This window comes from Vicia villosa, linkage group LG1 (genome assembly GCF_029867415.1).
Source record: "Vicia villosa cultivar HV-30 ecotype Madison, WI linkage group LG1, Vvil1.0, whole genome shotgun sequence".
NCBI lineage: Eukaryota > Viridiplantae > Streptophyta > Magnoliopsida > Fabales > Fabaceae > Vicia > Vicia villosa.
Genome location: NC_081180.1, coordinates 125,926,487 through 125,984,399, shown reverse-complemented (window position 1 = coordinate 125,984,399; position 57,913 = coordinate 125,926,487). Strand labels below are relative to the sequence as shown.

General features: G+C 37.1%; 1 long non-coding RNA gene across 1 annotated transcript; it reads right to left on the bottom strand.

Moving 5' to 3' along the window:
* Positions 1-39,748: 39,748 nt before the first annotated feature.
* Positions 39,749-41,314, bottom strand: LOC131616382 (uncharacterized). The gene is made up of 4 exons (XR_009288092.1): positions 41,142-41,314; positions 40,783-40,977; positions 40,310-40,442; positions 39,749-39,888 (listed from the first exon to the last, which is right to left on the bottom strand). It is a non-coding gene; the product is annotated as an uncharacterized LOC131616382 (long non-coding RNA).
* Between the last annotated feature and the right edge of the window lie 16,599 nt (positions 41,315-57,913).

Below are 57,913 nucleotides of genomic sequence, written 5' to 3'. Positions count from 1 at the left end.
CATCCTTCTGATTTACAGCCTTGCAAGACTCTTGATTAAAGATTATATCATAACCATTGTCACTCAATTGACTGATAGATAAGAGGTTATGTGTTAATCCTTCTACAAGAAGTACATTAGAAATGGAAGGAGAGTTACCAGACTTTATAGTTCCAGAGCCAATTATCTTGCCCTTCTGATCTCCTCCAAACTTGACTTCTCCTCCAGATTTAAGCACCAGGTCTTGGAACATAGACCTTCTTCCTGTCATGTGTCGTGAGCATCCAGAGTCCAGGTACCATGACATGTTGTGCTTTGTCCTTTTTGCAGTCAAGGATATCTGCAATAGGAATAATCTTATCCTTAGGTACCCACATCTTTTTGGGTCCTTTCTTGTTAGATTTTCTCAAGTTCTGATTGAACTTGGGTTTAACATTGTAAGCAATAGGAGGAACAGCATGATAATTCTTAATGTGAGTTCCATGATATTTCCTAGGTTGTGTCACATGCTTTTTGGTGTGTGTTATGTGAAAACTTTGAGCATGTGAAGTGTGCCTAATATCATGGGAGTGGCCATACTTGAACTGATCATACAATGGCTTGTATGTGAATTTCATTTCATCAACAGGTTCAAGTTTGTATGGGGTTTCACCCTCAAAACCAATGCCAACTCTTTTGTTTCCAGACACAGCATATATCATAGAAGCTAGTTGACTTCTGCCAATACTTCTAGATAAGAACTTCCTGAAACTTAAATCATATTCTTTCAGAATATGGTTTAGACTAGGAGTGGATTTTTCTGAATCAGAAGGAGATCCAACATTATTGGATAATTTTAAAAGTTTTTCTTTTAATTCAGAATTTTCCAACTCAAGCTTCTTTGTTTCAAATTCAAATAGCTTTTTCAGCTTTTTGTATTTGAGACTAATCTGAGACTTGAGTTCCAGAAGTTCAGTTAGACCGGAAACTAACTCATCTCTAGTAAGTTCAGAAAATACCTCTTCAGAATCTGATTCTGATGTAGATTCTGATCCGTCATCTTCTGTCGCCATCAGCGCACAGTTAGCCTGCTCATCTTCAGAGTCTGAATCATCTTCTGACTCATCCCAGGTTGCCATAAGACCTTTCTTCTTATGAAACTTCTTCTTGGGATTTTCCTTCTGAAGATTTGGACATTCATTCTTGAAGTGTCCAGGCTCATTGCATTCATAGCACATGACCTTCTTCTTGTCAAATCTTCTGTCATCAGAAGATTCTCCACGTTCAAATTTCTTTGAACTTCTGAAGCCTCTGAACTTCCTTTGCTTGGTCTTCCAGAGTTGATTTAGCCTTCTGGAGATCAAGGACAGTTCATCTTCTTCTTCAGATTCTAATTCTTCAGGATCTTCTTCTCTAGCCTGAAAAGCGTTAGTGCATTTCTTGATATTGGATTTTAATGCAATAGACTTACCTTTCTTTTGAGGCTCATTTGCGTCCAGCTCTATTTCATGACTTCTCAAGGCACTGATAAGCTCTTCCAGAGAAACTTCATTCAGATTCTTTGCAATCTTGAATGCAGTCACCATAGGACCCCATCTTCTGGGTAAGCTTCTGATGATCTTCTTTACATGATCAGCCTTGGTGTATCCCTTGTCAAGAACTCTCAATCCAGCAGTAAGAGTTTGAAATCTTGAAAACATCTTTTCAATGTCTTCATCATCCTCCATCTTGAAGGCTTCATACTTCTGGATTAAAGCTAGAGCTTTAGTCTCCTTGACTTGAGCATTTCCTTCATGAGTCATTTTCAAGGACTCATATATGTCATAGGCCGTTTCCCTGTTAGATATCTTCTCATACTCAGCATGAGAGATAGCATTCTGCAAAACAGTTCTGCATTTATGATGATTCCTGAAAAGCTTCTTCTGATCATCATTCATTTCTTGCCTTGTCAGCTTTACGCCACTGGCATTTACTGGATTTTTGTAACCATCCATCAGAAGATCCCATAGATCACCATCTAGACCAAGAAAGTAACTTTCCAGTTTATCTTTCCAGTATTCAAAGTTTTCACCATCAAATACCGGCGGTCTAGTATAACCATTGTTACCGTTGTATTGCTCAGCAGAGCCAGATGTAGATGCAGGTGTAGATTTTTCACTTTCATCAGCCATCTTTTACTGAAGCGTTTTTCTCTTCCTGAATCTTTTCTAAACACGGTTAAGTGCTTGCACCTTAGAACCGGCGCTCTGATACCAATTGAAGGATAGAAAAACACTTAGAAAGGGGGGGTTTGAATAAGTGTAGCTTTAAAAACTTGACAGATAAAAATAAATTGCACAGTTATTTTTATCCTGGTTCGTTGTTAACTAAACTACTCCAGTCCACCCCCGCAGAGATGATTTACCTCAACTGAGGATTTAATCCACTAATCGCACGGATTACAATGGTTCTCCACTTAGTCAGCAACTAAGTCTTCCAGAGTCTTCTGATCACACACTGATCACTCCAGGAACAACTGCTTAGATACCCTCTAAGACTTTTCTAGAGTCTACTGATCCACACGATCACTCTAGTTACAACCTGCTTAGATAACCTCTAAGACTTCCTAGAGTATTCTGATCCACACGATCACTCTAGTTACTTACAACTTAATGTAATCAATTCTAAGAGTATTACAAATGCTTCTTAAAAGCGATAATCACAAACTGTGATATTTCTCTTAACGTTTAAGCTTAATCTCACTAATATATTACAACAGCAATGTAGTGAGCTTTGATGAAGATGAAGATTCTGAGCTTTGAATTTGAACAGCGTTTCAGCAAGTTAATATGAGTTGTTTTGGTGCGGAATCGTTAACCTTGCTTCTCATCAGAACTTCATATTTATAGGCGTTGGAGAAGATGACCGTTGAGTGCATTTAATGCTTTGCGTGTTCCGTACAGCATCGCATTTAATGTTATACGCTTTTGTCAACTACCTCGAGCCTTGTTCACGCTGTGTCTACTGACGTAGCCTTTAGTAGCTTTTAACGTTCCTTTTGTCAGTCAGCGTAGCTTGCCACTTGTACTTCCTTCTGATCTGATGTTTGTGAATACAACGTTTGAATATCATCAGAGTCAAACAGCTTGGTGCATAGCATCTTCTGATCTTCTGACCTTGAAGTGCTTCTGAGCGTGATACCATCAGAACTTCAGTGCTTCTGTTCTCTTGTTCTTCTGATGCTTCCATAGACCCATGTTCTGATTCTGCTTCGACCATCTTCTGATGTCTTGCCAGACCATGTTCTGATGTTGCATGCTGAACCCTTTGAGACAAAGCTTCTGAGCGCTGAATTATGCGTACTCTTTATATATTTCCTGAAAAGGAAATTGCATTGGATTAGAGTACCATATTATCTTAAGCAAAATTCATATTATTGTTATCATCAAAACTAAGATAATTGATCAGAACAAATCTTGTTCTAACAATCTCCCCCTTTTTGATGATGACAAAAACATATATAAATGATATGAATTTGCGATCAGAAAGAACAGACGGCAAAAGACAAATTACACAGCTATAGCATAAGCATATGAATATGTCTCCCCCTGAGATTAACAATCTCCCCCTGAGATAAATAATCTCCCCCTGAAATAAATACTCGAAGAACTTTGATAAAAGACTTCCCTGATTATTTCGGTAGAGACGATCATATAAGCTTCTGTCTTTAGAGAATTCATAGCTTCTGACTTCTGCTTCCATTGGATAGCTTCAGAACTAGAATTTCCTTAGATCCCTAGAACACTCACAGCTTCTGATTCCTGCTTCCATCTAGGACAGCTTCAGAACTTGAATTTCTTTGATCTTCTGAACATTCACAGCTTCTGATTCCTGCTTCCATCTAGGACAGCTTCAGAACTTGAATTTCTTTGATCTTCTGAACACTCACAGCTTCGACAACAACATATCTGATAAACAGATGTCCTTCGACAGTGTTAGATATGAAGACACGTGAAGAAGTTTGGTCGGGACATCCATCGGATCTTGACAAACTGAGATATTTTGGCTGCGTAGCCTATGCTCACATTAGGCAAGACAAGGTCGAACCTAGAGCTCTGAAATGCATGTTCATGGGATACCCTGAAGGAGTCAAAGCTTATAGGCTATGGTGCCTAGAGCCAAGTCACGGGAGGTGTATCACCAGTCGAGATGTAGTTTTCAATGAAGCTGAAATGGATTTCAAGAAAACCGATGATGATGGTCGAAGTGCAGAAGAGCTGGAACAGGTAGAGATTCCTGTTGAGGTGGAGCAAGTTGATGCTGAATTGCATATCCCTGAAGAAGTCAAAGAAGAAGCAGAAGATACTGATGAAGTTGAGGAAACTATCGATGATTACCTATTGTCAAGAGATAGGTCGAGAAGAGTCATCAAGGCACCTTAGAGACTTGGGTATGCAGATCTTATAGCTTATGCCTTAATCTCTGCAAGTGAGGTTTTGGACGAAGAACCCAGAGATTATAAGGAAGTTATGAGGAGTCGAAATAAGACTGAATGGCTGAAGGCCATGAATGATGAGATGAAATCTCTTCATGATAATCATACTTGGGAACTGATCAAGAAACCAGTTGGGGTAAGGTTAGTAAGCTATAAATGGATTTTCAAAGTTAAGGAAGGAATCAAAGGAGTGTCGTCGAAAAGATACAAGGCAAGGTTGGTCGATAGGGGTTTTACTCAGAAAGAAGGTGTCGACTTCAATGATGTGTTTTCTCTTGTTGTGAAGTATAGATCCATTCGAATGTTGCTTGCCATAGTGACACGGTTCGATCTTGAATTGGAACAGATGGATGTGAAAACTGCGTTCTTGTATGGTGATATAGATGAAACGATCCTGATGAGGTAACCTGAAGGGTATGTCGAAAAGGGGAAGGAAGATTACGTGTGCAAGTTAAAGAGATCTTTGTATGGGCTGAAACAATCTCCTCGACAATGGAATAGGAGATTTGACAAGTTCATAGCACGCATAAGTTTCATTAGAAGTCAGTTCGACCCCTGTGTTTACTTTCGATTTCGACCTGGTAATTCATTTGTTATTTTGTTGCTTTATGTGGATGATATTCTAATAGCAAGCAACAATGTCGAAGATGTAATGAGGGTGAAGGCTGAACTCAATAAGAAGTTCGATATGAAGGATCTGGGAGCTGCTTCCAGGATTCTTGGAATTGACATTCGAAGAGACAGATAAAAGTCAAAGTTATGCTTATCTCAAGAGGCATATCTAAGAAAGATTCTCGAAAAGTTTGGTATGTCGAATTCGAAGCCAGTTGTGACTTCGACAAACCCTCAATTCAAGCTGAGTATTGATCAGTGTCCCAATACTGATGTCGAAAGAGCCTATATGAAAAGCATCCCATATGCTAATATAGTTGGTTCTTTGATGTATGCTATGGTATGTACTATACCAGACATAGCATATGCAGTAAGTATTGTAAACAGGTACATGGTGAATCCTGGAAAGGCTCACTGGCAAGCATTGAAGTGGATTTTAAGGTACATAAATGGGTCTCTGAACAAAGTCCTAATTTATGGTGGAGCCTTGGGTGAAGATAGTAAAGCAGTAATCGAAGGATATGTCGACTCTGATTATGCAGGTTGTATGGATTCCAGAAAATCTATTTCTGGATATGTTTTCACTATGTTTGGCACAACAATTAGTTGGAAAGCAACACTTCAGAAGGTTGTTTCTCTATCAACCACTGAAGTGGAGTATATTGCCTTAACTAAAGTTGTGAATGAAGCATTAAGGCTTGAAGGTTTTGCAAATGGGCCGAAACTTCAAGGTCGAGGTATCACTGTTAAATGTGATAATCAAAGTGCAATACACCTGTCGAAGAACTCAGCATATCATGAGCGAACTAAGCACATTGATGTGAGGCTGCATTTCGTCAGAGGAGTAGTCGAGCATGGAGAAGTCCAAGTGCTGAAGGTTTCGACAGATTACAATGTTGCTTATATGATCACCAAGTCATTGCCGAGTTGCAAGTTTTTCCACTATATGCAGTTGATAAAGCTGCATGAAGAAAGCTAGTTTGTTCCCTTTATGTTGTAGAGTTAGGTCCAAGGTGGAGATTTGTGAGATATTGGATCGAACTCTAGTATGGTCGAAGGGTAGCTTCTTGGTTCGACAGTTCAACAGGGTTAAGCATGAAATCGAAGGTTGTTCACATGCTGGTGATGAAGTGTGCATGCTGTAGTCGAAGATGGGTCGAGCATGCAGGTGTTGAAGATGCTAGGGTTATGAGCATGTTAAATTAGGTTTTAGTGTTTAAACCCTAATTTGCTAAGTTAGCTTGTTTATTAAGTTGCCTTGTGTAATGGGCCTTGTGGAAAAAGCCCATTAGTTAGTGTGCTAGGTTTTATTATAAATAGCATACTAGTCTCTCATCATTGCAACGCTGCAAATCCTGATTTAGGGTGAGAGAGGTTATTTGTTATTCTTGTAAACTTGTAATCTTGTTTTCTAAGAGAAAGTGAAAGAATAGCAGTTATAACCAATTCTTGTGTTCTTCTTCTTCTTTGTTCTTTATTCTTCCCTTGCATTATACTTCTTGGTATTGAATTCACAACTTTGCCTCTGTGAAATAGCCCTCCAAGTAATATAGATGATCAAGTTATTTGTATGGAATAACTTGCAAAAAAAAATTACTTCCTACGTTTATACTTTAAACCAGACTTTCTGATGTGAACCAAAGATAAAAGTTAAATAATAAAGATCTTTTCCAAAATATTAAATTCAATATTTTCCAAACAATTATTCAAGAACTACTCTAAAATACTAAAATACAACCAAGAATCAAGAAGAAATTTAGAAACTTGCAAAAAAGTGGATTAGGCTAGAAGATGAAATATAGATGGATCACTTTCATGAGAAAGATAATATCAAAATGCAACCACCACAAGAGATTTGAAGTCACCTGATAAAACTCACAATGGTTAAACCAAGAATCATTCTCAATCTCACACACAAATATGAAAAGGATAAACTCTATTATAAAAATAAACTAATTATAATAGTGTGTAAAATTCTATTTATATGTGTGCAAGTTGAACGCTAAACACACCCACGTATTGTTAAAAATAACCAATGAGACCAAATTACACAATGAATTTCTAAAGAGAACTAAACTGTCTCAACTATAAAAGTAGCCAATTAAAAGATACAAAAATTTATTTTTCTACAATTTTATTACACTTCAACTAATATTCCTAATTGAAAACCAACAATACTTTTTTTAGCTTATCACCACCGATATAGTCCGGTTCGAGGGATCAGCTCTAGCATCAAGTTGGTCAAGCCCTCTCCCGATCGCAATTACAGGGGATCGAACTATGATCCTCCCTAACAATACTTGGAATGATATTTATTTATTGGACTTTATAACAAGTTTCAAACCCAACAAAATATCAACATTTCCTCCCATATCTATTTGAAGTCTCTTACCTTCAATTCTAGTAATTACACCCTCTTGTTGTCCTTAAGCTTCTTGGAGGTCCTTATCACTTATTCCTTCTTTAGAAGTACTCACCCATAAGATAATCTCATTATCACCTACATCAAACAAAATCAAGTCACTTACATTAAAAAGTAACACTTACCCCATAATCACCGAATAGATCAACTTTTAGTGTGTTTGGTTTAGCGGTGGCTTTTTCTAAAATCACGGTGCATTTTCGCGTTTTCCATGAAGCTACCTGTTGTAGATTTTAAAAACCACGTTGAAAAGGCTCTAAGACGCACGTTTGGTGGCCGAAAAGCCAAACCAAACAGGCCATTTGTAAGCATTATCCCCAATTTTTTTGGACTTGAAAGTAACCATCACTCCTAGGCTAGGGCATAAATTTCCTCAATAGGGAAATCTATCATTTCTTAGGTGTACCTATGCCCAATCTCACGAATGGAACACAACTCATATTCTCCCTTTATTATTTTTGTTTGCATATATTTCATATTTGTGTTCAATTTCAACTTTCACCTTCTCATACAACTTCTTAACAAAATCAGCTTTAATACCATCACAATATATTATAGAAGAATTAATAAGTAAAGGCAACAAATCAATGGAGGTAAGGGGTTTAAAACCTTACTCAACTTTAAATAGAAAATGGGAAGTAGTTCCCAGTGGAACCCTATTTTAAGCAAATTCAATTTGTTACCTCCATTTTTCATCTGTTTTAGGAATACTAGTAGAGAAAATAATTTTAGTACCAAGATTACTCCATAAGGTCCTCCAAAAGTAAATTAGGAATTTTGGATCCCTATATGAGATCATGGTTATCGAGACACCATCTAGATTTCCCACTTCTTTGAAGAACAAGTTACCAATGTAGCAAACATCCTCCACCTTGTTGCATGGAATAAAAAGAGAACCTATCTACCACCACAAAGAGGAAGTATCGTTCATGCTTAGTTCTTGGAAGACTTAAGACAAAGTTCATAAAAATACCCAGATGAAGAAATATGGAGAGAGGGATATAATCCATGTGGCATAACTCTTGATTTTCCCTTACTACACATGTAATTCATTTTGAACAAATTTGATACACATAATATTTCATTTTTTGCCAATAAAAATTCTCATTTAACATTTTTAGAGTCTTTTGTTCACCAAAATGTCCCATCAATCCTCCTTAATGTACCTCTCTAACTAACAATTTCTTAACTGAACACACTACGCCAAAAAGGGGTATAGCCAGTGCACCTAAGACAGCGCTTTTTGGAAAAAGCGCGGCTATACATTAAATAAAAATTATAACACGGAACATATATAAGAAATTGCGTAAAAGCGCTGCTAAAGGATATATATACAAGAGCGCTTCTCTGAAAGCGCTGCTAAAGGCTATGTATACAAGAGCGCTTCTCAAAAGCACTGCTAAAGGCTAGTGTTAAAAAGCGCTTTTTAAAAAGCGCTGCTATAGGATATAATATACAAGGGCGCTTTTAAAAAAGCGCTGCTATAGGAAAGCAAAATTAAAAAAAAAAAGAGAATAACCCAGAAACCATATCGCGTGTTCTTTCAGTACTCTCCAGTTCATCTCTTTCCAAAAACCCAGAACCTTCAAACCCTATCGCGCTGTTGTTCATCCCCTTCCCAACGCTGTTAATCTCCGTTCATCCCCTTCCTGATGCTGTTCATCGCCGTTCATCCCCTTCCCGACGTTGTTCATCGATTACTCAACCGTTCTCCCTCCGCCTCTGGTTTCCGTCTCCGCCGCTGGCCACCTCCCTCCTCCGTGCGTTTTGATTCTCCGGCGTGCTCCTTCCACTCTCTCTACTCAATCTCTTCTTCGATTCACCAGGTACCAATATTGTATCTAATTCTTGTTCACTTGGTTGGAGGAATTCTGGTTGTTAAGAATTGATTTATGTTGACTATTGTTGATGAACAAAATGATAATGATAATTGATTACTGTGATTACATGAAATGTTTGTTGATGGTGATGAAATTCTTTTTGTTACTAATTGGTAGAACTTAGTTTCTAATCTAACATAAAATCCCTGTACAAATTTTTTTGCACTCCATGTGTTTGTGACAAATCCTCATAGAGACGACATAGGCTAGAATTCTGACATTTGGTGATACTTGTGCTATTTTATTGTTGTTTCTTGAATTGAAGATGATAAAGTTTGGCATAGGTTGATATTCCATACTAATTGGTTGAGTTGCTCTTGTTCATAATAATTGGGTTTACGCGTCGCGATTCGGTTTCGATTCATGACTTGTACATATTTGTTTAGACTTGTTTGTCGGAACTAGTTTTTTTGCGGTGTCTATTTGCTCTCGACACATAATTGATGTTCGATTTAGTGCTAGAAAATGTTGATACCATTACCGATTAATTGGGTGCGTTTAATTTGCGAATTCCGCTTGAACCGTCATGTGTCGATATCTAGTTGTTGCACCTTAAAAGGTTGGTTTCAAATCAGTTCCTAGTAGATGTCGACACACACGTCATGGCTGCCCGGAGTTCACAAATACGCTATAACTTATGAGCTTAGTCGCGTTCCGTGCATATGTGACCTTGTGTTGATAATTGTTGGCTACCAGTAGAAATTTCGTATGATTTTAATCTAACTTTTTAAACGTTCCGTATTTTGTTTTGCACGTACAATGTGATTTAATTTCAACGTCTTACATACTTGAGCTTGTTAATATGATTGCTTGACATTTGCGTCATTCCCGAATTTGGCCGTTTTGAGTTTGATACGCGTCAAAAGCGCGTTTTGCCATAACTTTTCAACTGTAGATGTGTTTTCCGACTTTTTTACATGTAGCTGGGGTTTTTGGGGCATTCTGGAACTTTCCACATGGACGGAATTTCAATTCGAGCATTTTTTGGTCAAAACTGGACCGTTATGCCCCAAATACGAAAATTTGCTTTTTAGCCGAAATTTGACCAAATTGGCCGTTTTCTCGATTCCGATTGCGCGGTTAGCTTCACCAGAAATTCTGATAATTTATAATATTGTATTTTTGAGATTGTGCCATTGTTTCAGATCACTTTGTCGACATGTCCATAATATGATTTTTTGACTCATAAAAGTGAGTTTTTTTTTTATGTTTTTTCACTAAGTGTTAGCTTGAGACAATTTTGGTGTGATGCTTAACTTGTATAATTCTAATTGATAGTAATACTTGTAACACCCCATAAAATTCTTTATTTAATTTAATTAATTTTTTTATTAAATATTAGAATTAAATTGAATTATTTGAGAATATGGATGAAATGAGGCTAATGGGCCAGTGTTGCTAGTAGCAGTTGGGGGGTGTGCCAGTTGTAAAGCCCTTTTTCTAAAATAGAGTCATATTTTCATAAAATAGAAAAGAGAAGTATTTTGTGAAAGGAGAGCCAAAAAGGGAGAAGAAAGAGCTGAACGTGAAATTGGGAGAAGAGCAAGTGCGAAGAGAAAGAACATCCAAGAATTCGACATCGAGGTAAGGGGGGATTCTTCTCATTAACCTCTATTATGGGTATTATGAATGATTCGATTGAATTCGTATGTTAGGATTCTGAATTGGATTATGTGTCGGTGTTTGGGGTTTTGGGGTTTATAGAACTTTGGTTCAATTTATGTTGTGAATGATGATTGGTGTTGAATAATGATGTTAAAGCATGATTAGAAGTATGTGTAAATGTGTATTTTCGTGTTTGTTGGTGCTGTTTGATGTTGCAATACGTTGTGGTACGTTCTGGTATAGATTGGAATTGTTGCAGGTGCTGAAAAATGGAGTTTTGGGGTTTCTGGTACGAGGTAACCGGTTACCTGGGGAGTGGTAACCGATTACCTGAGGTTACGTCACTGAGATGGCCTATTCGTTGTGAAGTAACCGGTTACTTGAGTTGGGGTAACCGGTTACCACTGTTGGAATTTGTGTTCTGTGGTTCTGCTGGGAGGCAGTAACCGGTTACTGGTTTTGAAGTAACCGGTTACCGCTGTTACGAATCGACTTGTTGGTTACTCCGTAAGGTAGTAACCGGTTACTTGAATTGGAGTAACTGGTTACCACTGAAGCTTTTTGGAAAAAATACTTATTTTAAATATCCGTAACTTCTAAACCGTTAATCCTTTTTGCACGTCGTTTCGAGGGCCTGGTAGATGAATTATTTCCCTATTTAATGATGTATATTAGGGGATTATAATTTAAAAATCATTTTGTTGGTTTTATGGATTGTGTTTGGTGAATATCAAATGGTTGTGATATTATTATGCTTGTATGTTGTGACATGAATGATTATGAATTGTTGGTGGATATTAATGATGAGCATGTCGTGGTTGATGCATGCATTTCATAATCATGTTGTGGGCTGTATCCTTTATGGTGGTGGGACAGCGGTAGCTAATTCCCATTGTGCGGAATTAGTGAGAGAAGTAGCCGAATCTTTATGGTGGTGGATCGGTGAGATGGGTTATCCCATGATTGGTACCACATGCATTAGTTGCATTGCAATAGGTTGTTGTGTATAATTGTAACATGAATGGAAGTTGTCCAATGTTGCAATTTGTGTGTATTTTGGTATGAATGACTGTATTTGATAAATGTTGCTATGCGATCTGAATATAATTGATTTGGGTGAATAATGTATGGATGAAGTTGTAATTGTTTATATTCCTATAACATTTGTTAATGTGAATGAAACTCACCCTTACTGTTGTTATTTTTCAGATTGAGGAGTAGCTTGTGTACTTGGTGAGGATTAGCTCGTCAAGTAGTTCATTAGAGTCAGTTCGGTCTGTGTCATGCTCTGGTCGTGTAACACCGGGAACGTTATTTTAGAATTGGCTGATAAACTTTTGTTTTGTTTATGGTTTATGGTTGAATTATGAGTCTATGACTCCGGTTGTTTGATTATTCAGTTGTTAAGAATATTCCGCTGTGTTAACATGCTACCTGAATAATTTTGGTTTATCGTTCCTTATATGGCATGACATGAATGTTTATTTATTTTATTGGAGTTGTAATGCCCTTCTCATGTTTTACTCTGATTTTAAAAAAAAAATCCGCGGGGTTTAGAAGGGTGTTACAATAGTGGTATCAGAGCATAGTCGGTCGTTTGAGTCAGAGTCTTAGAGTCGGTTAATCCTTCGTATACGACTAGTGTAAGGTTGACACTGTCGATACTTCTTGTTCTAATGAATATTGCTTGATATTTAGCAGAACAATGGCCGGAAGAGGAGGAAGAAACGACGACGCGATCGCTGAGGCTCTGGGCATGATTGCTGGTGTGTTGGGAGGGAATGCCAATGGAGCTGGTATTGGTGCTGACAGGCAGCTGAACAGTTTTCAGAGGAACAATCCTCCTTTGTTCAAAGGCACGCACGATCCCGAAGGCACTCAGAGGTGGCTGAAGGAGATTGAAAGGATCTTCCGAGTGATCGATTTTGCTGAAAATCTGAAGGTGAGGTATGGGACTCACATGCTGTGTGAAGAAGCTGATGATTGGTGGATGGCTAGTAGAGATGAACTTGAATCTGCAGGTGTAGCGATTACTTGGGATGTATTCAGGCAAGAATTCCTGAGGAGGTACTTTCCTGAGGATATTCGAGGCAAGAAGGAAGTTGAGTTTTTGGAGCTGACACAAGGTAACATGACGGTTCCGGAATATGCTTCAAAGTTTGTTGAGCTGGCCAAGTACTATGTCCACTATAACAATGATGAAGCGAGCGAATTTTCGAAATGTGTTAAGTTCGAGAATGGTCTCCGTGATGAAATTAAGCAGGGAATCAGGTACCAAAGGATTCGTCGGTTTGCTGATTTGGTAGATTGTAGTAGAATCTATGAAGAGGATAACCTGAAGCTGAAGTCATCTCACTCCCGTGAGTTAGTTGACAAGAAAGGGAAGAAGCCTATGGACCGTGGTAAACCATATGGTAGAGGTAATTATAAAGCTGGAAGTTGGAAGAAGCCTAGTGGGGGAGACTCTAGTGCCCCTGTTAAGTGCTTTAAGGGTGGGGAACCGGGACATCGTGTTCACGAGTGCAAAAGTGAAGAGAAGAAGTGCTACCGGTGTGGTAAAGCAGGCCACATTGCTGTTGACTGCAAAGGAAGGACTGTGACTTGTTATAACTGTGGTGAAGAGGGCCATATCAGTCCACAGTGTCCTAAGCCGAAGAAGAATCAAACTGGGGGTAAAGTTTTCGCTTTATCAGGTTCAGAGACTACTCCAGAGGATCGATTGATTAAAGGTACGTGTTTTATCCATGGCACTCCTTTAATTGCAATAATAGATACTGGAGAAACTCACTCGTTTATTTCATTGGATTGTGCTAAACGTCTGAACTTGGAAATATCTGATATTCATGGAAGTATGATCATTGACACTCCTGCGTCGGGTTCAGTGACTACTTCGTTTGCCTGTTTGAACTGTCCAATTGATATTTTTGGTAGAGAGTTCGGAATGGACTTAGTGTGCATTCCGTTGGAACAACTTGATGTCATCCTGGGTATGAATTGGTTGCAATTTAATCGGGTTCATATCAACTGTTTCACGAAGACAGTTATTTTTCCTGAAGATGTCAGTGTCGAGGATTTAGCAATGACTGCTAGACAAGTGGATGAAGCCATGAAGGATGGGGCTGCCGTGTTTATGTTGATTGCATCCATGGAAGTGAATAAGAAAGCGGTGAGTAGTGATTTACCAGTAGTATGTGAATTCCCAGAAGTTTTTCCAGAAGATGTAAGAGAGTTACCGCCAGAGAGGGAGGTAGAATTTGCTATTGAGTTAGTTCCTGGAACTAGTCCTGTGTCGATGGCGCCGTATCGTATGTCGGCATCTGAATTAGCAGAATTGAAGAGTCAACTGGAAGAGTTACTGGAAAAAGAATTCATTCGTCCTAGTGTGTCGCCGTGGGGTGCGCCGGTGTTGTTGGTAAAGAAGAAAGAAGGCTCTATGAGACTGTGTGTGGATTATAGACAGCTGAATAAAGTTACTATCAAGAATCGGTATCCATTGCCGAGGATTGATGATTTGATGGATCAACTGGTTGGTGCGAGTGTGTTTAGCAAAATTGACTTGAGGTTGGGATATCATCAGATTCGGGTGAAGACGAACGATATTCAGAAAACGGCATTTAGAACAAGGTATGGTCATTACGAGTATACAGTGATGCCATTTGGGGTAACTAATGCGCCGGGGGTTTTCATGGAGTATATGAATAGGATCTTCCATCCTTATCTGGATCAGTTTGTGGTGGTATTTATCGATGATATTCTAATATATTCTAAGAGCGAAGAAGAACATGCAGAGCATCTGAGGGTGGTATTAGAACTATTGAAGGAAAAGAAACTTTATGCGAAACTGTCAAAGTGTGAGTTCTGGCTAAGTGAAGTAAGCTTTCTTGGGCATGTAATTTCTAAAGATGGTATTGCCGTTGACCCAACAAAAGTAGAAGCAGTGTCTCAATGGGAAGCTCCGAAGTCAGTTTCCGAAATCCGTAGTTTCCTTGGTCTTGCGGGTTACTATAGAAAGTTCATTGAAGGTTTCTCGAAGTTAGCGTTACCGTTAACTAAGTTGACTAGGAAGGGTCAAGCATTCATCTGGGATTCGAAATGTGAAGAAGGATTTCAAGAATTGAAGAGGAGATTAACTAGTGCGCCGATCTTGATTTTGCCGAATCCGGCGGAATCTTTTGTTGTATATTGTGATGCTTCATTGTTGGGATTAGGAGGTGTACTAATGCAGAATCAACAGGTAGTCGCTTATGCGTCGAGACAACTCAAAGTGCATGAGAGAAATTACCCGACTCATGACTTAGAGTTGGCAGCAGTGGTATTTGTGTTGAAATTGTGGAGACACTATCTGTATGGTTTGAGGTTTGAAGTGTTTAGTGATCACAAGAGCCTGAAGTATCTCTTTGATCAAAAAGAGCTGAATATGAGGCAAAGGAGATGGTTAGAGTTCCTCAAGGATTACGATTTTGGACTAAATTACCATCCGGGTAAAGCAAACGTGGTTGCCGATGCTTTGAGTAGGAAGTCCTTGCATATGTCTATGCTTATGGCGAGAGAATTGGATTTGATTGAACAATTCAGAGATTTGAGTTTAGTATGCGAAGACACTCCTGTCAGTGTTAAGTTGGGCATGCTGAAGCTGACTAGTGGTATTCTGGAAGAGATTCGAGAGGGTCAGAAAGCTGATGTAGAGTTAGTGGATAAATTGACTCTAATTAACCAAGGCAAGGGAGGTGAATTCAGAATCGACGAGAATGGTATTATAAGGTTTGGTAATCGTGTTTGTGTTCCTAATGTTTCCGAATTAAGGAAGAGTATTCTCGAAGAAGGACATCGTAGTGGATTGAGTATACATCCTGGTGCTACCAAGATGTATCATGATTTAAAGAAGCTGTTTTGGTGGCCTGGAATGAAAAAGGAAATAGCTGAATTTGTCTATGCTTGTTTAACTTGCCAGAAATCGAAGATTGAGCATCAGAAACCATATGGAGCTATGCAACCGTTATTTATTCCGGAATGGAAGTGGGATAGTATATCTATGGATTTTGTTTCTGGATTGCCGAAGACGGTGAAGAACTATGAAGCCATTTGGGTCATAGTGGATAGGTTAACAAAGTCTGCTCATTTTATACCAATGAGAATGGATTACCCAATGGAGAAACTGGCTCAATTGTACATTGAGAAGATAGTAAGTTTACATGGTATTCCTTCGAGTATCGTGTCAGATAGAGATCCAAGGTTTACATCCAAATTTTGGGAAGGGTTGCAGAAGGCTTTGGGTACTAAGCTGAGATTGAGTTCTGCTTATCATCCGCAGACGGATGGACAGACGGAAAGAACTATCCAATCGCTAGAGGATTTATTGCGTGCTTGTGTGTTGGAAAGAGGTGGTACTTGGGATAGTTATCTACCCTTAATCGAATTTACCTACAATAATAGTTTTCACTCGAGCATTGGTATGGCTCCGTTTGAAGCTTTGTATGGTCGGAGGTGTAGAACGCCTTTATGTTGGTATGAATCTGGCGAAAGTGCGGTGATTGGACCAGAGATTGTTCAAGAAACGACGGAAAAGATTAAGATGATTCAAGAGAAGATGAAGGCTTCTCAAAGTCGTCAGAAGAGTTATCATGACAAGAGGCGGAGAACACTTGAGTTTCAAGAAGGAGATCATGTGTTTATGAGAGTTACTCCTATGACTGGTATCGGACGAGCTCTAAAGTCAAGGAAGTTGACTCCGCGTTTTATTGGTCCGTTTTAGATTTCAGAAAGAGTGGGAGAGGTGGCGTATCGCATTGCGTTACCACCGACACTTGCGAATCTGCATGATGTATTCCATGTATCGTAGTTGAGGAAATACATTGCTGATCCGTCGCATGTGATCCAAGTGGATGATGTACAGGTAAAGGATAATCTGACAGTTGAAGCTTTGCCTATGAGGATTGAGGATCGGAAGGTGAAACAATTGCGTGGCAAGGAGATAGCGTTGGTCAGAGTAGCTTGGGGAGGACCAGCCGGTGGGAATGTTACATGGGAATTGGAGAGCCAGATGAAGGACTCCTACCCGGAACTCTTTGCCTAAGGTATGTTTTCGAGGACGAAAACTTTTCTAGTGGGGGAGGGTTGTAACACCCCATAAAATTCTTTATTTAATTTAATTAATTTTTTTATTAAATATTAGAATTAAATTGAATTATTTGAGAATATGGATGAAATGAGGCTAATGGGCCAGTGTTGCTAGTAGCAGTTGGGGGGTGTTTCAGTTGTAAAGCCCTTTTTCTAAAATAGAGTCATATTTTCATAAAATAGAAAAGAGAAGTATTTTGTGAAAGGAGAGCCAAAAAGGGAGAAGAAAGAGCTGAACGTGAAATTGGGAGAAGAGCAAGTGCGAAGAGAAAGAACATCCAAGAATTCGACATCGAGGTAAGGGGGGATTCTTCTCATTAACCTCTATTATGGGTATTATGAATGATTCGATTGAATTCGTATGTTAGGATTCTGAATTGGATTATGTGTCGGTGTTTGGGGTTTTGGGGTTTATAGAACTTTGGTTCAATTTATGTTGTGAATGATGATTGGTGTTGAATAATGATGTTAAAGCATGATTAGAAGTATGTGTAAATGTGTATTTTCGTGTTTGTTGGTGCTGTTTGATGTTGCAATACGTTGTGGTACGTTCTGGTATAGATTGGAATTGTTGCAGGTGCTGAAAAATGGAGTTTTGGGGTTTCTGGTACGAGGTAACCGGTTACCTGGGGAGTGGTAACCGATTACCTGAGGTTACGTCACTGAGATGGCCTATTCGTTGTGAAGTAACCGGTTACTTGAGTTGGGGTAACCGGTTACCACTGTTGGAATTTGTGTTCTGTGGTTCTGCTGGGAGGCAGTAACCGGTTACTGGTTTTGAAGTAACCGGTTACCGCTGTTACGAATAGACTTGTTGGTTACTCCGTAAGGTAGTAACCGGTTACTTGAATTGGAGTAACCGGTTACCACTGAAGCTTTTTGGAAAAAATATTTATTTTAAATATCCGTAACTTCTAAACCGTTAATCCTTTTTGCACGCCGTTTCGAGGGCCTGGTAGATGAATTATTTCCCTATTTAATGATGTATATTAGGGGATTATAATTTAAAAATCATTTTGTTGGTTTTATGGATTGTGTTTGGTGAATATCAAATGGTTGTGATATTATTATGCTTGTATGTTGTGACATGAATGATTATGAATTGTTGGTGGATATTAATGATGAGCATGTCGTGGTTGATGCATGCATTTCATAATCATGTTGTGGGCTGTATCCTTTATGGTGGTGGGACAGCGGTAGCTAATTCCCATTGTGCGGAATTAGTGAGAGAAGTAGCCGAATCTTTATGGTGGTGGATCGGTGAGATGGGTTATCCCATGATTGGTACCACATGCATTAGTTGCATTGCATTAGGTTGTTGTGTATAATTGTAACATGAATGGAAGTTGTCCAATGTTGCAATTTGTGTGTATTTTGGTATGAATGACTATATTTGATAAATGTTGCTATGCGATCTGAATATAATTGATTTGGGTGAATAATGTATGGATGAAGTTGTAATTGTTTATATTCCTATAACATTTGTTAATGTGAATGAAACTCACCCTTATTGTTGTTATTTTTCAGATTGAGGAGTAGCTTGTGTACTTGGTGAGGATTAGCTCGTCAAGTAGTTCGTTAGAGTCAGTTGGGTCTGTGTCATGCTCTGGTCGTGTAACACCGGGAACGTTATTTTAGAATTGGCTGATAAACTTCTGTTTTGTTTATGGTTTATGGTTGAATTATGAGTCTATGACTCCGGTTGTTTGATTATTCAGTTGTTAAGAATAATCCGCTGTGTTAACATGCTACCTGAATAATTTTGGTTTATCGTTCCTTATATGGCATGACATGAATGTTTATTTATTTTATTGGAGTTGTAATGCCCTTCTCATGTTTTACTCTGATTTTAAAAAAAAAATCCGCGGGGTTTAGAAGGGTGTTACAGTAGTGGTATCAGAGCATAGTCGGTCGTTTGAGTCAGAGTCTTAGAGTCGGTTAATCCTTCGTATACGACTAGTGTAAGGTTGACACTGTCGATACTTCTTGTTCTAATGAATATTGCTTGATATTTAGCAGAACAATGGCCGGAAGAGGAGGAAGAAACGACGACGCGATCGCTGAGGCTCTGGGCATGATTGCTGGTGTGTTGGGAGGGAATGCCAATGGAGCTGGTATTGGTGCTGACAGGCAGCTGAACAGTTTTCAGAGGAACAATCCTCCTTTGTTCAAAGGCACGCACGATCCCGAAGGCACTCAGAGGTGGCTGAAGGAGATTGAAAGGATCTTCCGAGTGATCGATTGTGCTGAAAATCTGAAGGTAAGGTATGGGACTCACATGCTGTCTGAAGAAGCTGATGATTGGTGGATGGCTAGTAGAGATGAACTTGAATCTGCAGGTGTAGCGATTACTTGGGATGTATTCAGGCAAGAATTCCTGAGGAGGTACTTTCCTGAGGATATTCGAGGCAAGAAGGAAGTTGAGTTTTTGGAGCTGACACAAGGTAACATGACGGTTCCGGAATATGCTTCAAAGTTTGTTGAGCTGGCCAAGTACTATGTCCACTATAACAATGATGAAGCGAGCGAATTTTCGAAATGTGTTAAGTTCGAGAATGGTCTCCGTGATGAAATTAAGCAGGGAATCAGGTACCAAAGGATTCGTCGGTTTGCTGATTTGGTAGATTGTAGTAGAATCTATGAAGAGGATAACCTGAAGCTGAAGTCATCTCACTCCCATGAGTTAGTTGACAAGAAAGGGAAGAAGCCTATGGACCGTGGTAAACCATATGGTAGAGGTAATTATAAAGCTGGAAGTTGGAAGAAGCCTAGTGGGGGAGACTCTAGTGCCCCTGTTAAGTGCTTTAAGGGTGGGGAACCGGGACATCGTGTTCACGAGTGCAAAAGTGAAGAGAAGAAGTGCTACCGGTGTGGTAAAGCAGGCCACATTGCTGTTGACTGCAAAGGAAGGACTGTGACTTGTTATAACTGTGGTGAAGAGGGCCATATCAGTCCACAGTGTCCTAAGCCGAAGAAGAATCAAACTGGGGGTAAAGTTTTCGCTTTATCAGGTTCAGAGACTACTCCAGAGGATCGATTGATTAAAGGTACGTGTTTTATCCATGGCACTCCTTTAATTGCAATAATAGATACTGGAGAAACTCACTCGTTTATTTCATTGGATTGTGCTAAACGTCTGAACTTGGAAATATCTGATATTCATGGAAGTATGATCATTGACACTCCTGCGTCGGGTTCAGTGACTACTTCGTTTTCCTGTTTGAACTGTCCAATTGATATTTTTGGTAGAGAGTTCGGAATGGACTTAGTGTGCATTCCGTTGGAACAACTTGATGTCATCCTGGGTATGAATTGGTTGCAATTTAATCGGGTTCATATCAACTGTTTCACGAAGACAGTTATTTTTCCTGAAGATGTCAGTGTCGAGGATTTAGCAATGACTGCTAGACAAGTGGATGAAGCCATGAAGGATGGGGCTGCCGTGTTTATGTTGATTGCATCCATGGAAGTGAATAAGAAAGCGGTGAGTAGTGATTTACCAGTAGTATGTGAATTCTCAGAAGTTTTTCCAGAAGATGTAAGAGAGTTACCGCCAGAGAGGGAGGTAGAATTTGCTATTGAGTTAGTTCCTGGAACTAGTCCTGTGTCGATGGCGCCGTATCGTATGTCGGCATCTGAATTAGCAGAATTGAAGAGTCAACTGGAAGAGTTACTGGAAAAAGAATTCATTCGTCCTAGTGTGTCGCCGTGGGGTGCGCCGGTGTTGTTGGTAAAGAAGAAAGAAGGCTCTATGAGACTGTGTGTGGATTATAGACAGCTGAATAAAGTTACTATCAAGAATCGGTATCCATTGCCGAGGATTGATGATTTGATGGATCAACTGGTTGGTGCGAGTGTGTTTAGCAAAATTGACTTGAGGTCGGGATATCATCAGATTCGGGTGAAGACGGACGATATTCAGAAAACGGCATTTAGAACAAGGTATGGTCATTACGAGTATACAGTGATGCCATTTGGGGTAACTAATGCGCCGGGGGTTTTCATGGAGTATATGAATAGGATCTTCCATCCTTATCTGGATCAGTTTGTGGTGGTATTTATCGATGATATTCTAATATATTCTAAGAGCGAAGAAGAACATGCAGAGCATCTGAGGGTGGTATTAGAACTATTGAAGGAAAAGAAACTTTATGCGAAACTGTCAAAGTGTGAGTTCTGGCTAAGTGAAGTAAGCTTTCTTGGGCATGTAATTTCTAAAGATGGTATTGCCGTTGACCCAACGAAAGTAGAAGCAGTGTCTCAATGGGAAGCTCCGAAGTCAGTTTCCGAAATCCGTAGTTTCCTTGGTCTTGCGGGTTACTATAGAAAGTTCATTGAAGGTTTCTCGAAGTTAGCGTTACCGTTAACTAAGTTGACTAGGAAGGGTCAAGCATTCATCTGGGATTCGAAATGTGAAGAAGGATTTCAAGAATTGAAGAGGAGATTAACTAGTGCGCCGATCTTGATTTTGCCGAATCCGGCGGAATCTTTTGTTGTATATTGTGATGCTTCATTGTTGGGATTAGGAGGTGTACTAATGCAGAATCAACAGGTAGTCGCTTATGCGTCGAGACAACTCAAAGTGCATGAGAGAAATTACCCGACTCATGACTTAGAGTTGGCAGCAGTGGTATTTGTGTTGAAATTGTGGAGACACTATCTGTATGGTTTGAGGTTTGAAGTGTTTAGTGATCACAAGAGCCTGAAGTATCTCTTTGATCAAAAAGAGCTGAATATGAGGCAAAGGAGATGGTTAGAGTTCCTCAAGGATTACGATTTTGGACTAAATTACCATCCGGGTAAAGCAAACGTGGTTGCCGATGCTTTGAGTAGGAAGTCCTTGCATATGTCTATGCTTATGGCGAGAGAATTGGATTTGATTGAACAATTCAGAGATTTGAGTTTAGTATGCGAAGACACTCCTGTCAGTGTTAAGTTGGGCATGCTGAAGCTGACTAGTGGTATTCTGGAAGAGATTCGAGAGGGTCAGAAAGCTGATGTAGAGTTAGTGGATAAATTGACTCTAATTAACCAAGGCAAGGGAGGTGAATTCAGAATCGACGAGAATGGTATTATAAGGTTTGGTAATCGTGTTTGTGTTCCTAATGTTTCCGAATTGAGGAAGAGTATTCTCGAAGAAGGACATCGTAGTGGATTGAGTATACATCCTGGTGCTACCAAGATGTATCATGATTTAAAGAAGCTGTTTTGGTGGCCTGGAATGAAAAAGGAAATAGCTGAATTTGTCTATGCTTGTTTAACTTGCCAGAAATCGAAGATTGAGCATCAGAAACCATATGGAGCTATGCAACTGTTATTTATTCCGGAATGGAAGTGGGATAGTATATCTATGGATTTTGTTTCTGGATTGCCGAAGACGGTGAAGAACTATGAAGCCATTTGGGTCATAGTGGATAGGTTGACAAAGTCTGCTCATTTTATACCAATGAGAATGGATTACCCAATGGAGAAACTGGCTCAATTGTACATTGAGAAGATAGTAAGTTTACATGGTATTCCTTCGAGTATCGTGTCAGATAGAGATCCAAGGTTTACATCCAAATTTTGGGAAGGGTTGCAGAAGGCTTTGGGTACTAAGCTGAGATTGAGTTCTGCTTATCATCCGCAGACGGATGGACAGACGGAAAGAACTATCCAATCGCTAGAGGATTTATTGCGTGCTTGTGTGTTGGAAAGAGGTGGTACTTGGGATAGTTATCTACCCTTAATCGAATTTACCTACAATAATAGTTTTCACTCGAGCATTGGTATGGCTCCGTTTGAAGCTTTGTATGGTCGGAGGTGTAGAACGCCTTTATGTTGGTATGAATCTGGCGAAAGTGCGGTGATTGGACCAGAGATTGTTCAAGAAACGACGGAAAAGATTAAGATGATTCAAGAGAAGATGAAGGCTTCTCAAAGTCGTCAGAAGAGTTATCATGACAAGAGGCGGAGAACACTTGAGTTTCAAGAAGGAGATCATGTGTTTATGAGAGTTACTCCTATGACTGGTATCGGACGAGCTCTAAAGTCAAGGAAGTTGACTCCGCGTTTTATTGGTCCGTTTTAGATTTCAGAAAGAGTGGGAGAGGTGGCGTATCGCATTGCGTTACCACCGACACTTGCGAATCTGCATGATGTATTCCATGTATCGTAGTTGAGGAAATACATTGCTGATCCGTCGCATGTGATCCAAGTGGATGATGTACAGGTAAAGGATAATCTGACAGTTGAAGCTTTGCCTATGAGGATTGAGGATCGGAAGGTGAAACAATTGCGTGGCAAGGAGATAGCGTTGGTCAGAGTAGCTTGGGGAGGACCAGCCGGTGGGAATGTTACATGGGAATTGGAGAGCCAGATGAAGGACTCCTACCCGGAACTCTTTGCCTAAGGTATGTTTTCGAGGACGAAAACTTTTCTAGTGGGGGAGGGTTGTAACACCCCATAAAATTCTTTATTTAATTTAATTAATTTTTTTATTAAATATTAGAATTAAATTGAATTATTTGAGAATATGGATGAAATGAGGCTAATGGGCCAGTGTTGCTAGTAGCAGTTGGGGGGTGTTTCAGTTGTAAAGCCCTTTTTCTAAAATAGAGTCATATTTTCATAAAATAGAAAAGAGAAGTATTTTGTGAAAGGAGAGCCAAAAAGGGAGAAGAAAGAGCTGAACGTGAAATTGGGAGAAGAGCAAGTGCGAAGAGAAAGAACATCCAAGAATTCGACATCGAGGTAAGGGGGGATTCTTCTCATTAACCTCTATTATGGGTATTATGAATGATTCGATTGAATTCGTATGTTAGGATTCTGAATTGGATTATGTGTCGGTGTTTGGGGTTTTGGGGTTTATAGAACTTTGGTTCAATTTATGTTGTGAATGATGATTGGTGTTGAATAATGATGTTAAAGCATGATTAGAAGTATGTGTAAATGTGTATTTTCGTGTTTGTTGGTGTTGTTTGATGTTGCAATACGTTGTGGTACGTTCTGGTATAGATTGGAATTGTTGCAGGTGCTGAAAAATGGAGTTTTGGGGTTTCTGGTACGAGGTAACCGGTTACCTGGGGAGTGGTAACCGATTACCTGAGGTTACGTCACTGAGATGGCCTATTCGTTGTGAAGTAACCGGTTACTTGAGTTGGGGTAACCGGTTACCACTGTTGGAATTTGTGTTCTGTGGTTCTGCTGGGAGGCAGTAACCGGTTACTGGTTTTGAAGTAACCGGTTACCGCTGTTACGAATAGACTTGTTGGTTACTCCGTAAGGTAGTAACCGGTTACTTGAATTGGAGTAACCGGTTACCACTGAAGCTTTTTGGAAAAAATACTTATTTTAAATATCCGTAACTTCTAAACCGTTAATCCTTTTTGCACGCCGTTTCGAGGGCCTGGTAGATGAATTATTTCCCTATTTAATGATGTATATTAGGGGATTATAATTTAAAAATCATTTTGTTGGTTTTATGGATTGTGTTTGGTGAATATCAAATGGTTGTGATATTATTATGCTTGTATGTTGTGACATGAATGATTATGAATTGTTGGTGGATATTAATGATGAGCATGTCGTGGTTGATGCATGCATTTCATAATCATGTTGTGGGCTGTATCCTTTATGGTGGTGGGACAGCGGTAGCTAATTCCCATTGTGCGGAATTAGTGATAGAAGTAGCCGAATCTTTATGGTGGTGGATCGGTGAGATGGGTTATCCCATGATTGGTACCACATGCATTAGTTGCATTGCATTAGGTTGTTGTGTATAATTGTAACATGAATGGAAGTTGTCCAATGTTGCAATTTGTGTGTATTTTGGTATGAATGACTATATTTGATAAATGTTGCTATGCGATCTGAATATAATTGATTTGGGTGAATAATGTATGGATGAAGTTGTAATTGTTTATATTCCTATAACATTTGTTAATGTGAATGAAACTCACCCTTATTGTTGTTATTTTTCAGATTGAGGAGTAGCTTGTGTACTTGGTGAGGATTAGCTCGTCAAGTAGTTCGTTAGAGTCAGTTGGGTCTGTGTCATGCTCTGGTCGTGTAACACCGGGAACGTTATTTTAGAATTGGCTGATAAACTTCTGTTTTGTTTATGGTTTATGGTTGAATTATGAGTCTATGACTCCGGTTGTTTGATTATTCAGTTGTTAAGAATAATCCGCTGTGTTAACATGCTACCTGAATAATTTTGGTTTATCGTTCCTTATATGGCATGACATGAATGTTTATTTATTTTATTGGAGTTGTAATGCCCTTCTCATGTTTTACTCTGATTTTAAAAAAAAAATCCGCGGGGTTTAGAAGGGTGTTACAGTAGTGGTATCAGAGCATAGTCGGTCGTTTGAGTCAGAGTCTTAGAGTCGGTTAATCCTTCGTATACGACTAGTGTAAGGTTGACACTGTCGATACTTCTTGTTCTAATGAATATTGCTTGATATTTAGCAGAACAATGGCCGGAAGAGGAGGAAGAAACGACGACGCGATCGCTGAGGCTCTGGGCATGATTGCTGGTGTGTTGGGAGAGAATGCCAATGGAGCTGGTATTGGTGCTGACAGGCAGCTGAACAGTTTTCAGAGGAACAATCCTCCTTTGTTCAAAGGCACGCACGATCCCGAAGGCACTCAGAGGTGGCTGAAGGAGATTGAAAGGATCTTCCGAGTGATCGATTGTGCTGAAAATCTGAAGGTAAGGTATGGGACTCACATGCTGTCTGAAGAAGCTGATGATTGGTGGATGGCTAGTAGAGATGAACTTGAATCTGCAGGTGTAGCGATTACTTGGGATGTATTCAGGCAAGAATTCCTGAGGAGGTACTTTCCTGAGGATATTCGAGGCAAGAAGGAAGTTGAGTTTTTGGAGCTGACACAAGGTAACATGACGGTTCCGGAATATGCTTCAAAGTTTGTTGAGCTGGCCAAGTACTATGTCCACTATAACAATGATGAAGCGAGCGAATTTTCGAAATGTGTTAAGTTCGAGAATGGTCTCCGTGATGAAATTAAGCAGGGAATCAGGTACCAAAGGATTCGTCGGTTTGCTGATTTGGTAGATTGTAGTAGAATCTATGAAGAGGATAACCTGAAGCTGAAGTCATCTCACTCCCATGAGTTAGTTGACAAGAAAGGGAAGAAGCCTATGGACCGTGGTAAACCATATGGTAGAGGTAATTATAAAGCTGGAAGTTGGAAGAAGCCTAGTGGGGGAGACTCTAGTGCCCCTGTTAAGTGCTTTAAGGGTGGGGAACCGGGACATCGTGTTCACGAGTGCAAAAGTGAAGAGAAGAAGTGCTACCGGTGTGGTAAAGCAGGCCACATTGCTGTTGACTGCAAAGGAAGGACTGTGACTTGTTATAACTGTGGTGAAGAGGGCCATATCAGTCCACAGTGTCCTAAGCCGAAGAAGAATCAAACTGGGGGTAAAGTTTTCGCTTTATCAGGTTCAGAGACTACTCCAGAGGATCGATTGATTAAAGGTACGTGTTTTATCCATGGCACTCCTTTAATTGCAATAATAGATACTGGAGAAACTCACTCGTTTATTTCATTGGATTGTGCTAAACGTCTGAACTTGGAAATATCTGATATTCATGGAAGTATGATCATTGACACTCCTGCGTCGGGTTCAGTGACTACTTCGTTTGCCTGTTTGAACTGTCCAATTGATATTTTTGGTAGAGAGTTCGGAATGGACTTAGTGTGCATTCCGTTGGAACAACTTGATGTCATCCTGGGTATGAATTGGTTGCAATTTAATCGGGTTCATATCAACTGTTTCACGAAGACAGTTATTTTTCCTGAAGATGTCAGTGTCGAGGATTTAGCAATGACTGCTAGACAAGTGGATGAAGCCATGAAGGATGGGGCTGCCGTGTTTATGTTGAATGCATCCATGGAAGTGAATAAGAAAGCGGTGAGTAGTGATTTACCAGTAGTATGTGAATTCCCAGAAGTTTTTCCAGAAGATGTAAGAGAGTTACCGCCAGAGAGGGAGGTAGAATTTGCTATTGAGTTAGTTCCTGGAACTAGTCCTGTGTCGATGGCGCCGTATCGTATGTCGGCATCTGAATTAGCAGAATTGAAGAGTCAACTGGAAGAGTTACTGGAAAAAGAATTCATTCGTCCTAGTGTGTCGCCGTGGGGTGCGCCGGTGTTGTTGGTAAAGAAGAAAGAAGGCTCTATGAGAATGTGTGTGGATTATAGACAGCTGAATAAAGTTACTATCAAGAATCGGTATCCATTGCCGAGGATTGATGATTTGATGGATCAACTGGTTGGTGCGAGTGTGTTTAGCAAAATTGACTTGAGGTCGGGATATCATCAGATTCGGGTGAAGACGGACGATATTCAGAAAACGACATTTAGAACAAGGTATGGTCATTACGAGTATACAGTGATGCCATTTGGGGTAACTAATGCGCCGGGGGTTTTCATGGAGTATATGAATAGGATCTTCCATCCTTATCTGGATCAGTTTGTGGTGGTATTTATCGATGATATTCTAATATATTCTAAGAGCGAAGAAGAACATGCAGAGCATCTGAGGGTGGTATTAGAACTATTGAAGGAAAAGAAACTTTATGCGAAACTGTCAAAGTGTGAGTTCTGGCTAAGTGAAGTAAGCTTTCTTGGGCATGTAATTTCTAAAGATGGTATTGCCGTTGACCCAACGAAAGTAGAAGCAGTGTCTCAATGGGAAGCTCCGAAGTCAGTTTCCGAAATACGTAGTTTCCTTGGTCTTGCGGGTTACTATAGAAAGTTCATTGAAGGTTTCTCGAAGTTAGCGTTACCGTTAACTAAGTTGACTAGGAAGGGTCAAGCATTCATCTGGGATTCGAAATGTGAAGAAGGATTTCAAGAATTGAAGAGGAGATTAACTAGTGCGCCGATCTTGATTTTGCCGAATCCGGCGGAATCTTTTGTTGTATATTGTGATGCTTCATTGTTGGGATTAGGAGGTGTACTAATGCAGAATCAACAGGTAGTCGCTTATGCGTCGAGACAACTCAAAGTGCATGAGAGAAATTACCCGACTCATGACTTAGAGTTGGCAGCAGTGGTATTTGTGTTGAAATTGTGGAGACACTATCTGTATGGTTCGAGGTTTGAAGTGTTTAGTGATCACAAGAGCCTGAAGTATCTCTTTGATCAAAAAGAGCTGAATATGAGGCAAAGGAGATGGTTAGAGTTCCTCAAGGATTACGATTTTGGACTAAATTACCATCCGGGTAAAGCAAACGTGGTTGCCGATGCTTTGAGTAGGAAGTCCTTGCATATGTCTATGCTTATGGCGAGAGAATTGGATTTGATTGAACAATTCAGAGATTTGAGTTTAGTATGCGAAGACACTCCTGTCAGTGTTAAGTTGGGCATGCTGAAGCTGACTAGTGGTATTCTGGAAGAGATTCGAGAGGGTCAGAAAGCTGATGTAGAGTTAGTGGATAAATTGACTCTAATTAACCAAGGCAAGGGAGGTGAATTCAGAATCGACGAGAATGGTATTATAAGGTTTGGTAATCGTGTTTGTGTTCCTAATGTTTCCGAATTGAGGAAGAGTATTCTCGAAGAAGGACATCGTAGTGGATTGAGTATACATCCTGGTGCTACCAAGATGTATCATGATTTAAAGAAGCTGTTTTGGTGGCCTGGAATGAAAAAGGAAATAGCTGAATTTGTCTATGCTTGTTTAACTTGCCAGAAATCGAAGATTGAGCATCAGAAACCATATGGAGCTATGCAACCGTTATTTATTCCGGAATGGAAGTGGGATAGTATATCTATGGATTTTGTTTCTGGATTGCCGAAGACGGTGAAGAACTATGAAGCCATTTGGGTCATAGTGGATAGGTTGACAAAGTCTGCTCATTTTATACCAATGAGAATGGATTACCCAATGGAGAAACTGGCTCAATTGTACATTGAGAAGATAGTAAGTTTACATGGTATTCCTTCGAGTATCGTGTCAGATAGAGATCCAAGGTTTACATCCAAATTTTGGGAAGGGTTGCAGAAGGCTTTGGGTACTAAGCTGAGATTGAGTTCTGCTTATCATCCGCAGACGGATGGACAGACGGAAAGAACTATCCAATCGCTAGAGGATTTATTGCGTGCTTGTGTGTTGGAAAGAGGTGGTACTTGGGATAGTTATCTACCCTTAATCGAATTTACCTACAATAATAGTTTTCACTCGAGCATTGGTATGGCTCCGTTTGAAGCTTTGTATGGTCGGAGGTGTAGAACGCCTTTATGTTGGTATGAATCTGGCGAAAGTGCGGTGATTGGACCAGAGATTGTTCAAGAAACGACGGAAAAGATTAAGATGATTCAAGAGAAGATGAAGGCTTCTCAAAGTCGTCAGAAGAGTTATCATGACAAGAGGCGGAGAACACTTGAGTTTCAAGAAGGAGATCATGTGTTTATGAGAGTTACTCCTATGACTGGTATCGGACGAGCTCTAAAGTCAAGGAAGTTGACTCCGCGTTTTATTGGTCCGTTTTAGATTTCAGAAAGAGTGGGAGAGGTGGCGTATCGCATTGCGTTACCACCGACACTTGCGAATCTGCATGATGTATTCCATGTATCGTAGTTGAGGAAATACATTGCTGATCCGTCGCATGTGATCCAAGTGGATGATGTACAGGTAAAGGATAATCTGACAGTTGAAGCTTTGCCTATGAGGATTGAGGATCGGAAGGTGAAACAATTGCGTGGCAAGGAGATAGCGTTGGTCAGAGTAGCTTGGGGAGGACCAGCCGGTGGGAATGTTACATGGGAATTGGAGAGCCAGATGAAGGACTCCTACCCGGAACTCTTTGCCTAAGGTATGTTTTCGAGGACGAAAACTTTTCTAGTGGGGGAGGGTTGTAACACCCCATAAAATTCTTTATTTAATTTAATTAATTTTTTTATTAAATATTAGAATTAAATTGAATTATTTGAGAATATGGATGAAATGAGGCTAATGGGCCAGTGTTGCTAGTAGCAGTTGGGGGGTGTTTCAGTTGTAAAGCCCTTTTTCTAAAATAGAGTCATATTTTCATAAAATAGAAAAGAGAAGTATTTTGTGAAAGGAGAGCCAAAAAGGGAGAAGAAAGAGCTGAACGTGAAATTGGGAGAAGAGCAAGTGCGAAGAGAAAGAACATCCAAGAATTCGACATCGAGGTAAGGGGGGATTCTTCTCATTAACCTCTATTATGGGTATTATGAATGATTCGATTGAATTCGTATGTTAGGATTCTGAATTGGATTATGTGTCGGTGTTTGGGGTTTTGGGGTTTATAGAACTTTGGTTCAATTTATGTTGTGAATGATGATTGGTGTTGAATAATGATGTTAAAGCATGATTAGAAGTATGTGTAAATGTGTATTTTCGTGTTTGTTGGTGTTGTTTGATGTTGCAATACGTTGTGGTACGTTCTGGTATAGATTGGAATTGTTGCAGGTGCTGAAAAATGGAGTTTTGGGGTTTCTGGTACGAGGTAACCGGTTACCTGGGGAGTGGTAACCGATTACCTGAGGTTACGTCACTGAGATGGCCTATTCGTTGTGAAGTAACCGGTTACTTGAGTTGGGGTAACCGGTTACCACTGTTGGAATTTGTGTTCTGTGGTTCTGCTGGGAGGCAGTAACCGGTTACTGGTTTTGAAGTAACCGGTTACCGCTGTTACGAATAGACTTGTTGGTTACTCCGTAAGGTAGTAACCGGTTACTTGAATTGGAGTAACCGGTTACCACTGAAGCTTTTTGGAAAAAATACTTATTTTAAATATCCGTAACTTCTAAACCGTTAATCCTTTTTGCACGCCGTTTCGAGGGCCTGGTAGATGAATTATTTCCCTATTTAATGATGTATATTAGGGGATTATAATTTAAAAATCATTTTGTTGGTTTTATGGATTGTGTTTGGTGAATATCAAATGGTTGTGATATTATTATGCTTGTATGTTGTGACATGAATGATTATGAATTGTTGGTGGATATTAATGATGAGCATGTCGTGGTTGATGCATGCATTTCATAATCATGTTGTGGGCTGTATCCTTTATGGTGGTGGGACAGCGGTAGCTAATTCCCATTGTGCGGAATTAGTGAGAGAAGTAGCCGAATCTTTATGGTGGTGGATCGGTGAGATGGGTTATCCCATGATTGGTACCACATGCATTAGTTGCATTGCATTAGGTTGTTGTGTATAATTGTAACATGAATGGAAGTTGTCCAATGTTGCAATTTGTGTGTATTTTGGTATGAATGACTATATTTGATAAATGTTGCTATGCGATCTGAATATAATTGATTTGGGTGAATAATGTATGGATGAAGTTGTAATTGTTTATATTCCTATAACATTTGTTAATGTGAATGAAACTCACCCTTATTGTTGTTATTTTTCAGATTGAGGAGTAGCTTGTGTACTTGGTGAGGATTAGCTCGTCAAGTAGTTCGTTAGAGTCAGTTGGGTCTGTGTCATGCTCTGGTCGTGTAACACCGGGAACGTTATTTTAGAATTGGCTGATAAACTTCTGTTTTGTTTATGGTTTATGGTTGAATTATGAGTCTATGACTCCGGTTGTTTGATTATTCAGTTGTTAAGAATAATCCGCTGTGTTAACATGCTACCTGAATAATTTTGGTTTATCGTTCCTTATATGGCATGACATGAATGTTTATTTATTTTATTGGAGTTGTAATGCCCTTCTCATGTTTTACTCTGATTTTAAAAAAAAAATCCGCGGGGTTTAGAAGGGTGTTACAATACTAACTTTCTTTGGTATTGTGATGAATTTGTCTGAAATTACGTGAATATGTTGCGTTTTATTGCTTCGGATTCATTCCGTGTATACTTTGCGTTTTGACATAAACGTATTATACTGTTTTGTGCCTTAATTAGTTGTTTGTGTTTAGCTTAATTAAGGCATGGATACGACATGGATGCATTCAAATCGATTGTCAAAAGAGAACGAGAAAGGGGTATTGGAATTTGTTAAGTTTGCGGTTGCGCACACCGAAGACCTGAGTCGAATGACGTGTCCTTGCTTGGGTTGTTGTTATGGGGGTCAGGTTGACGCGGTTCAGTTGGCATCGCATTTACTACGGTTTGGAATTGATAGAAGTTATACATGTTGGAATTTTCATGGTGAGAAAAGTAACGGGAATGTTGAATCGAGGTATAATACGACGTATGCTTCAAATGACGATTGTGAAGGATAGAAAAACACTTAGAAAAGGGGTATTGAATAAGTGTAACTCAAAAACTTGGTAGATAAAAATAATCAACACAATGATTTTTATCCTGGTTCATTGTTAACCAAACTACTCCAGTCCACCCCTTTAGAGTGATTTACCTCAACTGAGGATTTAATCCACTAATCCAACTGATTACAATGGTTTTCCACTTAGATACCCTCTAAGTCTTCTAGAGTCTACAGATCACAACTTGATCACTCTAGGAATTCCTTTTACAATCAATGTAAAAATAAATGTTTACAAGAGTATAACTTGCTTCTAATAAAGCTGTAATCACAAAGTGATATTTCTCTTAAGTTCTAGTTCTTAACACTCACTAAGATATTATAAAGTTGTGAGGTTGAAGATGAAGTTCTTTTTGCTTTTCAGTTTGACAGCGTTTTGGTATGTTTGCGCAAAGTGTTGTTGTGCTGCTTCTGAATTGAACTTCTATATATAGGCGATTGAGAGGAAATGACCGTTGGGAGCATTTAATGCTTTGCGTGAATAGTACAACGCTGCATTTAATGTTTCACACTTTTGTCAACTAGCTCGAGCCATGCTTTTGCTGCTTTTACTGACTTTGCCTTTTGTAGCTTCTAACGTTCCTTTTGTCAATCAGAGATTTGACGTTATAGCCTTTCATCTTGTACTTTCGTATGGACTCAGATTTTGTAGATAACAGCGTTCGAATATCAGAGTCTTCAGCTTTGGTGCAGAGTAACTTCTGTCTTCAGACTTTGAAGCAATGTTTTAAAAACCGGACCGGACCGGCCGGTCGGACCGGTTGAACCGGGAACCGGACCAGTGATCGATCTGGTCCGATAACTGGATCGCTGTTGTCGTTGGGCCGGCGGAAAACCGTGAAAACCAGATTGGACCGGTTAAAACCGGAAAACCAGTGGTTCATAGAAACCGGCGGTTCTGATGCACTTTTCTTTTTTCTTTTTCTCTTTTTTTACTCAAAACATAGTCGTTTTGAATTTTTTAACTTGAAAAAAAAAAGAAAAATTAAAACTTATCACTATCAGTACCATTCTATCCAACCAAAAACCATCCACTCCACCCATTTCCAAAATAGTGAACAAGACCATAGCAGTAGCATTCCCAGAACGTGAACGCCACCGATTGGCTGCCGATTCGTGAACGCCATCGCGCCTCCATTTTCTGAACACCACTACGCCGCCATTTCATCCTGCCGCACCACCGTAAGTTTTTTTGTTCTTTATTCTCATATCTAATCAATATTAGGGTTAGTTCAAGATTATATTGTTGGAATTTGTTGTTGTTTTATGAGTATATTTTATACAAGAGTATTTGGTGTTTAAATCTTGTGATAGATTGAATTAATTACAAGATTGAATTAATCTTGTGATAGCAGTGGAGTGTTTTTTGGTTTTGAACTCTATAATTTGTTGTTTTATTTTATCATAAGAATGATGAGTTGTAATAATGTATTATTATTGTTGTGATAGCAGTGGAGTGTTTTTTGGTTTTGAACTCTATAATTTGTTGTTTTATTTGATTATAAGAATGATGAGTTGTAATAATGTATTATTATTGTTTTCTAAAAAACTATCATATGGAGGTCTTGTATTATTGTCTACTGCCATGAAAAAAGCTTTCTAAAACAATGTGGTGAATATATTAGAGAAAGTGAGATACTAAAATGCAGTCTGATACTCTGATATGGTGAATATATTAGAGAAAGTGAGATACTGAAAATAATGTAGAGAATATATTTTTGTTGCAGTCTAAAGACTTTAGGAGTATACTGAAATGCTATCTAAGAGCCTTTAATTATATGGATTATGAGTATTTTCAGCACCTAATGCACAACTTCTGAATTTGTAATTTTTAAGAGCCTTATTTATAGATTATGATGTTAATGGATCAGCTTTTAAGTGCTAATTATATATTTTTAGAAATTTGATGATCTGGTTCGATCAGTTTTATACCTATATAGTTTTATTATAATGATAGGTTTAATACGGTTTTATCCGGTTTGGTCATGCGGTTCGACCAGTGACCCAGTGGTTCGACCGATGAACCAGTGACCCAGTATCCTCACCGGTTTGATGACCGGTCCGGTTTTTAAAACATTGCTTTGAAGTGCTTTGAGCGTGATACCATCAGAGCTTCAGAGCTTATACTTCTGACTGCCATCTTCTGATGCTTTCCAAATCATGTTCTGATTCTGCAGGACCATCTTCTGATGTCTTGCCAGACCATGTTCTGATGAAGCCATCCAGAACTTTTGGGTCAGTGCTTCTGAACGTTGATTTGTGCATACTCTTTATATATTTCCTGAAATGGAAAACGTAAAGGATTAGAGTACCACATTGTCTTATACAAAATTCATACTTAATTTTATCATCAAATCTAAGAATATTGATCAGAGCATTTCTTGTTCTAACAGATTGCACAGACACATACGATTATGATCGAGTCGAAGAGATTGCAGAAGTGCTTGAAGAAGATCTTGAGGATTGTCCCAAAATGTTTGATAGGTTGGTAAGCGATGCAGAGAAACCGTTGTATGATGGTTATACAAATTTCACAAGATTGTTTGCGGTGTTAAAGTTGTACAACTTAAAGGCGGGCAATGGATGGTCGGATAAAAGTTTCACAGAGTTATTAGCCCTTATGAAATATATGCTACCAGAGGATAATGTTCTTCCCAATCGAACGTATGAGGCCAAAAAGATGTTGTCCTCTATTGGCATGAGCTATGATAAGATACATGCCTGTCCAAAAGATTGCGTTTTGTTTCGAAACGAGTATGCAGCGTTAAATGAGTGTCCTAAATGCGGTGCCCCTCGATATAAGAAAAATTTGTCTCCGTAAAAAGTCTTATGGTATTTTCCTATAATTCCGAGATTTAGACGCATGTATCGTAGTGAAACCGATTCAAGACACTTGACTTGTCATGCAGATGAAAGAATTATTGATGGAAAGTTGCGACATCTGGAAGACTCACCATAGTGGATGAAAGTTGATAATGATTATCCTGAATTTGGAAAAGAAGCAAGAAACCTGCGCTTGTCATTGTCTACTGATGGAATGAACCCGCATGGTATTCAAAGTATCTCGCATAGCACCTGGCCTGTGATTCTTATGACTTATAACCTACCTCCGTGGCTATGTATGAAGCGTAAGTACATGTGGTTATCTATGTTAATTTCTGGGCCTAAACAACCAGGGAATGACATAGACGTATACTTGGCACCCTTAATCGAAGATTTAAAGTTTTTGTGGGAGAATGGTGTGGAGGTTTATGATGGGTATAGGAAAGAAAGTTTCAACTTGAGGGCGATGTTGTTTAAACAATTAATGATTTTCCAGCATACGGAAATCTATCAGGGTACATCAATAAAGATCAAAAAGTGTGTCCTGTTTGTGAAGATGGAACCGATACGACACGATTGGACCTTTGTCAGAAGAATGTCTTTCTCGGTCATCGTAGATTCTTAAATTCTAATCATCACTACCGTGGATGGAGAAAAGCATTCAATGGAAATTCCAAACAACGTAGAGCTCCACCTATATTGACAGGTGATCAAATTTTTGAAAAGGTGAAAGATGTGAGTACTCAGTTTGGCAAGCCTTTTGCACATACACTTGTCAATAGTGGGTGGAAGAAGAGGTCAATTTATTTTTAACTTCCATACTGGAAGTCGTTGTACGTAAGACATTTCCTCGATGTTATGCATATTGAAAAAAATGTATTTGAGAGTGTTATTGATACGTTACTCAATATACAAGAAAAGTCTAAGGATGGCCTTAAAATAAGGAAGGACATGGTAAATATAGGAATGATAACTGAATTGGGACCCGTGACGAAAGGAATACGAATATATCTACCACTTGCTATTTACACTCTATCTAGAAAGGAGAAGAAGGCTTAGTGAAGTTCCTCAGTAAAGTTAATGTTCCAGAAGGCTACTCATCAGATATTAGAAGACTTGTGTCCATGAAAGACCTCAAGTTAAAGAGTTTAAAGATGCATGATTGCCATGTTATAATGGGACATTTCTACCAATAGGTATACGTTCTATTCTGCCAGAAAAAGTAAGAAGCGCAATAATTAAAATGTATTTTTTCTTCAAGTCAATTTGCAGTAAGGTGATCGATCCTGCGATCTTACCAACATTGCAAAAAGAGATAGTTGTTACTTTATGTGATCTTGAAACATATGTTCCTCCCTCATTTTTTGACATAATGGTTCATCTAGTCGTTCATCTTGTGAAAGAGACACAATTGTGTGGACCAACTTATATGAGATGGATGTACCCTGCTGAACGTTATATGAAAATATTAAAAGGGTACATGAAAAACCATTGTCGACCGGAGGGTTGTATTTCTGAATGATACGTTGTTGAAGAAGCGGTTGAGTTTTGTACTGAATATCTATCAAATGTTCAATCAATTGGACTCCCCAAATCTCATATTGTCGAAAAAAAGAAGGAAAAAAGCTAATTGGAAATAAAGTTGTGACATTATCAATGGTCAAATGGGATCAAGTGCATTTGTATGTTCTGCATAATGAGATTGAGGTTGAGCTGTATGTTGAAATGCACAAGGGTGTTCTCCGAGGTTTAAATCCGAATAAAAATGAGAATTGGATAGTACGAGAGCACAATCGAAGTTTCATACCGTGGTTTAAGGAACATATTTATTCAAAGTATCGTTCAAATCCTGCTTCAGTAACAGAAAGGTTGAGATGTTTAGCATATGGTTCAAGTATAATTGTGTTTTCTTATAGCGCATACGCAATTAATGGATACACATTTCATACCAAAGAACATGATGATAAAAGTACTATGCAAAATAGTGGTGTTACCTTGGTAGCTGAAGCAATGCACATATCAAGTGCGAATGACTTAAACCCGAAATTTGCAAATTTGTCATATTTTGGGGTTATCGAGCGCATTTTGGTGTTTGATTACGAGAAGTTTCAGATTCCTATATTTGGTTGCAAGTGGGTTAAAAATAATAATGGCATACGAATAGATAAGTCAGGATTTTTGCAAGTGGAGCTCAATAGGGTGGGGAACAAAGATGATCCTTTCATTCTAGCATCTCAAGCTAAACAAGTGTTCTATGTCAATGATCCGACAAGTACAAAATGGTCTATAGTGCTTTTATCTAACAAAGTAATTGATGAAAACATTGGAGATCTAGGTGATATTGGTGTTGACATTGAATCTTGTACAAGAAACGATCAAAATGAGAATGAATCTTGTACTAGAAATGATCATATTGAGGGTATTTGGATCAATCCAACCGTCCGCGTTGTTAAGAGACGCGTAGAACATATTCCTACCAAGAAAAGAAAGAGACGTTAGTGAAAAAGGTAATAGTATAATTATAGCCTAAACCATTTGAGGTTTGTGTCATGTACCGATGAGTTCAAGATAGTTGCTAAACCATTTCCAAACATCAAAACTCGAGCTAATCGGAAAATGACACAAATATCTGATTTTGGTGCATATTCTCGTTCTGTACATAACTCTTGAACCATGTATCCGTTTGTCGACTTCTTTACATGTAACTATACTATTTTGACGATTCCGGAGCTACTCATGCACTTATCTTTGCATTTCGGGACTGTTTTTTTATCGGTTTTGGTTCTGTCCATAATCAAAAGCCGGGCTTAGGGTATGAATTTCAGAAAACCGACTTCATTTTTGAGTCTGTGAGGACGTTTTAACATAGCCATGTAAATTTCGTTCAATTCCGACAACTTTCTTTTTTTGACACTTATTCTGATTTAACCGTTTTCGGTTCCGATTTACTTGTACATAGTTACTTTGACTTGTATACATGTTTAAATAGTAATAGTGTACTAATGTGCTTTAGTTTGTTTGATTTGAATATCGTTTGTGCATACTTCGTTAATTTGACATCGTTGTTGTTAATCGTTAAGTGATGAACTTACTAACTTTGTGAATTTGTATAGATTTTTATATTTGTCATTTCATTTCATTTTTATATCCATTTTTATTTTTATATTAGGGATTATTGATTATCGATTTTTCTTTATTACAGGTCAAATGGCTAGTAATCAAGAAAACTCACAAGATAGAGATGCTCCAGATACAAATCCTCTAGCTGATACTTCAACAAGAGAAGTTGCACGAGGCATCACCATTATGAAGGGAATCATTCATGATAGATACAAAGGATTAATATATAATTTAGAATGGAATCATGATAACCAAGCAATTGGGACTAATGCTGCAAAGTTGACAAGCTACATTGGTACACTTGTTCGTATGCATATTCCAATCCCCGTACGTAAATGGAATATGAAAAGTACAGAGTTGGACGAGAAAAAAGATATGATTTGGGCTGAGCTTAAGGTATCATATACGGTTGTTGTTATTATCTTGACGATAATGTGTTTAAATTACTTATACTAACACACTATATGCGTATGTTTTTTCGCAGAGGTTTTTTAACATACTAGATGAGCGTAAACGCTACATACTTGGTTTGGCCGGAAAAGTATGCGATCTTCATTAAAGATGAAGATTGGGTTGAGTTTGTAAATTAAAGAGATGAAGGTTTCTGGAAAAGGAGTGCCAAAAATAAGGCGAGAGCATCAAAACCCGCGTATCCATACAAAAAAGGGTGTTTGAGATATGCATGCTTAGAGGAAAAAATTGTAAGTAAATAGAAATGCTACGTTCTTATTAATTGTCTAAATATGTTGTAATTGACGATCTTACCATTTGTGTCAATGCATAGTTAGAGGAGACGAAAAAGTGAGGAAACCTCACTTCCAGTACATGTATTGTGGAAGGAAGCTCGTGTGGGCAAGAATCGAGCTGTTGATCCCGATGTTCAAAAAGTTTATGATGAATGTGTAAGTATAACACTGCGTCTTTAATTAAATCAAATGTTTATTAATATATAATTGATTTTTTTATCTCCACTAATAATTTTCGAAATGTAAATGAATTACAGGAGACCATGTCGCAATCGGTATCCACCGGTGAGGACCAGGATAATAGGAGCGTACTTAGTAGAGCACTAGATGTTTCTGAGTATCCCGGTCGGGTGAGGGGTAAAGGTCATGGTGTGACTCCAACCTCTTTCTATAAGCATCCTAGGAGAAGAAATCCTACCAATGAAGAAGTGATGCAAAAATTGCAGAATTTACAAGCACAAGTCTCTGAATTGCAAAGTATATATATATATATATATATATATATATATATATATATATATATATATATATATATATATATATATATATATAGGGGACGACTCAAGTGAGAACACTTGGTTATTATGAGAAATGAGAACAATGAATCACGACCATTAAATTTTGATTTTGTTGATTTTAATGGACTGGATTGGTTTCTCTTTCTATGTTCTCAACAATGTTCTTTTTACTAAGAGCCGTAAAAAGATGATCCGCGAAATTGTTGCGTGTGTCTTCGCCTCTAAAGCTCACAAACACGTCATATTTCCATGTCACCTTAGGAGAAGAGCCACTTTGGAGGATACTACAAGCCATTGAAGTTTGTAAAAGCCAAAACTAACTTGCCGAGGATGATGTATTTTACATTGTTGTTGTAAAGCTGAAAGTTTGCAAATGCAAGAAAAAATTATATGGTTATAATTAGTGTCAATATATCACAATAAGCATGAATTAGTATATTCTTCATACCATCAGTTGTTAGAACAAATGTAGCATGGATTCAAATAAAAACATGAAGTGGTGCAATAACCAAATTGAAAGCAAGTTAGCATAAATGACACTTATAATTGAGTTAACTTCAATAAATTAATTTATTACCACAATGAGAATGTAATTAATTTTATCAATTAAATTGATCAAATATTAATTCATGCAACAAATTTATAAATAGTAGTAACTGATATAAATAATAAACGATATCCAGAAATAAAGACAAACATTTGAAGAATCCAAATTCGAGAAAACGAAATCATTGATGGAAATGGGAAAATAGGGTTGAAATGTGTACTAATTGAACTTACGATGAGGTGGTGGTGGTGGACATTGCTGTATGAGCAGCTTCAGTAATACGACAGCAATAGAAAGTTGAACAGGTGAATATGGAATGCGTCAATGGCGGACGTAACAGCGCGAAACCGTAACAGGCTATTATTACTTGTAACAACAATAATTGATTAAATTTGAAAAATACAGTCAGATACTATACCAAAAACAAAGAAGTTCAATACAGTTTATTAAATCGTGTGACTTGTGATAGAAACTGATGTGTAGAGATAAAAGTGAGGAGAAATATAATCAAGCGCTGAATCTTATTTTCTATTCTGAACAACACCTAAAAATATTCTTGATATACAAACAGAAACTTAGCACAACAATACAAGCTAATCGATGACATAGAACAAAGAGAAACATACTTATAGAACTATATCAATTTGGAAAAAAAATAACATCGCACCCTGTATAAATAAAATAGATTATGATTAGAAGAACTTACCAAATCGAATTGTTTATCTAATAGACGACGACCTCTTGGCTTCTCAGCAACATAATGCACACCTGTTGCACCATTTGAACTCCCATCCAACAGTCCACAATCACCGGCAAGAGTGGGATGCAACACTGTACAAAGTGTTTTTTTCATGCTATTTCTCCGACGCCTCTTTAATTCGCACTCTCGAAGCATCATAAGCTTAAATCCACAAATAAAACTACAAATCTTAAGTGCCAATTTGGATAAGATTATACAGCTAGTCAAATCTTTGCTACATTAACTTACAGAAACATAGCTTCTAACAAAACTAAACTAGTGCAACAAACTGAAACCAAATTCAATAGAGAAAACAGAACCATCACCTTAACATCACTAACATGCTCTAGTTTGAACTTAGGGTTACTAAAGAAATTTGAACCACCGCCAGTAATTTTAATTTCCCTCAAATGATACAAGTAGTTATAACCATCATTCGGAAACCCTAATTCCAGAATCTCCTTCCTCACGTCGTCCGACAAAGGACCACTACCTTCAACAAATCTGTCGTCGCTGTCAAACTCTGCGTCAGGGTCATCGGGTGAATCGGTGAAGACGGAGTCGGAAGGACGAGGATTGTTGTCGACGCGAAGGAATACACGGTCAGATTGAGCGAATGTTGGATTGATTGAGTTACGAGCCATGGCGGAAAACAGAGGAGGCGGACGGAGGTCGTAACGGCGCAGGGAAGGCAAACGGAGGTCGTGACGGCGCAGGGAAGGTGAAGGGAAGAAGTTTCGTGCGAAGAAGAAGAAGAGAGAAAAAGATTTTCGAGATTGGGAATAACATTGATGGAATAGGATTTTAGGGGGAAAAAATTGGGCGGACCATTTCCCATCGGTTTTTAAATGGCTCGATGTAAAGGCCACTTTTGTAACATTTTCCATCAGATTTTATTTGAACCGATGTGAAGGCTTACTATGCGTAACATTTATCACATCGAGTATCAATTATGCCCGATGTAAAATCCCTTATAACAAAATTTTTATTTATTTACAATTCTGCCACCGCCTTTTTTTTCTTCATTTTATTTACAATACTGCCACTGTGTTATATATTTTTCATTTTTTCATATACTTTTTATATCATTGAAAATGAATGTCTGATGTAAAATCTTTTGACAAATATTTTTCACATCATATATTTCGATACCTGATGTAAAATCCTTTAAGCAAATGTCATATTTTTAGTAGTGAAGAAAGCATAAAAGCTGGAAAAAAGCATTGTTAAAGGCTACTTTAGAAAGCGCATTTTCTAGAAAAAGCGCTGCTACATACCCACCTACAAAAGCGCTTTTCAAGGGAAAGCGCTGCTACAGACCCACCTACGAAAGCGCTTTTCAGGGGAAAGCGCTGTCTGAAGTAAACCTAAGGCAGCACTTTTGACTTAAAAAAAGCGCTATCTTTACCTACGGCAGCGCTACCTAGGTAGCGCTTAAAAGCGTTGTAAAAGGCCAAAAAAGCGCTTTCGTAGCCCTTTTATGGCGTAGTGACATGTAGGAATATATAGCTAATTTCCCTTGAAAATAAAACCATCATGTCTATAATATAACAACCTTCAAATGCACCATGCTCATATGCACTAAATTTAATTGCAAAAAATCTTTATCATAAGCATAGATTTTGAAAGGGAAGAGAGAGGGGAGAGTTTTGTAAAATAGGAAAGATTGAGTGAAAATAATATAATGATTTTGGTTGGGAAGACTTTGGAGTTTGTTTTTTTTATAACACTAAAAACTCCTTAATTTGTGGAATCTTAAAATTTATATGGGAGGAGGATTTTGGACAAATTACTCTAATATATTTTTTGTTGTTATAGTATTTCAAAATTTAAAAATATATTAATGATAAACACTATTTTATCATTTTAAACAAAATATGATTTTTTTTAAAAAGTAAAAAAAAAATCTATATAAAAAAAAGAAATCAAAGTTTTTCTTTTTCCTTCCCTCCAAACTCTCAAACAAAGTTTATAAGTATTCAAAATCAATAATTTTAGTATCAAAAGTAGAAAGTAAAACATACTATCTAGATACGGCATTCGCAACGACTTTGCTTTTTATCTTTCTTGTGTTTGATGACATATGAAATTTTGGTAGGACTCATTTATCATGTTTTTTGTTCAGTTCCCCTTGACCTTTAAGATACTTGAGAGATTCAAGATCAATATGGATGACAATTCTTTAGGAAATAAGTAATGTTGGGAAGTTTGTAAATCACTTACCAAAGACATATAGTTTTTTTTTTGTCATACGTGGAATAATTCAAAGAAAAATTATTCAATCATTCTTTCTTGCAATAAAACCATACCTATACAATTGTTGGAGGTAGAGTTGTCAAAACGTGCCGGCTCCGGAGGGCCTCAGCTTTTCTAAAAACATACCCAAAAAGCCTTATTATAATATGAACTCAAATTATATTACTCGAGTCCGGTCTTAGACGAATTGCAGACTTACTATAAAAAATTGCATAAATTATAACGTTTAAGAAAGACCACCATAACTTCCGATAAATTATGTCGATTTTATTAATTGGCATAATATTAATAATAAAATGACAGTTTTTGCGGACATTATTTACTTAATTTATCTCTATAAATTTCAGAAATGCATTTCGCATTTCCCTTTTTTGACAAAGAATTAAAAAAATTGTACAAATTGATTAAAAATAATAACCCAAATTAACATGCCTGTGTTTCCCTTTTTCTATTTATCATTAACGTTCTTCATTTTGTCAATTTGTCATAAATTTTATGTTTCTTTCCTTTTCAATCTATTTTCCCATTCCAAATTGAACATAGATGCATTCGTTGAAATTTCACTTCATACAACACTATTTCGATTAGTTCAAACATGTTGGTCATACTTAAGGGTGAAAATAGGTTGGATAGAGTTAGGCTTTGTCAAGCCTGAGTTTGGCCTGTCAAAAATTTCAAAGCCTAAGTCTAGCCTGTGGCCTATCAAAGGCTTATTTTTAGGTCTAAGCCTAACTTTTTCGAATACCTGTTTGGCCAAAGAGCCTATATAAAAGTCTATTTTATTTGAGTATTTGTAAATAAGAAATTTAACTAATGTTTAAATAGACTAACAAATTAAAAGATCAACAAGACTAAATGCTTATTTGCGTTGACTTATTCAAGTTTACTTATTAACATAAATTTTTTGATACTATTTGTTTGAGAGAACTTAAGAAAACAACTTATGACATAATTCATAAAGTTTTTGCACTTAATTCTCATTCGCTCATCAAAATGATTAAGCTTGATTTTTTATTTTAATTAAGAGTATGAATACAATATTATAATAATAATTAAATTATTCATATATATTTAAATAGACCAGTCTACTAGGCTTAAAAGACTTTTTGTATGACTTGTGGCCTAACCTTTTTAGCTAAATAGGCTTTTAAAAATATCTAGGCCTTTTCTATTTGAATAAAAACCTGGCCTAGGCCTGTGTAGGCTAGACCGTAGGCCCCTGTCAGGTCTGGCCTATTTCCACCCCTAGTCATAATACAAACAAAAGTGAATATACTTTGACTCTTTTTGGCAAGCCCTCTCTTGAGCTTATAATAATAAAAGACCTATTTGATAAGAGTATTTTCATCACGAACTTATAATTTATTTTACTAACTTATAACTTATTTTCGAGGCGCTATTTTAAATAGCGTTTTTATTTATAGTTTATAGCTTATAATTTTTTCGTCCATTATTATCCTTATAAATTTTAATTATTTTAAAAATACATTTGATTGTTTATTAAGAAATATCTTTTTAGGTCACTTTTACATTTATCAGCTAGTTAAACCGCTAATTTTACCAAACGCTTTAATTTGCCTATCAGTCATCAACTATAAACTATCAACTATCAACCATAAACTATAAACTATCAGCTAACTTATTACTCAATCGCTAATTTTATCGAACAAAGCCTTTTATTTTTACTTTTGCTTATACTTATAATCTCAGAAAGTACATCACCAAATAATAGAACTCAAATAGTTTTCATTTGCATGACAAAGTAATTAGTGTCATCGCAATTCACAATTAACTAAACCACTCTCAAATTAAAATCCAAAGTAATAAAAAATCTAAAATATAAGTAGCAATAAAATTAGAAGTAACATCTTTATTTAAAGTTATTCTTTTATTATCATTGGCCTAATCAACTATCAATCAACTATCAACTATCAAGCCATTAAAATACAATGCCACCATTTTTCCCATAATAACCTTTTTGTTCTTTTAAATTACAAAGTGAAAAGGGCTTCTTTGTCATTTCATAATCAAGATATTTTTACAACTTCAAAATAAACCAACATGGGCCACATGTCCTCTTCTTCTCTCACTTTTTCCTCCTTTTACAAATTAAATTATTTCTATATTTCACTCTCTCTTTTAAACACCTCATATATATACACTTCACATTTTTTAAATTATATTAACTCACCATCTCATTCTTTTTTCAAATTAAATTCATTTTCTTTTATATTTCTTTCTCTTTTCATCTCATCATTTTATCTTTTCTACTTAATTATTTTATTTTCTACTAATTACTTTTAATATATTAAAATATATAATAATATAATATATATATATATATATATATATATATATATATATATATATATATATATATATAGTATATAATTATCATATTAATTATTTATTGGTGTATAAATGTATACAATATTGACATTTAGTAAATAGTCATTCATACAACTAACTTTTTAACTCACTGGTCATTATCAAAAAAATACATATTTTATTTTAATTAATATTTTCATTATTTGAGATTCAAAATTCTTATTTTCAAATGTCAAAAAAAAAAATTCTCGCATGTCATTATCAGCAAAATACCTATTTTCTTTTAATTAACAATTGTTTTTATTTGAGACACAAAATTCTTATTTTCAAATGTAAAAAATTCTCTTTTTTTCACGGGGCACTATCAGCAAATACGTATTTTATTTTGATTAAAATTGCCTTTACTTGATACACAAAATTCTTATTTTCAAATGTCAAATTTTCTCTTTTCTTCACGGAATTTTAATTAACAATTGCCTTTATTTGAGACACAAAATTCTTATTTTTCAAAATATTAAATTTTATCTTTTTGTCACGGGCACTATTAACAAAATACCTATTTTATTTTAATTAACAGTTGCCTTTATTTGAGACACAAAATTATTATTTTCAAATATTAATTTTTTTCCTTTACCCATTTTAAAGATTTTTTTTCTTCTTATAATTATTTAATACAATTGAATTTATATTATCATTATTTATTTTATAATCAAATAATTAATTTTAAATTTATATGTATATCTAAATAAAATATATATCGTATTAAATAAATTTACCCGTGCCGCACGAGTATTTCGCTAGTACTTCATATAACATACCAAACCGATTGAAGAAACCGCAGAGATTATAGATAGATACAACTTTGAAAAGTTAGAGAAAAAGAAGGAGATCGAGTCTATAGAAAAACCATAAGAACCCCTATGTATAATGAATGTATTTTGACAGTGTTTAGAAAACAAGTTACAGGAGTATGAAAGTGTTTATTCTTTTTATGTTGATGCAGGAGCGAAGTCAGAGTAAAATTAGGGGTTCAATTGAACCCTTAGAATTAATAATTACATCTATACTTTTATTTAACGTATTTTGAATTCCTTAAAAAAATAACTTTGCACTCTTTGAATATCTTAAAATCAACGAGATAGAGCAGAATTAAGCGGAGTTGAAGGAAGATATCATTCTATTATTTAGAAATTTTAGGACGGAATAAGATAATCTAAGCAAATGAGAATGGTGAATGAATGCTAACAAACTCCATTGATGGAGAAGAACAAAGCTCTATAACTGCAGAGAAGAAAACGAGAAAACGAGAAAGAAGAAAGAGAAACTTGGCTTTGCATTCATTGATTAGTTACAAAGGACGTTACAAAGTTTATATACAAGTGTAACTAACTAATGCAAACTGTAACTAACTTTCAGTTAGTTATCTTCAGCCAATCTCCACGTGAGAAATCTCATGCACATGTTAATCATTCTTCCACGTCAGCTTTATGCACGTACTTTGTCACCCCCCCACAAGCTTGAGGTTGATAGATATTAATCAAGCCAAGCTTGGACAGACAAGAGTGGAACGGTTGCGGACCAAGAGCCTTAGTGAAGACATCTGCAGCCTGATCTTGAGAAGAAACTGGCAACAAACGCATCATTCCAGCTTGCAATTTCTCACGAACTAAATGACAGTCAATATCAAGGTGCTTCGTACGCTCATGAAAAACTAGGTTTGCAGAGATGTGGAGGGCACTTTGGCTGTCGCAGTAAAGCACTGGCAATCGAGATGGATGCTGATGCAAATCATGCAACAAGAAACATAGCCACTGAAGCTCACGAGTAGCGGATGCGAGAGCACGATATTCTGCCTCAGCAGATGAACAGCTAACCGTGAGCTGCTTGTTATCCTTCCAAGACACAAGTGATTGCCCAATAAAGAAGCAATATCCAGAGATTGAACGACGCGTGTCAACACATCCACCCCAGTCAGCATCACTAAACCCTAAGAGCTGCAGATCTGAAGCCTGAGACAGAAATATGCCACGAGCTGGGGATTGTTTAAGGTAACGAAGCACTCTTAATGCAGCCTTGTAGTGAGCCTCCGTAGGTGAACTCATGAATTGGCTCAGTTGTTGAGTAGCAAAAGTAATATCTGGCCGTGTGGTGGTGAGATAAAGGAGCCTTCCTACCAATCTTCTATAAGCCGTTACATCAGAAAAAATGGAGCCATCATCCTGATGCAAACGAGAAGAAGCATCCAAAGGAGTTGAAACCGGTTTACAACCAGCTAAGCCAGCATCGTGGAGCAATTCAAGGCAATATTTCCTTTGACATAGGGAGATACCTTTAGAAGAACGTTGTTATACCCCAAAATATGCCCGCATCTTTTTTCAAGAAAACTCCAATCTGAAAATTAAGAGTCTCATATAATCATGGATTTTATTTCAACAAATATCCTGACATATGAAATACTTAGTTTTTAGAATTTTTCTTATACAGTAATTTGGCTTGCAGTTGAATTTATTCTTACGCAAACGCCAAATACTGTTTATTACTTCGCACATGCTATTTATTTATTTACAGATAAATAGTACTGACACAATTGGTACAGAGTTAAATCTTTTTGCAGGCGCAGAATCAGGAAACTCAGACTGTACTGGTAACAAGTAGATTATTATTATCTTTTGTTTCCCACTAATTTTTGCACTATATTCCATTATTTTCAAAAATCTTTTCAAATCTCTTTTTCAAAAATCAAATCTCTCTTTTTCCCAACACTATCTCCACTTTCTTTCAAATCTTATTTCCACTCAAATTTTCCTTTTGTACGGAATCACATCATTCCCCAACGTCTCTATCCTTCTTTCCACTCTATAAATACCTCTCATTGTTTCATAAAAATCTCACATCAAATTCTAATTCATCTCTCAAATTTCTACTTCATAATCCATCCTTTCTTCTTCCCCGACAAAATGGCGAAGTGGTGGGAAACGTGTTTCCTTATGGTCACCACCATTGCTACGGTGATCATGTCTTTCTTCTGTCTGCATAGCCCGGAACACTGTGGACCTGGGATGCTTATGCTCCCAATCATCTACATGTTACTATTTGTAGCATGGGTTATCAATCGTCATTTTTAAAATTTGCCGTATTTCTTATTTCTTAAATGTACCGTTTATTCGTCGTATTGTTCAATATAGTATGTAATATTTGTACTGTCAGTATTAAATGTTGTACTATTTGTCATAATATTGCTTAATTACTCAGATAATATTTTGTGTGTTTTCTGCCAGTCAAATATTCATTTTTCTGTGCATTAAATGGTTTTCAGGGTTATTATCGGTAATTTTGCCCGCATACAGTAAATATTAGTTGTTTATTATGTCTGTGTTTTTTTAACAAGTCATGTAAATAAACTTTCATTTTTCACATAAAACAAAAACAACAAAAAAAGAAAATTAACTTTGACTGTTGATTTTTCATTCTAACTGCTACGTCAATACCTGAACAGTCAGTTGACAGCCAAACTGCTGGCAATACAATTCTCAGTGTTTTGTACCATCAATCAAATCAATCTTTCACAATTCAAAATTCCAAGATTTTTGTTCTAGAAGTCTTCTGAATATCACGCGATTAGCAGAGACTCAACACTGCACAAAAATCAGGTACGCTTAACTGTCTCCTACATAAACAGTCCCTGACTAGGGTTTTCTTGTTTTTACAGGAGAAACAAGCTTTTGAGACCTCAAGTGGATTTCATGCACATCCATATATCTCAAAGTACCATCATACAAATTTTCAAACTTCAATTCACTCAGACGCACCGTCAGCAGCTCAAACAGTCAACAGACGACCCGTTTGACCAAAAAAGTCAACAGACAGTCAAAAATGAATTTTTTTGTAAAAATCCATATTTTGTCAAAGGATTCATCATTTGATCATTGGATGATCATAATTCATCAAGGAAAGATCAAAAATCAACAAAACCCTAAGATTCAAAATTAGGGTTTTTGCCTGAAAAGTCAACTCAACTTTGACTGATCATAACTCTCTCATCCTTCATCCAAAAAATTCAAACCAAAGCTCATTTTGAAGGAAATTCAATTATCTTTCAAATGCAATTGATCCCATGGTCATTGCATTCACCATTTGAAAAATATGACCAAAGACATTACAGGTCATTTTCAAAGTCAACAAAAAGACACTTTTTTCAAAAGGACACACAAGGAGCATCAAAAATCATTTTGACATGAGACCAAAGACATTGGTTAGAGTACTCTTTGAGGTTTCCAAAAAGTGCAAGATCTCCTTCATATGACAAAAATTGAGGGATTTACACCTTGTTGAAGTTGGCTAAATTTTGGGAAAATGCATGAAATCAACATTGCTCAAAAATGCATTTTTTCCAAATGGGGCCAAGTTTTCATAATCCAAACATCATTTCCATGATATAATGGGCCTCCCACGACCAAGACCAAGCCCATAACATTTTTCTCCATTTTTTGATTTAATTTTATCATTTAAGATTAAATTAAAAAGGAAAAAAGAAAGGATAAAGCATAGCTTATTTTCTAAGCTAAAGTCTCCATATGGGACTTAATTATGCAGCAAGGAAGGCCTAAGGAAAGAGGTGTGGAAAGAGCAAGCAATGGTGGCTTAAATTTTAAGCTTGAAAGTCAAAAATTCAACAAAAGCAATCAATGCTTTTAGCTTCAATTCTAAGCACCTCTTGGCCTATAAAAAGCTCAGCATACTTCAGCAACAAGAGGAGGGAAAAAAGGGAGCACGAAATTATAGCCCAAGCATAGCATAGAAACCTCAAAATTCTCACAAAAATCTCCAAACTTTGTAATTTTCATTTTCATATTTCCAATCAATATCAATACAAAACAATCATTCAAATCATCCTTTGAGGTCACATAGAGTAAGATTGATGCACTAAACAAGTCCCATAATGCTTTAAATACGTGTATCATCATCTTCATGTTCATAACTTTATAACTTTCGTTTTCCAAATTTTCACGTGTAATAACTTAATCTAACTTTTGATTTAAGTTCCTGACATCATTTAGAGTGGATCCAATGTAGCTCATGCAAGGAATCTCGCCTCTAACACCTTCCACCATTGTTGGTTGTTTAAACTTGAGATGCTTCGAGTTGCATCTTCCAGGAACTTTTAACAAAAACTAATGCCACTAATGAACTCAGAGGGTCTTAATTAGGCTATCTGGGTTGTTTGCATCCATTTATTTTCGTGTTTATGCAGGTTTAATGAAGGAGGAAATTTGGAATCAAAAGCGTTGCCAAAACCTTGAAAAAACCGTTGCCATAGCTGTGAAGAAGATGATGAACAGTGATTGAGACCTGTTGACCTCCACGCGTGCATCCCTGGTTGGCTGGTCAATCTTCAGCACTCTCTCCCTTGTTTCTATTCGTCCACGCATACATGGTGGGACCAGACTGACTTATTGAAAGTCTTAATGATCCCACGTGACTGGTCAATGCAAGCGCACCATGTCCTCTTTGATCTGAGCCCTTGGATCTTCTCAACTTTCCATCCAACGCACCTGACAAGTGTTCCACACCATGTTCCCTCATAAACCATAACATCTGATTAGTATCCTTTTATTTTCTATTTTATTTTAATTTCTTTGCAAAATTAATTAAAAATAGTTTTAAAAATCCAAAAAAATACACAAAAAATATTTTTAAGTTTCTAAAATAATATTTTATTTTCTGAAATAAAAATATTTTATTTTTCTTCATAATTTCAATATTTTTCATAATTAATTAGTATATATTTATATATTTGCTTTTTAATTATTCTAACCAATCAAAAAATCATAAAAAAAATTGTTCTTTATATAAAATATTGTTTATATATTATAGACTAATTTTGTACATATTTTGAATAATTTTCTCTTTAAGTTTTAATTATTTGTATAATTATTTGTATAATTATGTATTAATTAGCTTAATCAATTTCAAATCAATTTCAAATCAATTTCAAAAATTCCAAAAAAAAATTAGTTTTGTTTTAAAATTAATTGACAAATATTTTGTACATTTTTTAAACTTAATTTCTAGGTTTAAATTTATTTTCATCTTTTTCCTTCATTTTAATTTAATTAATCATGCATTAATTATAATTAAAATCAATCATAAAAAATCCAAAAAACATGCCTTTTATTTTTCTTGCAATTTAAATTCCTAGATAAATGTATAGGATGTCAAAATCATGTAAATAGGCTAGTTTACATTTCCTGCACAATCGATGTAATAGCGTAGATTTACTTTCCGCACTTTACATTTACGCATTTTAATTTCCAGCAAATATAAACTGCGTGTATGCCAAAGATAAAATTGAACCGTTAGATCACTAACAACAAAAGATAAAATATCTGAATTCAAACACAAATCACATTTGCACCTCTTAAGGTAATCCCTTCTCATTCTTTTCAAAATCAAAAGTCAAAATTCTACTGTTTCGAGTACAAAATCGAACCTTTTGTTTGTATCCGGTGGAAGGATAGATTTTTAAAGGAAATAGGATAAAGACCTTACAACTCAGGGTAGACCTCCTAGTTTGCTTGCTCAAATCAAAACAAACAAAATTCTCATACACTGTTGTTTTTCAAAACAAAACTTTCCAAAAAGACAATATTTTGTATACATCCAAACACAGATCATTACAAAGTTAACGTTCTTTTCAAAACATCTTTTGAAAGATAAACAAACATTTTGTATACATCCGCACAAGGATCATTACAAATTCAATTTACAAAGGTATTTGAAACCACATATGAGCATTCTAAAGCAATTGAAAAGTGATCGAAAAACAAGTGAGCTAAGCAAACTTAAGAGCCCATGGATAACCATGGATACAAAGGGTGCTAACACCTTCCCTTTGTATAACCTACCCCCTTACCCAGAATTTCTTAAAGGTCTTTTTTCTGTTTCTTTTATAAACCTTTCCTTAATTGGATAAAATAAAAGGTCGGTGGCGACTCTGTGAATTTTCTAAAATGCGAAAGCATAAGCGATAAAAAAGAGTCAGTTCACGTATCTCTCCCGCTCAGAGGTATGGCCCGAAAAAATGGAGGTCCACAAACGTGCAACCTCAAGGCCCAAGAAAAACTTCAAATGCCCTAGGTCTTTGATATGAAACGTAGCATCCAAAGATTTCTTTAACGAATTGATCATAGAGAGAGATGTCCCGGCTAAGATAATGTCATCAACATACACAAGAATGGCTGTGAATGAAGAAGAATCGGTCTTAGTAAAGAGAGTATGATCAGCATGAGCGTGGAGGAAACCTTGAGCTTGGAGAAAAGTAGTTAACTTTTCAAACCATTGTCTACTGGCTTGTTTCAAGCCATACAATGATTTGTTAAGTTTACATACTTGGCCAACTTTGGAGGAGTTTACACCTTGTGGAAGCTTCATATAGACATCCTCATGCAAATCCCCATGCAAGAAAGCATTGTTCACGTCGAGCTGGTGAAGATGCCATCCATGAATAGCCGCAAGTGCCAATAGCACACGAATTGTGGACATTTTGGCCACAGGTGAAAATGTCTCAAAATAGTCAAGGCCTTCTGTCTGTGTGAAGCCTTGAGCTACAAGTCTCGCTTTGAACCGTTCAACAGAACCATCAGCATGCCTCTTGATCTTATACACCCATTTGCTTCCAATGGGGGAAGCCTCAGGTGGCAAATCTACCAAGTCCCATGTGTGATTACGTTTCAAAGCTTCCAGCTCAAGTTGCATGGCCTGAACCCATCGAGGATCCTTGCTAGCACACTTGTAATTTGAAGGTTCAGTGTCAGAGGAGAGGGCCATGACATAAGCTTGATGCGAAGGAGATAACTGGGCATAAGAGAGATATTTGGAAATAGGATATTGGCTGGTAGATGCAGTGATGGAATTACAGACATAGTCCTTCAAATGAGAAGGAGGTTTAGAGATACGAGCAGACCTCCTATGATCATTAGATGAAGGATTAGATGATGGATGAGATGTGTCTTGATCTTGAACAATAAGATCAGCAGTATGATCTTCCAAATCATCTTGAGGAGCTGACTCAATGATAGGAGATAAGGAGGTAGATTCAGCAAGCTCAGTGGGGGCAATCTGAACATTAGAATCAGAGGAAACCATTGTTCCACTTGAATGGACACCTAACACACCTTCAGACATAGAAGAATCATATGAAGTTCTAGACTGATCAAAACAGGTGCAAGTGGAATCATTGGTACTGGATTTAGTAAGAAAAGGAAACTCCATGTCAAAGAATTTAACATTTCTAGATATAACAATCTCAAAATTGCTGGTATCGAGGAGAATATAACCCTTCATACCTTGCTTGAATCCTAAGAAAGCACACTTCCTAGCTCTTGGATCAAATTTATGTCTATTGGTAGGTAAGGTGGATCCATAGCATAAGCATCCAAACACCTTAAGAGAATTCAACTCAGGTAACTTGCCATATAAAACTTCATAAGAAGATTTGTTCTTCAGGAGCTTAGTAGGAATCCGGTTCATAAGAAAAACCGCATGAAGAACAGCATAGGACCAAAACTTCTTAGGCAATTTAGATTGAATCATTAGTGCTCTACTAATGTTCAATATGTGCTGGTGCCTTCTTTCAACTCTCCCATTTTGCTGGGGTGTGTACACACAGCTTCTTTGATGAAGAATGCCCTTCGAAGCATAATAAGCTGGCATATGTAACTCAGTCCCATTATCACTTCTCACCATCTTAACTTTCTTGTCAAACTGAGTCTCTACCTTAGCTACAAATTCTTGAACCCTTTGGCATACTTCAGATTTGGATTTTAACATGGACAAAAATTGTACTAAAGGGGCCCCATACATCAAGATGAATAAGATCAAACACATCATGTGCATTATTATTGCTAATAGGAAATGGTAAACATTTTTGTCTTGCCATTTGACACACATCACAAGCTGTATGTACATACTTAGGAATAAAGCTATACATCTTGCTCATACTTTCCATTCTATCATAAGCTAAGTGCCCTAGCCTTAGATGCCACAAAATGGCAGGAGCTAACTCTGCAGCTCTATTATTACATGTGAAAATACTTGAAACAAAGCCTGCCTCCTTATCTTTACTGACTTCACCATTGCCAGCTTCCAAATGATACAAGCCATCAATGACTCTAGCTGAACCAATCTTCCTCAAGTCCTTCTTTGCCTGTACAACACACTTATCAGTTTCAAAGCTTAAGACACACTCCTGTTCCTTACATAACTTTGAAATAGATATTAGATTCACTTCAAATTGAGGCAAATATAGGACATTATCAATAGTCAGTTCATTAGTCAACTGCACACTACCACATACAGAGGATGTAATTGAATTTCCATTAGGCAGATTAACAACCATAGGGTTTATCTTCTCATATTTAAGAAAGCATGTTAAATCATGACTGATATGATGCGTTGCTCATGTGTCTAAGATCCAGTCCACACTACTTCGAATATTGAAACTAGCAACATAAGCATAAGAGTTGAATTTACCTCCCTTAGTGAGATTCACAGAACTTGTACTCTTCTCTAAGAGTGCCATCAAGTTTGAGTACTGCTCTTTGGTCAATGTCATGCTACCATTGTCTCCTGAAGAAGTGGCAGCTCCTCCTTTTTCCTCTGAATCTTCAACTTCAACTTGATTAGCATATGAAGTAGATGAGTTACCCCTACCAAAACTAGGTGGATAACCATGCTTCCTATAGCAATTTTCAATGGTATGTCCTGTCTTCCCACAAAATGTGCAAACCTTTCCATTACCTCTACCTCTACCTGATGAAAAACCTCCATTACCTCTGCCTCTACCAAATTGTTTTCCTCCATCTACAGCATTAACCATGCCAGATCCCTCTTCCACCATATTACCAGCAGAAAATGATATGCCACAAATCTTTCTCTCTTGTTGCATGATCATGGAGAAAACCTTATTGATTTGTGGTAAGGGATCCATCAACAATACTTGTGATACAACACTATGATACTCTTCATTCAAACCTATCAAGAACTGTATGATTCTGTCTTCAGCTCTAAAGGTTCTGCTATTCCTCATGGCTAAACAACCACACGCGATACGACACGTACAATTTGGCATAGGTCTATATTGATCAAGCTCTTCCCATAAACTTCTCAATTCAGTAAAGTAGTCAGAAATTTTCTTCGTACCTTGCTTCAGATTTGATATTTCTTGATACAGTTGTGCCACACGAATGCGATCTCCTCTCATGAATCGATCCTTAAGATCATTCCACATATCCACAACATTATCTATGAACACCACGCTCTGAGCAATCGAAGGTGTTATAGAATTGATGATCCACGTATGAACGAGATTGTTGCATCTTTGCCACGCAACGTAGTTCAGATCGTCTTCATTAGGTATCTCTATGGATCCATCCACAAATCTGAACTTGTTCTTCATAGCAAGTGCACGCCTCATCTTCATCGACCAAGCATGGTAGTTATCACCACTCAACACCGGTGATACACACACCGTCGATGGATTCTCCGATGGATGAATATAGTATGGATCAAGTTGATCCTGATTATTGTTGTTATTATTTCTCGTCATTGATCGAATGCGATAACGCAACAACGAACAAGAAACGCAAAGCAAGAACAAAAAACACAGAATGAATCACTTCTCAAGAACGAGATATGCGCAACAAAAGCAGAGCAGGAAAGACCTGCTCTGATACCATCTAAGCAAATGAGAATGGTGAATGAATGCTAACAAACTCCATTGATGGAGAAGAACAAAGCTCTATAACTGCAGAGAAGAAAACGAGAAAACGAGAAAGAAGAAAGAGAAACTTGGCTTTGCATTCATTGATTAGTTACAAAGGACGTTACAAAGTTTATATACAAGTGTAACTAACTAATGCAAACTGTAACTAACTTTCAGTTAGTTATCTTCAGCCAATCTCCACGTGAGAAATCTCATGCACATGTTAATCATTCTTCCACGTCAGCTTTATGCACGTACTTTGTCAGATAAGTTGTTCATTCTATCCAAATTGGAAGGGAAGAAAAATGGTGATAAGTGATAGAATGAAATGAAATCCATATCACTCTATTCCGCTTCCTCAGTTTTTAAATTATCCAAACAATAAAATATTATTTTATTTTATCTCACGTTCTGCTCCGTTTGATTCAATCAATCCAAACAAAACCTTAAATCAAATTATCCATATTAGTTTTATTTTATTCATTTTCTAATTTCATTTCACCTTTATTCACCAGCGGAGATGCTGCCACCTCCATCACCATCAGTTCAAAAAATAACTATTCAAGCATCCAACATCATTCAACAACAATTATGATAATTAATTTTAAATTTTGATTTTAGAATTTTGAAAAAATTTCCCCCTTTTCAAATTTGTGACAAAGGAGATATGCAGGATGGAACTATTGACATTGTATGCATGTGATAAAAGTTTTGGTGTTATTTTGTTGTTTGTGTATTTTTTTTTTTTGTGAAAGTATATTATTTTGGTTTATGCAGAATAATAGATATTAGAAAATTAAAAGCAAAAAAAATGATAAAACAGGAATAGGTTTTTAACCAACAATGGACACCATTGGTTTTGGTTTACTGATAAAGTTAAAAACATGCTAGATAATTCATGCAGTGTTACTGATAAAGTCAAATAGTCCACGAAGTTGCCAGCTAAACAACTCCCAATTTGCTCTCCCTAACTTTCTTTCCTTTGCAAAACAAGTATCAGTCCATAAAATTCGATAAACACTCCTCCTTTATACCAACCCATAAAGCTATATCATTCAAAATAATCTTCACCACTTTGCAATTGAAAAAAGAATGATCCCTATTCTCAAAATAAATACCATAAAAAAACACACTTTAAAGAGTTTAAAGGAAAGACAATACCTCTAATCTTCAAAAGATCCTTTGTTGGAAGTCTATTAACAAAAAGTCTCCAACCAAAGGCCTTGATCTTAAAACGAACCTCCAAATTCCAAATCTTGCCCAACAAGTCGGCATTCCTATTGTGGGGACCAAATGGAATTCCAAAACTAGCATAAAAGTCATAACAAGATGAGACCGAAAAAGCTCCTCCCGGGTCCACGGACCAAACCACCTTGTCGTAGTCGGACCCTCCCACGTCAACCCCCTAATTTCAATTCGAGGGAAGAAAGTCTCAACCGATTAATGTAACACCCGAATATTTAATTGATTATTTATTATTTTCGGAATATCATTGGATTTAATCATTGGAATTGTCGGAGTTGGGAATTATTGGTGTTTTTCTTGAGAAGTATTATTTTAAAATGATGGAATGATTTTAGTTGTAGAATATTATTAGAGATAATACTAGAATAAATAAGGTTATTTATTTGGATTTATTGTGTTGGTGGAAGTAGTATTATGAGAGGTGTGATTGATAGGCCCAATAAGAATAATATGACATAATTGGTATTATTTGGTTAAGGAGAATAAAAGAAAAATATGAGAGGTATC